Consider the following 72,089-nt stretch of genomic DNA (forward strand, 5'->3'; position numbering starts at 1 on the left):
TCCGAAGAAAGTACTTCATCTCTCTCAAATCCTTTATATCAAATACTGATTTCAGAAACTCCTTGGTGACTCGGATTCCTTCCTTATCACTACCTGTTATGATGATGTCATCCACATACACAAGCAAAACAATGATGCCTGAGGGAGTATTGAGGGTAAAGAGAGTGTGATCAAGCTCGGACTTCCTGAAGCCTCTACCATTCAGTGTTGTGCTTAGCTTATTGTACCATGCTCTAGGTGGTTGTTTCAATCCATAGATGACTTTTTTCAGTCTAAGAACATTTCCTGGCTTCACCATTCCTTCAAGACCCGGAGGTGGTAGCATATATAATTCATCTTCTAGCTCCCCTTGGAGGAAAACATTCTTCACATCCATTTGCCAAATATCCCACCCAAGGTTGGTTGCAACTGATAGTACAATCCTAATGGTATGGAGCTTTGAAACAGGTGCAAAAGTATCAATGTAATCCTCTCCATAGGTTTGTGTGAAACCTCTTGCTACCAGCCTTGTCTTGCGCCTATCAATCTTTCCGTTAGGTAAATACTTGATGGTGAAGATCCACTTGCATGACACAGCTCTCTTCCCCTTAGGCAACTCACTCTCATACCATGTATCATTTCTATCAGCCTCATCATTGACTGAATCCCTCCACTCTTAAATCAACATTGCCTCTTCATAGCTTCTTGGCACATAGCTTTCATCTAAGCTTACCATAAAAGAGTAGTGCTCTTCCGGAAACTCAGCAAATGAGCATACAGCTTGGGAAGGATGCTCCACAGTCTGTGCATTGTAGTACACTCTCGTGTTTACCCAGTTTCTCGTGTTTGCCCACTCGGAAGCATCCCTCCTTACCCGTGTGCTTCTTCTCAAAGGAACTTCTACTTGTTCCTCAACAGCTTCTTCTTGTTCTGCATTTCTTCTCCAGCTTCTTGACCTTCATTCTGAACTTTTCTTACTGATTCATCTCCACTTTGGACAGGAGAATCTGAGCCTTGATCATCTAGACCTCCAGCTTCTTCTGAGCCTTGATCTTTTAACCCTTCAGCTTCAGATTCACTTCCCCCCTCATGTTCAAAATGGGATGGTTCTTCAGCGGCCACTTGAGTAGGCTCTTCACGCCTGCTCTGACCCTGGGACACGCCAATACCGAGTTCTTCTAGTATGTTTCTCAAACTAGCAGCTCTATCTGATGGTTGAGAAAGCTCTTCAAGCTCCTCCAAATTCTTCTCTTCATAATACCCTTTAGCTTCCATGAACTTCACATCCCTAGACACCAAGACTCTTCTAGCAGTGGGATCAAAGCACTTGTATCCCTTTTGAGATGTGGAATATCCAATAAGCATAGCCTTGGTGCTCTTTGCTTCAAGTTTGTTTCTCATCTCTCCTGGCACCAGTACATAGCATACACACACCCAAATGTCCTCAAGTGATCCAGAACTGGTCGACTCTTGTTGAGTACCTCAAATGGAGACTAATCCTCTAGGATTCTAGTTGGTATCCTGTTGATCAGATAGAAAGCAGTCATCACAGCATCACTCCAAAATCTCTCAGGGACACTCTTGTGGAACATCATTGAACGGACCACTTCCATGAGGTGTATGTTCTTCCTTTCAGCAACTCCATTCTGTTGTGGAGTGTAAGGACAGCTAGTCTGATGTAGAATCCCATGTTGAGCTAGGTGATCTTTCAATGTGTGGCCTATGTATTCTCCACCATTATCTGACCTGAAAATCTTAATCTTGGCATGATAATGGTTAGTAACATAGCTTTGAAAATTTTAAATGCATCAAGAACTCTATCTTTTGTTTTAATGAGTGTTAACCAGGTGTATTTGGATTTTTCATCAATGAATGTGACATAATACTTATAATCATCCCTAGATAAATAAGGTGCAGTCCAAACATCAGAATGAATCAAATCAAAGCAATTCTCATAAATAGTGGATGATCTTTGAAACACAGTCCTACAATGTTTGCCCAAAATACATGCCTCACAATCATTTTTTTTAAACATGACACCTGGTAACACAATGCTTAAAGCCCTAACATGTGGATATCCAAGTTTAGCATGCCACAATGCATCTTTACTTAAGGAAGAAACAGAACTAAATGAAAAGCAAGAACTAAAGATGGGATTAAGATCATCAAGCATATAAAGGTCTCCTTTGGTTGCTCCTTGTCCAATCAACTTACTGCTCTTAATATCCTGAAACTTAACATCATCAGGACTAAAGATAACATTGCATTGAAGATCAGTGGTGCATCTTTTGACAGATAAAAGATTAGAAGTAAACTCAGGCATGAAAAATGCTTTAGAGTCCTTATTAAACAGTTTCAGTTTACCAATTCCTCTAATAGGAATTCTATCTCCATTAGCAATCATAACATGTACGTGAGCCGGTTATATGTCTTTAATCAGGTTATTATCACTAATCATATGATGATATGCACCAGAATCAATGATCAAAGGTTTATGCATGTTTCTAGTAATCTCAGGCCTTGATGGTTCTTTTTGTTTTATCAGGTTTCCTAGTAATCCTAACATCTTACTAGTTATACTCGGCTCACTAGTAGCAGTGTAAGCGCTTTTAAACATGTCTAGTAACTTATCAGTATTGTTAGGATTACTAGCAGCAGTGTAAGAGCTTTTAAAAATGTCTAGTAACTTATCAGTAGTACTAGGCAATGTATGAGCAGCATATGAGTATCCAAGGGTGTTTCCGAGAGTGTTACCAGACTCCTTAAGAGCTTTGAAGAAGGCTTCAAGGTCAGCTCTCTTGAATACCTCCTGATCCATACCCTTTCTAATTAGTTGATGAGATGCCAGGGCTCTACATTCACTTTCACCCACCTTAGCGCCTGAGCTAGCTCCGGCTGAACCATCACCATTTGATTCAGCAGAAAGATGAGCCTTTGCTTCTTTATCCCTGTTGAACCCGTGTGGCCTGAGGTGAGGATGTAGGATCAAACACTCACTCTTCTTGTGACCGGTCCTCTTGCAATGCTCACAGCTTACCTCATACTTTTCATACTTCCTTCCTGAGCCTCTGTATGCAGCCTTGTTTGCTTGCATTCCTTCAGCTTGATGAGCCATAGTGAGCTCACCCTTGCCTCCAAACAGGCCAAGAGATCCCTCCTCCTTCTGAAGTTGCGCGCATACTTCCTCCATGGATGGTAGGTTAGGCGATCTCAAGATGTGTTTGATGACATCCTTGTAGCAAGGATCCAATGTCATCAACAACCCAAACACTTGATCTTGTTCTCTTCTTTCCATAAGAGCTGCTTGATCAGTGGTGTTAGATCTTAGACTTTCAAGTTCAGACCATAATGATCCAAACTTTCCCATGTGTTTGGTGGCTCTCCTCCATCTTGCTACATGGAGTTAATGGCTCTCTTCAGCTCAAACACACGGCTGATGTTGGAGACGTTTCCAAACGTCTTTAAGAGGGTCTCCCACAAGTGTTTGGGAGTCTCACAGTAGTTGTAAGCTTCAAGAATAGGGACATCAAGAGATCCTTGCAGCACGGAGAGCACCATCAAGTCTTCTTGCACCCACTTCTTTGCTTCAGCTTTGGTGAGAGTCTTTTCCTCTTCACCTTTTTCAGTTTCTTTGGCCACTAGCTTCGGACCATCATCAGTGATGTGGCTCCACAGCCCTAGCCTTCCAATAGCAGTCTTCACCAATCGAGACCACAAGAGGTAGTTTGAACCACCTTTCAACCCAACCGGGACAGTAACTAGCTTGCTGAAGTTGTTTCTCTCCATCTTCTCTTGCTTGAACCAGAAATGACCAGAAAGCTTCAAACTTGCAACTCAGCTGAAGAACACACAGTACCAGACTTCAAGAACACACAAACTCAAAGCACAACACCACATGAATCAACTTTATCACACAGCTTCACGGAACACTCAAGAACACAAGAGCAAGAACACAAGAACACAAGAGTTAGAGAAAGAAAGAAATGGAACGAGGTTTCTCAATACCAAAGCCAACCTGGCTCTGATACCATATGATTTTAGAGAATAGAGTAGGTATTGAAAGATTAAAGGTAGATTAGAGAAGATTAATGGGAGATTTGTAGAGAGATTAGGTAGTAATCATGTTTAAGAGTATTTAAGAATCATCATGAACAAGAGAGAGTCTAGAGAGATAATCTCAAACTTCTTAATTTTTAATCTGATCAGAGTTTACAATATATATGAGGAGGCAACACTAGGATAAGGGTTTCATAAAGAGGCACTATTACAAGAGATAAGGTTTGCTTTAATTCAAACCATCCAATGAGCTTCTTCCTTGTGCATAAAGCTCCTTTTGCTTTATCCAGCTCTTCTCCAGCCTGTCACACGCGCCTCCTCTTCCCTTGCAATGGTCTGATGCCCTAGCTAAGGGAATATGGCTTCTCTTCTTCATCCAAAGTTACTCGGGTAACTAGTATACTAGTATAACTAGGGTAACTCTGGTTTAACCTTTGCAAGTTACTCGGATAACTAGTATTACTACGCCATGTACGGCCTCTTCATCATACTCAACTCCTCATGTCTTTCTCTTCTCATATATTGATCTCATCTCAACACATATGTCGTAGGGGTGGGCGTTCGGATACTCACTCAAATTCGTATCGGGTATTTTAGTATAAAGATATAGTACCCGTTCAGGTATTTTTACACTTCGGGTCGGGTTTGGGTATTTTATGTTCGGGTTCAGATATTTTGGGTCGGATTCGGATATTTAAATTTTGAAGAAAAATAAATAAAGTGTTCATTGTTTAAGTTTTTTTTTGTATTTAAAATATACTTTTAACTTAAATGGTTTTCAGATTTTTAAAAGATTAAACTATTAATATGTTTGAAGATAAAACTTTAAAAATAGAAAGACACTAATTTAGTTGTTATTTTGAAATTTTAGATAAAATTTTGTTAATGTAAGAAACAAGAGCTTGATATGTATTTTAAGTAAGTAGCAATATGCTGTCCGTAATTATATATATATTATCTAATTTTGAGTAATGTGCATCATTAATATAATTATTTTGAATAAAATGAGAGAAATAAACTAGAAATATAGGGTTAAGTATATTTATGTATGGTTATCTTCGGATATCCATTCGGGTTCGGATATTACCCATTCGGGTTCGGAAATACAATCTCTCCGAATTCAATAACCGTTCGGGTATTTTGCTACTTCGGTTCAGATTTTTGAATCGGACTCAGATACGGGTTGGGTATCAGATAAATGCTCAGCCCTAATAAATCATATGAATATAAAGTCTCATTAATAAATATTCATATTATAAATATATATTAATATCATTTGAAATAAATTATAAACGATATAAAAGTATATAAATATGTTAATTTCAAAATTTTCAGTAAAACATTTATTGAGATTTAATATTTTAATTTTGAAATTTGTATTGAAAAACCTCACATTAAAAGTTTTGTGATTAACGGTTATATTAGTAATAAGTAAGAAGTATCAATAATAAATATTTATATTAAAATATACTATATATCTATGTCAATATCACTAAAGTTTCATTTATACCATATTTATCAAAAACATGATTGTAAATTAACAAAACGTATTGGTTTTGATTTATGTATTTACTCTTATGTATATATTTTTATGTATACAAATTATTTTTTAAGTAGATAATTTCTAATATCTTATTCGATTCTGACAATCCCATAAACACACTTCTTCAAATCGAAGTGATTTTTAATATTGGAAGCACTATATATATTATTTCATTTAGATTAAATAATTTAGTCTTGATTGTTATTCCTAAAATGCTTTTAATGAAATATCATGACAAAATTATAACCATATAACAATAAAAAACTTGAAAAAACAATGATCAACCCAAAACGCAAAATTCGCACCTACAATAATCTTAGCAAATATTGAGATGAAACAAGAACTTTGTCGCAAACTCCGCGCTTGCGTGGGGCAATGCCCCTAGTTTGTATAATTTTTGCGTGTTTTTTTTTCTTCATTTTTCGATTGTTAAATGATTTTTGATTTTATAAGATCTTCGAAATCGGTCAAGGAGACGATGCAAAACGGTTTCGAAATCAATTACGTGAGAAAAGCAGACAAGGCGGGTACCACTATATATAGCTGTTGCTGGCTCACATACTTTTTCCAATCAAAATCATGTTCACGCTACTTATGGTTAGGTTCTTCAAATTATAAACGATAGCATGTGACATGTCATGTCTCTTTATATAACACATTTAGTTCCTTTTTAATAAGGGTACAATACTTTTATCTTAGAACGACCATACGCGCCCACCTGATTTTCTATATATTGATGTAATTATTGAGTAATATTTCTTCAATAATACTTTTGAGAAAGAATATTTCTTTAGTAAAAATACTCATTGTACGGAGTTGTTTATGTAAAGTGATTTTGAGACTTCTTAGCTCTTCTGCCTTAAATGGTTGATTGGTGCCCCATGTAACTCAAGTTCGAAACGTGAACTTGTTTTATGGATAAAACCATTAGAAACAGAGTGTCCTCCTTACATTTCAAGAATGTGGCTTTCTACGGAAGCATGATGATTAGGTGGCTGGAGCGAAGCATTTAGAAAAGGCTCGCAAGTCTCGTATCCAATTCAAGTTTGAGTTATTGCGAGAGTGACTCAAAACTCAAAGTCAAACCTAAAATTAATTCATGCTTTTCATGGATTTTTTTTTTTGTCATATTTACCCCATAAGTTCATGATATTCACGAAAATGCCATCAAAGTTTTTTTTATTTTTTTTTATCCGAAAATGACATTTTTACTCTCTCACCCTCATCATCTTCAAGTAATTACAAGATTGCCATTGTCATCAATACCCCAACCACCTTGAACAACCAATTTGAAGCTCTTAATGTACCTAAAATCGATTTACATTCTCTCTTTCTCACTTGTTATGAACTAAAAACAACATCTCTTTCACTTTACCTCTATATTCATCCAAAAAATTCAAGCTTTTGATTCAAATTTTTTTTATGGTTTATAGAGCCATTCAAGCATACTATTCTTGGTGGGTTACTTTCGTTTGAGATTCTGGGTGGTTGGAGAAGACTCTGTGTGCTAAGGAAGTCATCTCACTAGTTTAAGGTATGAAATTGAAATTTTTTCCAGATCTGTTTGTGTAGAAGACTTACCCGTAAGTAGTCTGGCTGTAGAAGACTTACGGGTAAGTCTTCTGGTCAAACGGACAACTTACTTTTAAGTTGTCATCTTTGTTTGTTAAAAAAAATCTAGAGAATACAGTAAGTCGTCTAGGATAAATGAGTTAGTTTTGCATTTGACCGAACTGTGTTAGATATTTGACTTTTCCTGGACGACTTACGAGTAAGTCCTCTCCGGGAAAAACAAAAATTTCAATATTTTATTAAATCTCGATGACTTATCTGTAAGTCGTCTCAGATTACTTTTACAATTGGAAAATAAAACTTAAATATTTAACTTTTCCCAGACGACTTACGCGGAAGTCGTCAAGTAAGACGACTTACTTGAAAGTCGTCCAGGATAAGCAAAGTCGTCCAGATTTATTTCTTAGATTATGGTCAAACCTTGCTTATCTGGGACGACTTACTTGAAAGTCGTTTAGGTAAAGTTAAATATATAAGTTTCTTTTTCGAATTGCAAACTAACCTGAGAAGACTTACAAATAAGTAGTCTAGCTTTAATAAAATATTGAAATTTTGGTTTTCCCTGAGATGACTTACTGGTAAGTCGTCCAGGAAAAGTCAAATATCTGATACAATTTGGTCAAATGCAAAACTAACTCATTTATCGTCTAGTTTTTTTTTTTAACAAACAAAGCTGGACGACTTACTTGTACGTCGTTCTATTTAAAATTCAATTGCAAAAATGACCTGTTTGGACGACTTACTGGTAAGTCTTCCAGACGACTTACTGGTAAGTCTTCCAGACGACTTACTGGTATGTCGTCTGCGTCAATGTTTAGTAAACTTTAATTTTCTCTATGTTTACTAATGTGTTTTATTTTGAATTTTTGTAGATGATGCGTCAGTTACACGCAGTGTATGGAGAATGATTGTTGAATGATTGCCGTTGGGATTTTGTGGTTGATAATGTCAAAGGAGCGAAAATCATTTTTTGGGGGGAAGGTTCGACACATGCTGAACTTCTTGCAATGGCTCAAAAAGATTATAACCTGGACATGAGCACATAATCTGTGGAGATAACCTACTCATTACCAGCAGAAATGATGCAGGCTCCAGACACCCCTCCTATTCATGTTACAAGTGATAGACAAGTTCGAAACTTGCTCGAGATGACCAAAACGCATGGAGTACGGCTTTGTGTATCAAGCCGTAGCAAGGTGGAAACGGTTTCAGAGTTCAGGGAAGATGATGAAGCTGATGAAGCTGATGAATGTTTTAAAGATGATGATGATGATTTGGTTGAAGATGAAAATCATGATGGGGAGGAGGACGAAGGGGAGGAGGATGCTGGTATCTCTATTGTTGCTGAAGCGGACGAGAATGGTGAGGATTACAATGTTTATGGAAAGGTTGAAGATGAGGATGAGGAAGATGGTGATATGTGTTTTGAAGATATCGAAAAGATTGAAGGAGGAAGATCGAATGGTAACAGTATCTATGTCAACCAGAGTTTTGTTAGCAAGGATGCACTGCTTTCAGAGCTGCAGTTGACAACAGTGAGGTTTAAGTTCTCCTTCAGAATATACAAGTCAACGAAAACTCTCCTTGTGACAACATGTCTGGTTAGTGGTTGTCAATGGAAGGTCGGAGCGAGTGTGAAACATGGGACAAACATGTTTTGGGTAACAAAGTATGTGGAAAAGCATACATGCTCAGCGGGAGACCGACTCGCTCAGCGGAGACGCTGTACTCCGAAGTATGTTGGTAGGCTTTTCATTGATCGTGTTGGAATCATTGATGGGTTGAATCCGCAGCATATCACTGATGCAATGAAGAACATGTTTGGCATGACTCTTGATTACACCACTTCATACAGGGCACTTTTATATGCGCAAACATTGGTGAGAGGATCAGTAGAAGATGGGTATTCGCGTCTGCCATCATATCTCGAGCAAATCCCGATCCTATCACGGCTAAGAACTTGATTCTATCAATAGATTTAAGTATCTATTTTTCTCTTTTGGAGCTTCTATCAAAGGTTTTAAGTATCAGAGAAGGGTCATTGGTGGATCGGACTCACTTAAGTGGGAAATATGGAGGTGTTATGTTAGTTGCAGCCGCACAAGATGGGAATTTTCAGATATTTTCATTGGCTTTTGGGATCATAGATGCTGAAGATGAACCTTCTTGAGAATGGTTTTTCACAAAATTGGCTAGTTGTGTATCTGATGAGCAGCCTCTGGTGATAGTCTCTGACCGGCACGCAGCCATTAAAAGTGCGTGTGATAAGGTGTTTTCTTGGGCAACCCGAGGAATATGTTATTATCACCTTCAAGATAACATTGTCAAAAAGTTTAAAGGGAAACATCTCTTGTACTTGGTGAAAGGTGCTGCTTATGCTCATACGGTTTCAGATTTTGACCGGTACATGGCTGAGATACGGAGTGCAAACCCGGGCCTTGCAACGTATTTGGAGAATGCCGACGTCAGCCTATGGTCAAGGGTTTATTGTCAGGGGGACATGTACAACATAAAGACAAGCAACATTGCTGAATCTATTAATTCCGCTCTGAAGCGAGCTAGAGGATTTCCGGTTCAGTTCCTGTTGAAGTTCATAAGGGAGAAGTTAGGAAAGTGGTTTTGGAAAAGGAGAGAAGATGCTTTGAGTCTCCCAACTCAACATAGTCAAGGTGTTGAATACTTGCTTGATGTTCGATTAGAGATAGCGGATACGATGACGGTACTACCAATTGATGGATGGCGATTCTTTGTGAAAGGTGGGAAAATGGACTGTGTGGTTGATTTGGAACATGGAAAGTGTGATTGTGGTGTCTATGCAGTGGAGAAAATACCTTGCTCTCATGCTATAGCTGCTGGAACATCTGTTGGTTTGCATATCTCCACACTTGTATGTCCCGTGCACTCAAAGGATTTTCTGTTTGCAGGATACTCAGAGAATATATATCCTTGTGTTGGACAACAAGTTGAGGAACGCACATGCTTTCCTCCGGAAGTAAAACGTGGTCCGGGAAGACAGAAGAAATCAAGATGGCAATCTTGGTTGGAGCTATCCAGGATGAGAGGACGCAAACCCCGGAAGCAACACAGGGTTTATAGATGCTCAAAATGCAAGGAAATTGGCCATACGAAACCACAATGTAAGCCGTCCAGTGATTAGTCTTCCAGAAGACCTTCAATTAAGTCGTCCAGAAGGTCGTCCAGTTAGTCGTCCAGGGTTTTTTCTTCCAGAAGACCTTCAAGTTAGTCGTCCAGTGATTAGTCTTCCAGAAGATATTCAATTAAGTCGTCCAGAAGGTCGTCCATTTAGTCGTCCAGGGTTTTTTCTTCCAGAAGACCTTCAAGTTAGTCGTCCAGTGATTAGTCTTCCAGAAGACCTTCAATTAAGTCGTCAAGAAGGTCGTCCAGTTAGTCGTCCAGGGTTTTTTCTTCCAGAAGACCTTCAAGTTAGTCGTCCAGTGATTAGTCTTCCAGAAGACCTTCAATTAAGTCGTCCAGAAGGTCGTCCAGTTAGTCATCCAAGGTTTTTTCTTCCAGAAGACCTTCAAGTTAGTCGTCCAGTATTCAGTCTATGTACTAAAAATTTGTGTTATGAACTTATCTGTGTCAACTTCTTTGTCAAATTGCATTACCAAACAAATTTGAGATGGTTTTGCCCTTTATATTATCCGAAATATAGTTACAAAAGGTCACTGCTCAGAAGACTTTCAAGACTACTTATAGTTAAGTCGTCCAACATTCCAGACGACTTAACTGTAAGTCTTCTGCGCAGAATATAGTTACAAAATAGGGATCAAGTTCAAATACAAAATAGGGATCAAGTTCAAATACACACATCAGCCTAATCTATCATACAAAATAATCTAAAGTGGCCTGTTTATCACCCGTCATACGTACCCAGGATGTCATCCATGTCCTTGTTTTCGAACTCATGCACGTCAGGAAGCTCTTGAAATATATCCACCGCCATCTTATCCCTCATACTCTTCCCGTTGGGCTTAGCAAAGTCTTTTTTACTAAACTCTATCCCAAGAGCATGACATTCAATGTACTTTAGAGTGTACACGCCACAATCACCAGCTCGGGCCGGAGGTATATTGGTCGGTCTCTCATATGTGAATGGCTCCAGGCTGTATTGGGCACGTACTTTGTCTGAGGAAGCGCACTCTACAAGCAGATAAGGGACCATCTAGAGAAAAGGCTCCATTACCACATCGAGTTCTTCTGGGGAGATACTAGAACAAATGCTGTCAAAGACGGCTATGTGCCTCTTAGGGATCGATATCCACATAGAAATCCAATGACTGCCGGCGAAGTTTACTGGCGCATAAATATCATCAATATCCGTCCTCCAAACCTTGTTCGATTGGCAAAATAATGGTATAGTGCGTGCATAATAATTCCACACCTCACCAGGGAGTCTTCTTCCTAAACCGTTGTGATCGGGCTTCGAGTCCTTAAAATCCTTGAAGTTGAATCTCCATTGCTGAGCAAAGAGATGATCAAGGAAGCACATTCTCTCGCTCCTGAAATGTTGTGGGTTAGCGTCGTACCTCTTCCTCAGCACATTAATCCAAGCATCAATATGCTGCATATAAAATAAAGTACAAGTCAGAAGATATCAGACGACTTAGTGGTAAGTCTTCTACGTAGACGACTTACCAGACGACTTACAAGTAAGTCGTAGACGAATTAAGTCGTCTGATAAATCGTCTACGTAGAAGACTTACCAGACGACTTACAAGTAAGTCGTCTACGTCATAGCAGAAGACTTACACAGTCCTCCAGCCACTCTAGGGAGGTTCGGAGGATTTGATACCACCAAGTTCTTCTTTTACGTGGTTTTTTATCGAGAGCTATTCTATAATGACTGCAAACACAAAATGTTGAAAAGCAATCAGGTTTTATTGGAAAAGCAAGCTACTATGTGAAAAGCAAGTTATTATGGGAAAAGCAAACACTTACGGACAAGATTTCAACCAATCAGCGAGCTCCTTCAACTTCGTCTTGTCAATTGGTGCAAAAGAATTATAGCCTGGATAAAGCTTTCTGTTTGAAATGATCACTCTGGCCGTGCTGTTTGCCGTATAAGGAGATTTCTGTGAGGCAGAAAGTTTCCTTGTTCGATCACTCTTTGCACGGCAAAGTGCCAAAACAGCATCCCTCTTTTCTAGATATCTAGCATCCTCCTTCTGTAAATCTGAAACAGCGGATTGATTTTTGTCCAATAGAACAAGGCTCGGTTCTGGAGCTTTATCTTCCGAGGAACTAGCATCTGCGGGCACAGCTGCGGGCACATCTGCGGGCTCATCTGGACCTTTATCCTCCGCCAAGCTCTTCCTTCCCGCGTTCGTCCCATTGACACTTTCACTCTGCAATATACAAGATGGGTTTATACAATAATAACCAAAGATCCATTTCAAACAATAATAACCAATGAGTGTCTTCAAACATGAAACAAAATACATATATAAAATTCATATACTATAAACAAAGCACACATGTTCAGACATACAAGAAACAAAGCAAATGCAACTTTTCAATTCTTATTCTTAAGACTTTGTCTAGTCAATCTCTTATTGTGAGAGGATTCGTTACTAACCCCGGGTTCGAGCGTCGGTTTAGGTGGAGAGGTAGTGTTTTGAGATGATGTCCCTTTCCGTTTTGTGGTGATACCAACCTTCTTCTCCACAGCTTCCACCCTTTCCGACAGATACTTGATCTCCTTAAGGCACGTCCCAAACTCTTCCCTCATGGCATCAGCTATGTCCTTGAACATGGTTTTAATATCCTCTTTGGTCAACCCACCAACAGTCGTAGTCACCTCTTCACTAGCCTCTGCAGCTGCCTCTTCACTAGCCTCTGCAGCTGCCTCTTCACTAGCTTCAGCAGGTGTCTCTTTATGAGATTTCTTCCGAGGTCTTGGACTGTCTTCCTTCACTACCTTTTTTCTTCGCTGGACTCACAACCGCCGGCTTTGTATTGACCCAAGTACCGGTGACTTCCCAGCAATCCATGGTCCACTTCCACGGTTTCTTCACAAACATGAGTTTAATTATGTTCTCCGCGAGCGTGTCCTCAACATCAAACTCCCATATTGCAAACATTTCACCAGTGTCCTTTTGAACAAAGTTGATCACCCTAGTCTGCAGTAAATAGAAGATATGAACTTAGATATTTGACGGATTAAGAAATATGGAAATAAAAGACTTCACAGACGACTTATAATTAAGTCGTCTGGAAAGTCTTCCAGCTGGACGACTTATAATTAAGTCGTATGGAAAGTCTTCCAGCTGGAAGACTTAGTAGAAGACTTATAATTAAGTAGTCTGGATAGTCTTCCCAGATGACTTAATTATAAGGTTTCTACTAAGTCATCTAGCTGGAAGACTTTCCAGACGACTTAATTATAAGTCTTCTACTAAGTCGTCTAATTGGAAGACTTATCAGACGACTTAATTATAAGTTTTCTGCGAAGTCGTCCAGATTGAAGTAAATACCTGACTGAGGATAGCCTCTTTAAACTGTCTGCGTCCTTTGCAACCCTTGTAAGCCAGTATCGGTGGAGACAGATTCCCATTAATAGTGTAACAACCCAAAATATCTCTGCCCTTCACAGAGTCCATCAGCACCTTAAACGCGACTCTCCCCCATGGATAATTCTCAAACTGTTCTAGCTCCATCACTAGCCTTGCCAGACTAACCCGTGTAGGGGTTGAATACTTTCTCCCTTCAATGTATCCAGTGAAGATGGCAACGTACGTGAGCCGCTTGCGATCATCCCGAGACCACCCTTCGCATCTCTTAAGTGCTGCTATTATCTCCTGAGTAGATGGCCCAGCTTCGACATAAACTCCCAACATCTCCCAAAAAGAAGTCAACTCCTTTGTAACAGCAGAGTGAGGTCTCTCAAGGTCCTCGATGTACTCGCAGTTTAGACCAGTGAGGTTTTCAAACTCTAATAGTGAAAACCTCACAGGTTCTGGACCAACGAGACTCCACAGCTCATACTTCTTCTTTATGTCCAGTTGGAAACCGAGCATATAGTGAACCAGCCTTGAAGCCCAATCAAATCCCAGCTCTTGAAACTTGATGAAAACTCCCAACTTCGACTCATTCAACTCTTCATATTCGTCATCATGAAGAGCTTTCTTTAAAGCAGCATGCAACGTCCAACATGTATGATACGAAATACTATGCACTGCAAAGGGCTCTTCCCCTAATGTATATATCCTACGGGGGAGTTCTGGCATCTCCATTTTTTTTGCCTGCAAAACAATCAAAGACAACCATCTCAAACAATCAAAGACTTATAATTAAGTCGTCTGGCAAGTTTTCCAGCTGAAAGGCTTATAATTAACTCGTCTGGAAAGTCTTCCAGCTGGAAGACTTTCCAGACGACTTAATTATAAGTCTTCCAAGACTTCCAGTTTTATGTTCACCTTTTCCTCAATCAATCATTCGACAGTAAGAGATATAACTTACCGGCGGTGGAGTTCAACGAGACTCCTCTGAGAGAATGTGCGCTAGGGTTTCCTCTCGGATCTTAAATAGAGGAAGCGGCTGTGAGAATGGTGGTGAGAACGATGGTGATAACGGCGAAGGGATAACCGGCGGTGAGAACGATGGATTAGAGAGAATCGACGGAAATCGCCTTCGAAATCGCCTTTGAGAGAAACAGCTTTAGGGTTTTCTGATTTTCGATAAACAGTGAAAAAAAAACACCTTATATATGGCCGGTAAATAATCCGGTTAGGTTTAAAAGTACATTGTAAAATTAAAGGTTTGGTCCGGTTTGGACGACTTACTAGTAAGTCGTCTGTTGAATACTGTACATCAGACGACTTACTAGTAAATCGTCTCAGACCCTAAATTTAACCCATAAACTAAATTGGCTAAATTAACTAACTAACCACGTTATAAACCCGTAGTTATACTTAAATAGAATTTACTATACACAGAAATAAAAACACTTAGGTAAATTTTAAAGTTTTCAAAAAAACATTTATGCATTCCAAAATCTAACCCTAAGAACACATACAATACTACAAAATATGTTGGCAAAACCTAAACCAAAGAATATCATGACTCACTACTTTCACTCATCTATGTTGAAAACAATTAACTTTTCTTATATCTTAATTTATATCTCTTAAAACATATGTTAATTACATGATTTCAATTTTTCACTTATCAAAATATTTTTTACAAAATTTTTAAATTATTTCTAAGTAAAACTAGTTCAGACGACTTACGGGGGTTAGAAACGTAAAAAAATTTCGTTTTTTTTGTTTGTTCACAAGGGGTTTGTTGTAATTTCAATAGCCTTTTAGGTTACCTTTGGATTTGATTCAAGTTTGAGTTAACCTTTGTGTTTGAAATCAAGTTGTGAGTCATATTTGACAATTTTCCCTTCAAGTTTTTTGCAAGTTTTGTAATATTACCAAATATTCAGTATTGTAAACATTTTTTCTTTTGATAAATAAATTTAACATTTCAGCAAAAAAAAAAAAAAAAAGACCAGAAAATGTTAACCAAATGCATTCGAATAAAGTGAGCAATAATAATCGCAGTTTTTCTAATGGATCTGTGTTGTCATTCATTTCTCAAAGCAATTTCTCAAAGCACTTACCATCGGAAATTGCAAGATTCCAAGCGGCTATCAACATTATGTTAATAGTGTTTAGCAACATAACATATATTAATTTATGAACATTGCCATGTAATTTATATATTTAGTATAATTTGCAATATATTGCTTTTGTTCTGTAGTAACATCTCTTGTGTGTAGATACCAATTTTTTTTTTAAGTTTGATATTTATCTCAAAGGCAACCAGAGTTCTAACAAAATAACGGTTAATTACTAGTGTAACACCAGATAACCACCACAATTGTTTATTATTCAAAAACGATAACGATTTCTGCAAAATGCCAAAATTGTTATGAACCAATTATGTGGATGTCCATTAGACCCATTAAACCTATATTCTAGGATTCTAAAACCCTACCTTTGTATCTGTATATATATGTATCCTTACCTATGGAATAATATGAACAACCAATTCCCTATTTCTCTTGTTTCACAACATGATATCAGCACGAAATTCTGAAAACCCTAAGATAAAGATCCGACCACAAAACCCTAATCTCTCTCTATCGGCGATAAACCCTTACGGCGAGAAACCCTAATTCCGATTGTGAAACCTTCATCCTTGTTCGACGAACCGACCATACCTTGTTCGACGAACCGTGAATCTTCATCTTTGTTCGAGAACCGACGATCCGATCTCACCGTTCGACCGACGATCTCGATCCTAGTTCACGATCTTCTCTTTGGTGGTCCATTCAACCCAAATCGGAGGTTAAAGGTAAATATCGAAACCCTAAAGTTAAAATTGAATCCATAAAACATGAAACCCTAACCGCATATATGCAATTGCATATTATGCAAGTAAATCGTAAAACCCTAATACTAAATCATGTCCGATTTGTTTCAAACCCTAATTAAATTTTTTCAAATTGAAATTGATTGAATTGTTTGAGCCGATTGAAATTGAAATTGCATGATCGATTGATTGTTTGATTAAAACCCTAATTTAAATTTAATTGATTGATCCGATTATATGTTTTGAGAATTAAGATCATATGCTTGATTGATTGTTGATTAAAATCGATTGCTTGATTGATTGAATATGTTATATATGATCACATAGAATTCGTATGCTAGGATTGTTAAATTCATACTTGAAATTGATTGATTGTTTGATTAAAACCCTAATGCTTGAAATTGAAACTGATTTAATTGATAAATCCGATTGCATGTTTTAAAATTGAAATCGTATGTATTGATCAAATTCGACCAATTTGTTTATGTTTCAAATTGCAATTGGAACATAATCGCATGTTTTATATACAGCTTTATATTTTTATTGTTATTTCATATAGCTGTGTGTAGTAATTATCAATAGCTATTGTAAATATTTTAATACCATTGCATATTATTACGATTGTATAAAGTATATAACTTTTGTAAATTAATTAAGTTGACTTCATATAAGTACTCTATGGCTGCATCCCACTTTACGGCTACATCTCAACTATTTGCATATAATTTGCTTTGTTTATTGATAACCACACATATACATATCATTATTAATAGCACATGACTATAGTTTCACGTTTGAATACTATTAAAAATGCATATAATTTATTGTAAGAGCATATTGATTGATGTTTCTAAAGCATATAATTTATGGCTGCATATAGATCTATATATTTTAGACAGCCGTGTATTGTTCAAAGTTTAAGATTACACTAGGTTAAGATCCGCGCTTTGTGCGGGATCAACATTATATATATAAATTATTTTATGTATTAAATATTTTTACATATTATAAAATAATAAATATATATTAAATAATTAAAAGTCAGTAACTATTAAAAATATAATTAAATTGGTGCGAACATACAAATCATTTGTATTAATCCAAATTTTTTTTTTATATCATAGGATATGTTATTAAATTTAAATGATATTAACATAGATAATATATTTTAGTATATTTTTAATATTAATATCTATTAAAGGATGATTTCTACTCATATAGTTTTTTGATCATTTGTATCTTTTATAGAAAAAAATTTAAATTACTGATAACAAAATTTTTATTGTGGAATTAATAGTTTTAGTAATTTATAATTTAAAAAAAATAAGTTCTCAATGATCGTTCAAAACTTTTATCAAAAAAATTGTTCAAAGTAAATTTTGAAACTAAAATATTGTATTTTATATGGTTTATACTTTAATTTAAAACGATATATATATATTAATCTTATTAATTAATTAAATTAGACTTTTTACTTATATAAATTTTTTAATCATTTGTATTTTGTCATAACAAAAATTTTAAACCATGGATCATAAAATTTGAATGTGAGACTTTTAACAGTTTTAGTAATTTATAGCCGTTTGTAAAAATTCAAAATATAACATATATATAAAAATCTTAATTTTTATTATATGGTTATTGTGGTTGTTTAATTTATTTAATAGCTTAAAATTAAACAAATATGATAGAAGATACACTATTTTGTATCAAATCTTTATTATTCAAAATCATTAATTGCTATATATACTTTAGCCACATTAGGCAATTCCGTAAATTTTATTTAAGGAAATAATAAAGTACATTAATGATAAATTTATTGTTAGTTTAATAAAAAGCTTATTATATAATTAGATGGACCAACATATTTCTCTAATGATTCTAAAAATCATTCTAGTGATGACATGTGGCTACAAAAAGAAGTTGTAATGCTTCTCAAATAATATATGGGGGATTAATCTTCTAATTCTTTTAGGGTTGTTAAATTAGTAATTTATTATTATTATTACTATTATTTTTTGGAAGTTTATATAATGACTTGTGAGAAATGTAAATATTGATACTTCCTTATAAGTTTTATACACAAATCTATGCATATATAGTTACGTTCTAAATTTATTTATTTTTTATTAAAGATGATTGTATTTTCCTAATTTCATTTAAGAAATTTGATTATTATTTTATAATTTCAGTAAACTATGTCAAATTTTATTAGTTTTGAATTAAAGTTTTGATATTATTGGAGATAACTATTTGGCATTGTACATTGATGTTTTACTAACACATTAGCCATATTTTATGAGCAAATTTTAAGTTTTCCAGGATTATATATTTTCGACAAAGGAGAAAATATTATATGAGATTATAATCAGCTGGAAACTTGGTTAGTTGGATCTTCGATCTGCATTACGATTAAGATAAGTATTTTTATTTGTCATAATTTATATCCAAATTTAATTTATAAATGATTATTTCTTGATATAATAAAATGCTTCTGTTAATACATATCTCTATATAATTTGAAATAATTTGATTATCATATTTTATTACCATTTTATATATACAAGGGTTTTAAGCTTAAGGCTTGGTCTTAAAAGATCCATGAGTTTTGGAGAAAATCCAAAGAAAGATATAATTACCAGAAGTGATTATTTAAAGCTCATTATTTTTTGATGAAATGTGAAATTTATTGATCATGTAGAAAGAATATGAATTTACAAATGCTATGGATACCTAAGAACATTTACAAGGCTGTATAATGAATGAACTCATATGATTTAAAGCTCATTATTTCTTTTGCATCTAAAGATTACAAGGCCTGAAGTCTGTAATATATCCCAACTATGTTGGATGTTAACTTTAAAAGTAAAGTTTTTCAAGGAAATTTTAATGATGCATATATATGGGGAAATATATATTTTCACATAAGTAATGTTGTCCAGCAGATACATGATTGTGAAAAGAGATTAAAGAATTTTATACTTGTATCTTGTCTCTTTGAGACTAAGAAAAACAATTAGATTTTGATGTAAGGTCAAAATCAAAGAGTTTCTTTATAGAACTCATATTCTCACTTGAAGTTGAGAAGATAAATATGGTAATAAAGAAGAGATATGAATCAATCATCTGAAGATGAAAGAAAATTATTGTAAGTATAATACAAGGTAGTAAAACCTTATTGAATGTTCAAGAAGAGGATATATATATGATGCTCTAGAAGAGTACATAATATTACTGCACATAAGAATGCAATTTAGAATCCTTATTGCATCATATTCATATAAGTCTCGCCCGAGACCAGCAAACAAAAACCTTCCAAACAGTTACCCGGATCTCACAGTGGATTCCCTCATTAATCAGGAATCCCGAACATGGAATTTACAGGCAATCATGGTTTTGGTGGATCCTCATGATGTAAAAATTATTGGAAGTATTCCATTAAGTCGTAATCAGATGGAAGATAGAAATGGATGGCATTTTACCAATAATGGAAAATATTCGGTTCAATCAGGTTATCAAGTGGAAAGGATCTATACTGATAAGGAAAAACCACCAGTTTTTTATGGTTCCACGGTGGATACATTAAAAGCTTTATCCTGGAAAGTGCGGTGCTCTCCGAAAATAAAACATTTCTTATGGCAACTCCTTTCAGGATGTATAGCGGTAATGAAAAATCTAAAATCAAGAGGGATACAAGGGGATATATGTTGTGCCCGATGCGGAGATCCGGAGGAATCAATAAATCATGTGTTTTTTGAATGTCTTCCAGCACGTCAAGTATGGGCTTTATCTAAGATACCATCGCATCCCAATATTTTTCCTATCAGTTCTTTTTTTTTCTAATATGGATCATCTTTTTTGGAGAGTTAATCCAAAGATGGATGACCACCAATTTGCATGGATATTATGGTATATATGGAAAGGCCGGAATAACAAAGTTTTTAGCAATCTGGATGTTGATCCGAGGGAAACACTCAAATTAGCGGAATTGGAGTCATCACTCTGGGCTGAGGCACATGTAGTAAATGATTCAAGGAGGGGGCATCAGGTACATACCACTTCCGCATTAGCAACGTCAGGACGATGGTGCTTCATAGATGGATCATGGAAAGATAAAGATTTATTTTCAGGGCAAGGATGGTATAGCACTTTACCGGGTTTCGATGGTTTATTAGGGGCAAGGAATGTAAGGGCATGTCTCTCACCCCTTCATTCGGAGGTGGAGGCTTTAATTTGGGCAATGGAATGTATGAAGAATTTAAGACAGTTTCAGGTGACGTTTGCAACAGATTGTTCTCAATTGGTAAAGATGGTTTCAGAACCAGAAGAATGGCCAGCATTTGAAAGTTATCTGGAAGATATTAAGCTTTTAAAAAGAAGTTTCCTCAACTCAGACATCGTTCATGTACCACGGACGGAGAACCTACGGGCGGATATCTTAGCACGTAGTGCTACGAAACAACCGTCTTTCGTCGTTCACATGGATGCGGAGTTACCAAATTGGTTTACAGAGTCAATATGAGTCTGTAAATGTTTTGTTTGCTGTCAAAAAAAAAAATTCATATAAGTCTCAAAAGTTAAAAGGATCTAAGAAATAATACATGACCCATGTGGGTATATTGTTGATTCAAAATGTGATTCATTCGAGATTGATAAATTTGTAGTATTATCATCTCGAGGGGAAGAGTTAAAGAATCTCACATTTTATGATAAATCAAACATCCAGAAGATTATGTTTGCACTAAAACTAAGATTGATGAATCCTTCTCAAAGTAAATCCATGGGATTTTGAGACACTTATGTTGAGACAATAAGCAAAAGAAATGCTATATACATTTCAAATCAGAAATATTTATCAAGGCAATATAAGTATTTTAGAGAAAGTCTCTATAGCCTCTTATATATTGTACTACACAATGATTAGAAAATGGAGATAAATGTAATAGTAAACCAGAAGTTTACCGAAAGTGAATGTTTGGAAAATCGGTTATGCCATCCCGGTTTAGTAATAATACGAAAGATAATCATATACACATTCGTTGAAGAACCAGAGGATTCTTACGAATAATCTGCGATATGCTGCTTGCTTATAAGGCAATATAAGAATACGGTTTTTACTAGTCAAATAGATAAGAATCTATTTATACAAGGAGATGTTTGTGGGCTTGATCACCCACTGGTGGACTGATCATCCACCATATACATCGACAAGAAGGACGTATGTATCCTTGTCATAGATCTGCAACCTGATGTTCGCGATACTAACTGGTAATACTAGTGAATTTACAAGCCTTTGATGATTATTTTATGCATGTGAGGATACTTGATGAACATCTTGTAGCTAATGCTCATATTTAAGATGAAGCAGCATTGATTCGCATGATGCCAAAGAGTAATTAAGAACTCTCCCCATTAAACTGGTTTGGGTCAGGAACCAAAGATCCTCATCTAGAAAAATTGAATAAGTTGTAGTTGCTCACCACACCGCTAAAAGATGGAAACTCAAAGGAGGTTATGAATATGTTGGATATGATCTCCATTGATGATAAAATCTAGAAGATTTTATAAGATTTATTTAATGACTCAAAGTTAGTCTATCCAACATTAGGGAGATAAAATAAACAGGTGGAAATGAATGAGTTGAATGAATTATCATTGATCCTCGGACTAAAGAGCTCGAATAAAAGTCCAAAACTAAATGCATGGCGATAATTCTATTACAAATATTAGCATATGAGTTGCCAGACTCAATTACTGACCCTAAAAAGTGATTAAGTCACAAAAACCAGCTGTAAATGCTCCAGTTAAAATGGATGTCCAGAAGGACAATATCAAACTGCTAATAAGTCTAAAGATCGCCTGAAGCGTGATAGACCTATCGGTTCCAAATCCTCGAAAAAGGAGCATGAATGATAATGGCATTAATGGAGGAATGAGATATTAAAGATCTCGAGAAGAGATAGAAAACATGACAAGAAAGAAATTCAGGTACCTGAGAATGACAAAATCTCAAATAGCTATGTCATGTCTGAAGCAATATGGAACTGATATTAAAGCGACGTTGTGAATACTTATGCATGCAATATAGCAGTTGATGAGAATGAGGATCATGAACCATCTATTGAAAAGTGTACACAAAGAAAATGATAGGTCAAAATCGAAATAAGCAATAGATGAAAGATTAAATCTCTTGAAAAGAGAAGAGTATTAGGACTGGTAGTCCGTACACCTAATGGTGTAAAACCAGTGGCACATAAATGAGTCTTTATGTGAAAGAGATGATGTGAGATGTAAAAGAGTAATTGCACAAAGATTCTCACAAAGACCTGAAATTGTTATAAGAAACACATCATGTGGTGGAAGCATAAACTTTCAAGTTTTTTTTTGTCTGGCAACAAAGAAAAGGAATTGAGAGCCACTGGAATAATGAAATTTATGTGAAAGATTCAAAAGAATATAAACTGCAAGAAGCAGTAAACTCCATAAGGATTTGGACTGCTAGAACAGTAAGTGCTAGTTCTCGAGAACATTATCGCGCGAGTATATTGAGCATATAAAGAAAACAATTCTTGGTCATGAAGTACCAGAATATTGGAAATTTACTGATCTCTTTCATGATTGAAATATTAGCTTTCATATGACAAGAAGGATATTTATACTTGTAACTTTTACAAGAAACAAAGGAATAACTCATATGTATAAGTATGCATAATCTGAAGGTGTAAGAGATTTTCTTTAAAGGAAATTTGGACAAGGATTTCAAATAGACCAAGATATGACCTTTTGTGTGAAAGTAATGTTATGGACAAAAAGTCCAATGGTCTAAGAGATTATCTGACAATCAAACGAGTTTATTCAGTAAGAATATGCTTATAGAAATTCTTAAAAGGATGATATGTATGATGAAAATGCTTCTCCTAAAGATGATACTTCCAGGGGGAGAATATGATGATGTTTGTAGTTGTACTATTTTTCCTTATCATGATTTTTGTCCCATTGGGTTTTTCCATGTCAAGGTTTTAACAAGACAAATGATATATACCTAAAGAAGAGTGTTATCACTTAGGTGATGAAGATCTATCAATATTCTAATGTATTTTGAGACTGAAAGAAGCAGAATAGAATGATCAAAGATCAATCATACTTGAACAAGAATCAAACATGAACACATTCTATTCGAGAGACAAAATCGAAGGTCGAAATTTTTCTAATCAAAGGGGACCTTCTAGATGGAACTAAAATATGTACTTGGCATCCAGAGAAAGATCTTTGAGTCTACTTTCATCTCCAATTTGAATCAAGTCATTCCAGATGATATAACTTGAGATATGGTTGTTTTCGTGAGACATGTACAAGCTGTCCGAGAATACCTAATATCGTCTGATATCTCAAATATCACCCGATATTCACATCTTATCAGATCTAGATCGAAGCCTAAAGTTAAAAATGGATGTTAGCTTCGATCTCCAAGTGGTTTGAAGTCATTTTCTCCTGCAATCATCAAGATATTCAAGTTTCAGTGAAGAGTGTCAAATCTGTCAAGAGAAAGGAACCAGTCCAAGCCCAAGAAGAAGGAGTTATGTTTTCATATTAGATTGTGTCCTATCAGATATCTCAAGTTATATTTTCATCAGGGGGAGTAGATGCGCGCTGCACTCTTTTTCCCTTAACCATGGTTTTTCCCACTGGGTTTTCCTGGTAAAAGTTTTTTTAACGAGGCAGCATCTTATGCGCTTTAAGAAATATTTTTGTATAATGTACATCCAAGGGGGAGTGTTATGAACCAATTATGTGGATGTCCATTAGGCTCATTAAACCTATATTGTAGGATTCTAAAATCCTAGCTTTGTATCTGTATATATATGTATCATTACCTATGGAATAATATGAACAATCAATTCCCTCTTTCTCTAGTTTCACAACAAGAATCACAATATTACTAAACACGTTAACGGTTTTAATTTTGAGTTATTCTTGGGTCCACCAACCAATAGGAAGTCGTTATTTTATATCCGGTATCTTTTATAAAAAGAAAAAAAATATTGTTAATTTATATCATGATTTAAAAAAAAGTAAAAATAAATAAATAGTAGTACTAGATGCAAAAGAAAAAATTATTTTTAACGCTGTCACCATAACACTAAACCATAAATCTTAAACCCTTAAGTAAACCATAAAACCATTGGATAAATTTAAACCGTCAACTTGCAATATATATATAGACAACTTTTATAATTTAAGGGTTAGGATTAAGGGTTTAGTGTTTTAAGATTTGGTGTTTAGTGTTTTTGATTTAAGTTTAAGATTTATCCAAGGGTTTAGGATTTAGACTTTAGGGTTTAGTGCTTAGTGTTTTGCTGACGGCTTTAAAAATAATCTTTTTTTGGCATCTAGTATTATTTTTTATTTATTTTTACTTTTTTCTAATTTAAAATCATGATATAAACAATATTTTGTTTCTTTTTTTAAAAGATACTGAATACTATAAAATAACGACTTCCTATTGGTTGGTGAACCTACGAGTTCACCCTGGGGTGAATCCAAGAACAACTCTTTAATTTTTCTTAATTTTTGATGAGAATTTTTGTTTAGTCACTGTTGGACCCAATTTTGGCCAATACCATGATGGACCGCGATCAAAGGCATGGGCCTTAAAGGGCCGAAGCCCGTAGCAAGGATACGAGCTCGAGAAGGAGTCGTCGAGGTCGCGTGGATCGCGCAACAAGAAGCTGAGATCGCGGAGCTACCACAGAGGTCTCGAAGTCAGCTTACTATAAAGGAAGAGGAATGTAAACAGAAGAGGAGACGTTGAGAACCCTAGAGAGAGCGACACATTTACATCGATCTTGTTGTCTTCCCACTTTTAGATTCTTTCTTTACCGATCTCACTTGTATCACTCGATCTAGTTCAATTCACTGTATTCGATCTTAGTCATCAATAAAATTCATTTTCGCCTACTGGAAACTACTTAACATCGTTGTGTTCTAAAGATATTGTTGCCTACATCATTTGACTTCCCTAGATAAAACCCCGATCACTATCAAATACTTTGTGCAGATTTTAGGTTCTACATTTTGGCGCCGACTGTGGGGAAGATAAACCAAAAACATCTTTGCTAAGAAACATATCTAAGTTTCCTAAGCGCGACTATGGATCCCAACCAAACCACCGGAACCACGTCGTTTGGAGTCAACGACATCGATCCTATCGGATCCGACTCGGGAGCTGGAATAACCCCAACTGGGTTAACGGGAGCCAATGATGACAACTCTAATCGACGAGATTCGTAGTCAAAGGATCGCCAACCAAGCCATTGCTAATAGACTGGACCAAGCCGAAAGGGAGCTCGCAGAGCATCGGGCTGCAAATATTCGGGAAAGAAATCAAACGCCCCTCGACCCGTTAAGGACGACGTCCAACCCCCAAAGCACTGGACTGTTCGGCACTCCAGAGATCCCAAGCGCCCGATCCGGACACTACACGGGAGAAAATTTGCAATGACCCCCGCTGCAGGGCATGACCCACCGAAGCTTAACCTACAGTGGACTGGACGAAATCGACACTGGACTCCAAAGCCCACTAAGCACTCCGATCCAATTCCTGAACGGATCAATGGAGAGGCAGGGGGAGCCAAGAACAAAAATCTCACCACCAAACCATTATATCCCCGAGAATCGAACTCCGTCTGTGACCAGGACCTTCAATCAAGCAGTGTTCGATAACCCAACATAACAAGCTCGGAGACACAATCTTCGCGGTCCCGTCAATATCGACCCCCAAAGGGAAGACTTGGGAATCCCGAACGAAACTGGAACCTTCCAGAATTATATCGAAAGGAACGACGCCGAGCTCAAAAGAATAAATGCGATCGTACATATGGCGACGAGCTCTGCTCTCGATATCGACATGGTCATCGACAAAACGAGAAGGACCCCATTCACAAATAGAATCGCCAGCGAAGACTGCATCACGTTGGGAAACTGAAATTCCCCGAATACGCCAGGAACACAGATCCGAAGGCGATGTGCGAGCTTTCCGTCTAGCGATATCAAAAGCACACCTCACCGACGACGAAAAAGAAGCCGGATACTGTCGTTTCTTCGCCGAGAACCTCACTGGAGCCGCCCTAGAGTGGTTCGCCGGACTAGAAGAAAATTCTATCGACAACTTTACCCAGTTGGTATCTACGTTCCTCAAACAATACTCAGTCTTCATAGAAACAAGAGTTACCGAAACAGATCTCTGGAATCTCAAACAAGCGCCTTTCGAGCCATTAAGAGCATACATAAACAAATTCCAAGAAGTCAAAACCAAGATCTCACATCCGAACGAAGTCGTTGCCCTCGCAGCGTTAAAGAATGGCGTCTGGTTCTCATCCAAATCCAGGGAAGAATTGGTGGTACGAGCACCTACCTCGTTGGACGACGCCCTACACCGAGCCTCTTATTTCGCCACTCACGAAGAGGAAGTCACAGCCTTGAAAGAACAGTATAGCGCGAACAAGAACAACGCAACCAAAAAACCTGCTACTCCTAAAGAACCAACGACCAAAGGGCAACATTCCTACGCAATAAATAATTCGTCGAAAAGTCTTCAACATACGACCTTTGCAAATACTGCAGTTTCCATGATCGCAAAGGCCACTCGACTGAAGAATGTCGAGCCGCACTTCGCAATCAAAACGAAAATAAGAAAACTAACGAGGAAGCCGGAGAAGAAGAAGAGCCAGTGACTCCGAAATCCAACCGAAAGGCCGAAGCCCCAACAAACAAAAAAGGCAGGGAGATCGAGCAGGAATCACCGAGCTCTCCCCCCCCCCCCCCAACCCCGAAGAAAAGAGTTGACATGATTTCATGGGGGCAGAACAACAACACAACCGATGAAATCAAGAGCCAAACCGAAGGAAAAATCCGCTTCGAGATCTCGGTAGCAATCCGCACATTGGAAAATCCTGACGAAGTCACTCCCCCTCCCCGTGTCACTCCATACAACCCAAACAAAACTTCCTAGCGTAAAAATCTCCAACTTCAAGCGAAAGAATAAAATGACCAAAATTCGCGAGCTGCTGGAGAAACCGATTCAAAAACAAGACAGAATGCAGACTCTCAATCGCAATATGTCTGGTGGGAAAAGACACTACCGACCAGCACTGACTAAGAGGTGGAATTTTCCGGCCCACAACAAGGGAAAAAAAAGGATCAACTTCATCTACGGAGGCTCCAAATTCTGCAATTCGGTCAACTCAATCAAAGCATACCAACAGAGAGCAGAAAACAACGTAGGAATTAGAGAGCTCTTGTTAGGTCCCGATCACAAAATCACCTTCAACGAAAACGAAACCGCAGACCTCGATAAACCACACGATGAGGCTCTCATGATACGAATCGACGTCGGTCGCTGCGAACTATCCCGAGTAATGATCGACACCGGCAGCTCGGTCGATGTCCTCTTCTACGAGGCGTTTAAAAAAATGGGATTCACTAAAGCACTCCAAAAGCAAGAGCGAACTCCCCTCATCGGCTTCGCAGGAGACACCACCTATTCTCTCGGATCGATCGAGCTCGCAGTAACCGCTGGAGAAATAAGAAAAATCGTAGAATTCATCGTGATAGACCGTCCAGCCCCATTCAATGCAATCCTCGAGAGACCTTGGCTATACAGCATGAAGGCAGTCCCCTCGACATATCACCAATGCCTGAAATTTCCAACCTCGAAAGGAGTCGAAACTATCAGAGGAAGCCAGAAGAACTCCAGGACATGCTACCTTGCGAGCTTTAAGGACATCGAGCAACACCCTTAATCAGGCAGCCAAAATTAACGACAGATGTACCTACGTACACGAACAATCAAACAACATATCATATCCCTGGGAAAATAATCGAACTACGTTATGACTTGATCCCTCGACGAGGGTACATAGGCAACTCACGACACGAGTCCAGTCACCTTCCACCTACAGAACTCAAAGTGGGCATATCGCAACACCCGAAGAACAACGGCACGACAATATCAAAAACTGCCTTCTTTTCACAAATATGTAACGAAACATAATCCGACATCTTAATAAATACAGTTCTTAGACATTCGAACACACCAGACTTCTCGTGTCAGAAATCGTATAACTACGACAGTTGACCAAAAACCAGGACCATGATCAAGTCCTCGGTCGCGGCCAACTCCGCCAGCAAGCGCGACAAAACAAGCTAACAAAGTTTTTTGTTACATCGAAACTGTCGATAGAAATATCTACAACAAATCGACACATGGCCACAAAGATCGGCCTCGCACAAAACATAAAAATGGCAACAAATAAATCGAGACCCACGATCCCTTCTTTATTATATAAAAGAAATAATAAAGCAACAAAAGGCAGAGGGGAAAACAAAGAAAGTCCTTAAAGCTACTCTCCGATGCTGAATTCACCATCCTCAAAGCGATCACTCGAGCACATCGCCACGTCATCAGCCGGAGAAGGGACCTTTTCGAAGAAATCCTCTGGCAGATCCTCTGAAATCTGAGGCATGTCGAGCTTCCCAACGGAGAAATCCAAAGTTGCAATCACATCGACCTCGGACCCAAGCTCGATCTCCTTCGCTCGAAGCCGCAACAACTCATCCGAAGCTAGGAGATTGTTGCTCATGATCTCCTTCAAGAGATCTATATTTGCCACGACTTCCCAAAGATGAGCCTCACAATCAGTTACAGCCTTCTTCTTTTCCCATTTTTCCTTCAGAAAGACCAGCACATCCAGATAGCTATCCACCATAGTCTTTTTGGCCTCACGAGTCGCGCGGCGAAAGTCGACAGAGAACTTATTGGCAGAAGATTCAACCTTCGCTTCCAAAAAGGAAACTTGCTCGAGGGCAGACTTCTTTTCGTTACTCACAACTCGCAGACAAGCTTCGAGCGAAGCAGCCTGATTTCCCAGCTTTTCAGCGGCGGCCAGTTGAGCAGCATTGGCACGCTCCCGGTTTTGAGCCATCTTCAGACCGAGATTTAGCTCACGAACAACCTTCTTTATTTCATAAAGTTCGTCAGAACGCGGAACATCTTGCAGGCATTTTTCTAAAGTCGCCGCAAACTTGTTGTTAGCCTCCATAGCCTGAAACATGATAAATCAGTTCAGACAAAACGAACCAAAGATTCGACAAGGACCAAATTTCAAAAGGAACGACCTTGGCATGGGCCAGAGACATCTTTACGTAAGCCTCGCGCTCCGTCATATTATGCAAAGAGGGAAGTGGAAATCCAGCAGGTTTGACGTGCCTCACCAAATGAGCAACACTATCTGGATCTTCCGTAATATGACAATCCTTGGAATGCGAGAACTGCCAGTGGAACGGCTTAGCAACAGCCGCTTCACCCGAGACACCAAGACGACGATTGGAGCCATTCGTTTTAGCCTTCTTCAGAGGACGATAACGCCCCTCCGAACCCGTTGGGCTACTCAACTTAACGCGAGCAACAGATTTTTCAGCCTCAGGGTCTTTGGCCCCTTGGGTTGAAGGCCGCGGAAGTTGGGTCTCCTCACGAAGAATTCTGTGAGTGCATCACTCACATCTCCGGATACTCACATCTCCGGATCGAATACGTTCCGCATTGGCACTACCAGTTCGAGTTCGCACCCTATCGGAATCGCGAGAGTTGGATCTTCTCGAAGTCATATTCCTTTAGCGAGCAAAAATGAAACTAAATGAGATACTATGACAAATCCTAGAACAAAGCCAAAGCTTTATAGGGATCGGAACCTCGCCATATCTCAACAACCAGAACAAAAAGAATCTCGAAAGCTAAGGAGACAAGGATATTCCAATATATTATGCTTATCTATTAAAAGATATCCAAGATATCAAGATCAAAGATCGTCAAAAAAACAAAAGATATTAAAACAAAAAAAAAACTAACTGGAAACAGAATCATCAGGGACATACGACCCCTCGACTTGATCAACCGAATCATCTGAGACTTAAGGAAGATCGAGCTCGGAGATCAACCAATCCGGCACGGCGGCTAGGGCGACAAGATCCTCGTAATCTCCTTTCATTCCCTTTAATCTTGCAAGCTCCGCATCCATAGTCAAGCCCCCATCCTTAAGCTCGTTCAGGAGGTCGATGTTGGCGGTCACTTCTTGTAGCCGGATCTCAGCATACACTTCCTTCTTCTTGCTCGCCCAACTACCCTTCAAAGATTCGAGAACTTCCCGATACTTTGCCGCAATATCGCGACGAGCAATACGAGAAGCGCGGCGAATGTCCCAATCTCTCTCGACCTCAGGCGCCGCAATTCTTGCCCTTTGAGCAACCATCTGGGACGTGAGAGTCTCGTTCTCCAGATGAACTCTCCTCCGGTCTTCAGTCAAGACTTCGATCTTCTCGTCATCCTTCTTCCCTTCTCGCTTGGTGGCTTCGAGCTCCTCCGAAAGCCTCTTGATCTCAGAACCAATACTCTCGATTTCCTTGTCGTTCCGAGAAGCCACGACATGATCCTTTATCGTCACGACGTACTCGTTAAAAGCTTCCATCACCTGAGAAGAAATGGAAATGAGCAAATACCACAAAACAACTTTTCAAATAGAATGAAGGCGAGAGACGAACCTTAGAGCTCGCCACAGCAACCTTAGCATAGGCTTCCCTCTCGACTGAGGAAGCGAGAGATGGGAGACGACAACCCGCGGACCTCATGCGACCAGCGAGGGAAATTAAGTCGCTTTGGGCCGCAAACGAAGAGCCATCTCCCTCATAAACAAACCTAGGACGAGACAGACCGGGCAAGTCACCTTCCGATGACCGACATCGCTTACGACTCGCCGCCACGTTCTCGTCTTCTGAGCCAGGGCTCAACGAGACAGGAGGTCGAGTCTCTCCTGAAACATCTTTGTCGTCGGAATCATGAATCGAGATCAAGGGAGATTTTTCGGAAGCTCGTCCCCTCGATGCAAACCTAGAAGTTTGAAACGACGATCTTCTCACAAGCTGCCTAGTTAGCTGATCTGAAGACTGAGTCTGAACAGAAGGAGTCGCTACGACCTTTTGGGAATGATCGGTCTCGCCTTCAGACCCCTCGGCCTAAGGAGCTCTATTGGTCCCCGCCGACAAGGCGAGGACAGTTTGAATCCGAGTTCGATCAAAAGTAGACCAGTTCATCAGATCGCGGATCTCATCCGACATTGAAGAACTTCCAGAAGGAACTAAATCAAACAAAAATAAACGAAAGCTTTAATCTTCGATTCCCCAAACAAAGAAATCATCATCACATAGGCAAAAAGAAACTAACCGATATTCTCAGCCCAACGCCGGGGAAGCTGGGAGAAATCAAAGTCACACATAGATGCTCGATCCATCTTCAAAACGAAAAATTGCTCGCGCCACTTCTCGTCGCGATAAGGGATGTCCTCGATGATGTGGCGACCTGGGTGCGGAGACACGAGAAAAGTACCAGGGTTCTGCTTATTCTGCTTCACCAGAACGAGCTGACGAAACTCACTAACACCAAAAGCAAGACCCTCCTCCCTAGCCTTAACCAAGAAGGCGACAAGATGCCTAAGAAAATTTGGGAGAAGCTGGGTAAGCGATAACCCAAGCTCCGCCAGGACCTCCAGTATTGGCTCCGGGATCAGGAAGGTAAGACCGCAGGAATGAAAGAAGGAAAGATAGGCTCCGTAGTAGCCTTCTCTCACGGTTTCGGGAGTCTCATTCGTACCGGCCAAATCAAGAACGACGGTACGATCGACCCCGTACGCCTTGTAAAGGTTCTCGAGATCATCAGCCTCGGTAGTCGGACGAGGAAAATTGAACGACAAGGACATCTTAAGCTCGAAAAAAGTTTCAGAGTAGAGGAAAAAAACTAGAAAGAAGAAACGAGATTTGAGGCAAAAATAAGATCCTCTACGTATATATAAGCCACCTTAACGGCTCTATCATCGCTATCGAGAAAATCAATTATGACCTAGCCTACGCCCTAGCGGCGGCTAAAGTAACCGTTACCGATTAAAATAATAATAAAAAAAATGCGCCAAAGAACGGTTTTTTTTTAAAACGATCATTACAACCGGATCCGAGCGATATCAGTTATCAAACGAGAAGACCTGGATCAAAAGACAACCGCTCCTTTTCCTTTTCGATCAAATCAAAAGAGGCTGGGGGACAAATGTTGGACCCAATTTTGGCCAATACCATGATGGGCCGCGATCAAAGGCATGGGTCTTAAAGGGCCGGAGCCCGTAGTATGGATACGAGCTCGAGAAGGAGTCGTCAAGGTCACGGGGATCGCGCAACAAGAAGCTGAGATCGCGGAGCTACCACAGAGGTCTCGAAGTCAGCTTACTATAAAGGAAGAGTAATGGAAACAGAAGAGGAGACGTTGAGAACCCTAGAGAGAGCGACACATTCACATCGATCTTGTTGTCTTCCCACTTTTAGATTCTTTCTTTACCGATCTCATTTGTATCACTCGATCTAGTTCAATTCATTGTATTCGATCTTAGTCATCAATAAAATCCATTTTCGCCTACTGGAAACTACTTAACATCGTTGTGTTCTAAAGATATCGTTGCCTACATCATTTGTCTTCCCTAGATCAAACCCCGATCACTATCAAATACTTTGTGTAGATTTTAGGTTCTACAGTCACCTTTTGTCCTTTTGTATAGTGTATTCTCCTTTTTCCTCTTTTCATATTAAAATTATATAACATAAAAATAAATTCTATACTGATATATAGAAAAATCCAATTGCTTTCTAAAAAGTAAAATATTCACCACAAATTGAAAAAAAAATAATAAAAGATTATTTTATTTCAGTAGAATAATACTAATAATAAAATAAATATTGAAATCATCCAAAGTTAAATCTATACATGTTGAGTCCATTTTCAAGATCAATTATAAGGATAGAAATTTAAGAAAATTATTAATAGTTTTAAAAATTAACTGAAATACGTCAAAGTATCCTTTTTCTTCCTTTTTAACACCAAAATTATTACTTAGACAATTTCCAGATATGTGCATACCAATGGTACGTTTGAAGATAGAGTCCACCTGAGAATTAAGGCAATTTGGAATAGACATAAAACTGCAGAAAGAAAAAAGTAGTTTTTTGAATCCCGGATGATTCCGTAGAAATCCTTAGGAGGAAGTCTCGCATCGATTGCTACAATGACACTTAGCAATAGAGTTCTCTACGTCTCTTTTTTTTTTTTTTTGCATAATGGGCAGTTGGTTTGACATTCCGTTTTACCAAATTGAGCTATGGTTTCTCGAGGGTATTCGTTTTTTGAATTTTGTGAACGAATGTTTTTTTTCTGCCAACAGCTGGTCATTTCTGGGGTGTCTACTGGATGTTATTGGCACTAGAGGATATATCGATATGGGGATAAGGATGAATGCCACAGTAGAAGATACAGTGAAAATGCAACTTAGACGCAGACATAGACTACCGTTACAAAATTTAATGGAAGAGGAAATAGCCAAATGCAGAGAAACATAATCTATGGAGGATGATATAGGTCTATGGAAAGCAGGTCGGGACAAATTCAAAAGAAAATTCTCATCAAAATCAACATGGAATTTGTTGAGGTCTCAAGGAACTAATTGTTAAAGGGGTTTGGTTTTTGTATGCAACCCAAAAATTTACTTTTGTTACGTGGATAGCTATGCATAATAGACTATCTACATGAGATAGGATGATCAAGTGGGGCTCAGCGTGTTGTTTATCCAATGAACCATTGGAAACAAGAAGCCATATGTTCTTTGAGTGTAGTTTCTCAGCTGAAGTTTGGGAGAATCTTGTGAGAGGTGTTATGGGAAATGATTACACAAGAGTATGGTCGGAAGATTAATGGATTAGAAGAAGATACCATGCAGAAGTTTACTTTGCGGTATGTGTTTCAGTCTACTATTCATGTCATATGGACGGAAAGAAATGGGAGAAGGCATGGAGAGAAACCTTTACCTCCAGCAATGCTCATCAGATTCATTGACATGAACATAAGGAATAGGTTCCTTTCTGTACAAAGGGCAGGAGATGCTCGATTGGCGGGTGGTCTTAGATACTGGTTTTCAATAAGACCAGTTTTTGATCGTAGAAAGTATAGATCAAAAATAATTTCTAATTTTTATTTTTTTCATATGATGCATTTGTAAATGTAAACAAAGGTTTTTTTTGTTAAATAAAATTTAACATTCAATTAAAAAATATTTTTTTCTGTTTTCTAATGGGAATTGCTATAAAAAAATACAAATAAAACTTATTGTTGTATGTTTGTATATTTTTTCCTTTGACGCCTATAATTTTTTCTGTCAAAGCATAAAAAAAATTTCATGCTGAAAAAAAAAATTCATGTTGTACTTTTGAAGTATACTAATTTGGCTAATTTTGAGGGATTATTTCAGACATCATTGTTCGAACTAGTACCCAATCATGCATTGCATAAGGTGAGAAGTAAAATTGAAAATGATTTGCTTAAAACTAATTCGGTAATTTTCTTGTCTTTATGTTATTCGCTTGTTGGGTCCCCCGCCGGAATATAAATAAAACATATCACAATGAATATTAAATAAATTGTGAGAGCACATACTTGTCTCTGTCCACAACACATGAGAGAAAGAATCTCTATTTAATTGACCCTCAAGTTTTTAATTTTCTCGTACCTCACTCTTTCCTCTTTCCTCTCACCTTCCCTCTCTACTCTCTCTCTCTCTCTTCAACAAACACAATGTTACTAATCATATCCTTCACCATCGCCTTCTTCATATTCTTATTCTTCCACACACTATTCCATCAAAAGCTACGTTACTGCAACTGCGAGATCTGCCATGCTTATCTCACTTCAAGCTGGCGAAACGACTTCGTCAATCTCGGCGATTGGTACGCCCATCTTCTCCGGCGTTCTCCGACGTCGACGATCAAAGTCCACGTCCTCAACAGCGTCATCACCGCGAACCCTTCGAACGTCGAGCACATACTCAAGACGCGTTTCCACAACTACCCGAAAGGCAAACAGTTCTCCGTCATCCTAGGGGATCTCTTAGGCCGCGGGATATTCAATTCCGATGGTGACACGTGGCGTTTCCAGAGAAAGCTCGCGAGTTTGGAGCTCAGGAGCGTCTCCGTTAGAGTTTTCGCTCACGAGATCGTCAAGATGGAGATCGAAACGCGGTTAATCCCGGTTTTGAACTCGTTCTCGACCGAACCCGGTTCGGTTCTGGATCTGCAGGATGTTTTCAGGAGATTCTCGTTCGACACGATCAGCAAACTGAGTTTCGGGTTCGACCCGAATTGTCTCCGGTTTCCTTTTCCGACGTCGGAATTCGCCGTCGCGTTCGACACGGCTTCGATGCTGTCGGCGAAACGCGCGTTGGCTCCGTTTCCTCTCTTGTGGAAAGTCAAAAGAATGTTTAAAATTGGGTCAGAGAAAGAGCTTAAAGAATCTATCAATGTTATAAACCGGTTAGCCGGAGATTTGATCAAGCAACGGAGGTTAACCGGTTTAACTAATAAAAACAACGATTTGATCTCGAGATTCATGGCGGTTGTCGCGGAGGATGACGACAAGTATCTCCGAGACATCGTCGTAAGCTTTCTATTGGCTGGTCGGGACACGGTTGCAGCCGGTTTAACCGGATTCTTTTGGTTATTGACACGTCACCCGAAAATGGAGAACCGGATACGTGAAGAATTGGACCGGGTCATGGGCCCCGGTTTTGACTCATTCACTGCCTCCTGCGGTGAAATGAGAGAGATGCATTATTTGCATGCGGCGCTGTATGAAAGCATGAGATTGTATCCGCCGGTTCAATTTGATTCCAAATTCGCTCTAAAGGACGACGTTCTGGCTGATGGTACGCGTGTTACTGGAGGGACTAGAGTCACGTATCATCCTTATGCGATGGGTCGGATGATCCGCATCTGGGGCCCTGACTACGAAGAGTTTAAACCAGAGAGGTGGTTGGATAAGGAAGGTAAATTCCGGTCTGAAAGTCCGGTTAAGTATCCAATTTTCCAAGCCGGAGCTAGGGTTTGTGTGGGGAAAGAAATGGCCATTATGGAGATGAAATCTATAGCCGTGGCGATGATTAGGAAGTTCGAAACACGGGTCAAGGGTCCCGGATCGACCGAGACGCTCCGGTTTGCTCCGGGTCTCACGGCAACGGTTAACGGTGGATTGCCGGTTATAATCAAAGTGAGGAAAGCTTAACGAGTTTTTAATTGAGCTAGGTTCATAAATTATATGTAAAGTAATATAATAGTACTTTATTAAACGTTGAAACATAGATAGAGTCTGGTTTTAGCTGACCAATTATTGTTAACATGCAAGCACACTTGTTGACAACATCTATGTGTACCATATATCTATTATTTAATTTAGCAAGGCTACTGGGTCTTAATTCTGAAAACTCGAATCTTAATTAAACAATGCTTCAATATAATATGATTACGTAAGTACCAAAAAAAGGCGTTCAAGATTATGTAAATAACAATAGCTCTAATTTGGATGATGTTTTTGATAAGATTGCTAGACTTACATGAGTGCATGCGAATTAAAGTGTGTAGTTTTACTCGGGTACTATATATAGCCATTTGATGAAAAACTAAATTAAAAAAAAATTATATATATATATATATATATGTATATATTTGTTACTGTACTTTTTTTTTGTAACACAACTTTATATTATAAATATTTGTTACTGTACTTAAAACAAAAATATATTGTGTAATGTTCATGACGAAAGTATCTCTACCGTCAATTTTTTTTTTTTTGCAAAAGATCTCTACCGGCAATTCTAGAGAAAAAAATAGTGTTAACTCTTTCCTTGATACGCAAAGCTGTAAAAGTACAGGCGATAGTCGTTATTAACTCAAATTAAGTCAAAACAACAGTAGAATGACTGAAACATACTGGTCTCATAAACTCATGATGAATCCTCCGATCACTAAACCACCAATAGTTAGTTAAATAGGTTAACCACGATCGAAAAGCCCTGAAAAATGATTGAAACATTCGTCTCATAAACTCGTGATGATCCTAGTTTACAAAAAAAAAAAAAACTCATGATGAATCCTCCGATTACTAAACCAACCGCGATCGAAAGCACAGTAGAATGATTGAAATATTGATATCAAAAACTGATGATGAATCCTCTGATCACTAACCCGCCCATGATTAGGTAAATAGAGTAATATACATTCACATTTATTTATAATTTTAGCTAGCTGCTTATTTGATTCGGTTGAGCAAAGTTTTCAAGACTTTTTAATAGGATACTAGGATAAGACATGCGCCTTGCGCAGAGTGAGTTTATTTCTATATATTATCGATAATTTTTTTTATAAATTTGACAATTTTATTTATATGTATACAATATTTTTTGTTGTTATTATATAATTTCTTTCCAATGGATCAGATCAGTTTTTATTAAAAATGATGGAACAAAACAATAATTAATACATCATGGGTTGATCGTATTGGATTAAACAAATTATAACATAAAAACCTTATTTTTTCCCTCGAACACATTTTTGAAAAAAATGAACAGTATTGTTTTCACAGTTGAATTATTTTAACTTTTATCTTCCATATGGTTTTGAAAGCTTTCAAATCAACCATCGAATTGATACAAGTCATTTTAATGTTTTTGGTCGTATACTTAAGGAAAACTTACATTTTTGTAATTTAAGTCGTTTTAAAAAATTTAAAATATAACATATAATAAAAATATAACATATAATAAAAATATAACATATAAGAAAAATATAACATATAAGGTGTCCTCATTTTTGTATTTTAAAGTCGTTTTAAAAAAAAATATAACATATAATGTTTCCTCATTTTTGTAATTTAATGTCATTTTAAAAAATTCAAAATATAACATATAAGAAAAAATTTAATTTTTTTATTATATGGTTAATGTGATTGTTTATTTTTTTAATAATATAAAATTAAACAAAATGAAGAGGGATACAAAAATTGTTATCAAATCTTTACTATTCACAATCATTAATTGCCATATATATGTAAATCATATTAGGTAATTTTGTAGCTTTTATTTAGGGAAAGAATACACACTTCTTATATTTTAGGTTAATATAATGTTCTCTAGTGGACATTAAACAAATTATGACATAAAAATCTTATTTTTTTCCCTCGAACACATTCTTGAAAAAGTGAACAGTATTGTTTTTACAGTTGAATTATTTTCACTTTTATCTTACATATGGTTTTGAAAGCTTTCAAATCAACCATTGAACTAATACATGCCTTTTTAATGTTTTTAGTCGTATACTTAAGGAAAACTTACATTTTTGTAATTTAAAATCGTTTTAAAAAATTCAAAATATAACATATACAAAAAAAAATCTAACATATAAGAAAAATATAACATATAAGGTGTCCTCATTTTTGTTTTTTAAAGTTATTTTTTAAAAAAATATAACATATAAGGTTTCCTCATTTTTGTAATTTAAAGTCATTTTAAAAAATTGAAAATATAACATATAAGAAAAAATCTAATTTTTTTTTGGTTATATGGTTAATGTGATTGTTTATTTTTTTTAATCATATAAAATTAAACAAAAATGAAGAAGGATGCAAAAATTGTTATCAAATCTTTATTATTCATAATCATTAATTGTCATATATATGTAAATCATATTAGGTAATTCCGTAGCTTTTATTTAAGGAAATAATACACATTTCTTATATTTTAGGTTAATATAATGTTCTCTAGTGGACATTAAACAAATTATGACATAAAAACTTTATTTTTTCTCTCGAACACATTCTTGAAAAAAGTGAACAGTATTGTTTCCACAGTTAAATTATTTTGACTTTTATCTTCCATATGGTTTGAAAACTTTCAAATCAACCATCGAATTGATACATGTCATTTTAATGTTTTTAGTCGTTTACGTAAGAAAAACTTACATTTTTGTAATTTAAAGTCGTTTTAAAATTTTTCAAAATATAACATATCAGAAAATTCTAATATATAAGAAAAATATAACATATAAGGTGTCCTCATTTTTGTATTTTAAAGTCATTTAAAAAAAAATATAACATATAAGGTTTCCTCATTTTTGTAATTTAAAATCATTTTAAAAAATTCAAAATATAACATATAAGAAAAAATCTAATTTTTTTATTATATGGTTAATGTAATTTTTTTAATTTTTTTTAATTATATAAATTTAAACAAAAATAAAGAATGATGTAAAAATTGTTATCAAATCTTTATTATTCATAATCATTAATTGCCATATATAGGTAAATCATATTAGGTAATTCCGTAGCTTTTATTTAAGGAAAGAATACACACTTCTTATATTTTAGGTTAATATAATGTTCTCTAGTGTTATATAATTATGGAACAATGTGACACCATTAGATTAAAGTATACTTTATATTAGATACTCTAGAATTCTTTGAAATGGAATTTAGAAGGCATTTAGAATGCCACATAGGATTTGAAGTTCTTTTTAATTAATACAAAATTAAGATTCTAATTTTTCAAATACTTCCCGATTAATATATAGGGGATTTCGAGTTGGAAATACAAATTAGGCGGATTTTTTAGCCAAGACTGGTACACTGTTTTATAAGAACTTATATAATGTTTTTTGGATTCAAATGTTAAGAGACTGGTAGAAATTATATTTTGTTGGTTATTTTTTTGGTATAATTATCCAGATCATCTCTGGTTTAGCTAATAAAATAATCTGTCAAAAAAGAAGCTATCTGCTTATTTTATAATATATGTAAAGATTGTAAAACAATTATCAGTATATATACTTGTTGCATTTACGCGTATAATAAACAATAAAACTGAATACTTTTGTTCACCCGGTGTCATCAAAATATAAAAAGAAAAAAAATTTAAAAGTTTATATAATTTATTATTATTATTACATGTTAATGTAAGTTTCGAAAAATAGTTATAACAACAGTATTGTATTATCAATACAGTATACATTGATTAAACAAAATATGAAATTTTACGTAATCATAATTCATTTGAGTATTGACTTTGATTTTCGAGTCATTTCTTAGAAAATTATCCACAAAATTAATAGACATCATAATTAAGTCGTTCAGACAAAATAAAGTTGATCCGTTTAAATATGTATGACATATATAGCGTTAAAAGATTTTGTACAGTATATCACTATTTTCCTCCTTAGTAAACATCTTATCCATTTAAAAGATGGTCTATTTGTTTAATACAGTCGTGAGCTTTTTAATAATTTCACTCAACTATAAGACTGTTTTCTAAAAGCAAAAAAAAGGGTTTAGTACGTGTTTGGTTTTCCAAAAAGGTTTAATGTCGTTTTTAGGTTTATTGTCATTTACTTAACGAAAATGTATAATTTTCAAAATACCTCTAGAATTATACTGATTATATGTAAATGAGATACTTAAATAGGATTTTCAAATACTCCTAGAATGATAGATGTATTTAAGATTATTAAGGGAATATACTCTTTAAATAATAGGATTTTTAAATACTCGTAGAATTATGATTGATCATATATAAATGATATGTAGTTTTGGTTTTGGTGCCCATAGAATGAAGTAGATAGTTTTAGGATTAGGAGGTATCTAAATAACATATTTTATAAAGTGGAATATATAATAATTACATCACCTATATATGCGGAAGCGTACACATTATAATTATAAACTCCAAATGATTAGATTCAATATGACAATGGATTTATTTGTGCAAGCACGACGTACGCTTACAACTTTTTATTTTGTATTTTTCTTAAAATTTTAGGTTTTTTCTACTCTCCTTTTATAATTCATTTGTCCTTTTTTACTGACTAACTCATTTATCTACACCTTGAAGTTAAAAAACGTGGTTTATGTCGGTATATGGCCGCCAATTAAAAAAATAAACACATTTCTCAAATTAACTCGAGAGATGCATCAATTTGGCAAGTGATGAAGGTATATAAAATTTTGCGGCGGGTGGTGGGTTTATTTATTAGAAAATAAATATGACGGAGAGGATGAAAAAGGGACACGTTGAGAATGTGAAGAGCGTGGTAGATGTTGAGGTGGAATCAATGTTGGGTAAGTGGTCCTTCTTGTTAACTGTTACACATACATCTAACTAATGAATAAACTCACCATTTCCGCAGTTTTCTCATTTTTTTCAATATACTTTTTTTTTGACTAATTTTTTCAGTATACTTTATCTTAAATCTAGTTATACCGATCAAGATCACGATCATATCTCCAATTCCTGTGATACGACCGAGTTATAAATAAATCACAACATATACTTTTGTGTGATGACACCGGTGTTATGTATTGTTGCTGTTCACATGATTCCACCAATCGCACCAAAGTATTTAATTATGTCGACCACTTTTTTCCATCTGATGTGTAGAATGCGAAAAGGGGGACTTTACATGCCGACTCTTTTAAGCAAAGCGACGAAATTACACGAATGAATATAGTGTCGTGTGTGTATAGTGTATTAGTAGTTTATCTAGCATGGAATAATTCGAATACTTTTTATGTCAACTAATCAGTCTAGTAAATATTTATTCCGGTTGTGAGGAAATCGAAAGCGGTTCAAAAGAAAGTTACGGTGGATGCCAAACATCCGCCCCACCATCGTCAATGAAAACGCTCAGTTGGAACTGTCGAGGGATAGGAAACGACCTCACAGTTCGACGCCTTAAGCAGATGTGTCAGAAGCATCGCCCAGGTCTTTTATTTCTTTCTGAGACTAAAAATAGGAAGCTGCTGTTGCAAGACATTCAGGCTGATCTAGGATTTAATAAATTGTTCACCGTTGAGCCTCTTGGCCAAAGTGGTGGTTTAGCTTTATTTTTTATGGATGAATTTCAAGTTGATGTTTTATTTTCTAATAATCGAATGATTGATGTAAAAGCGGTCATTAATGGAATAAATGTTTATATGACATTTGTTTATAGAGACCCTGTACTAGAGAGAAGAGACGAAGTTTGGGAACGTCTTGCGCGTTTCTCAACAATTAAAGATGGGCATTGGTTTATGATAGGGGACTTTAATGAAATCACAGGACATCATGAGAAGGAAGGGGGGGGAGGATACGATCTGATTCTTCATTTCTTTCTTTTAATCAAATGATATCAGATTGTGGAATGCTAGAATTCCCATGCACTGGGAACAAACTATCATGGGCTGGAAAGCGCACTAATGGCACTGTTCGGTGTCGCCTTGATCGTGCTCTTGGCAATGAAGACTGGCATGAAAAGTTTCCACACTCCAAAGTCCAGTACTTAAGAATGTGGGGATCAGATCATCGTCCGGTCCTTGCGGATATACTATCTAAGCCAACCAGAAAGAGGAAAACTTTCAAGTTTGATAAGCGTTGGTTAGAAAGTGAAGAAATAAGACAAGTAATCTTAGATGGCTGGAACTCCTCTGATCTTTCCCCGGATGCAAGCAAGTGGATCATATATCCAGCTGCAGAAAAGCATTATCTCAGTGGAAAAGAGAAAGGGATATAAACTCTGCAAAAATGATCGAAGATCTTAAAGCTAAGGTCGATAATCTTTACTCTGATAACGAGGCCACGAATGAAGAAATAGTAGAGGCCCTGAAGGAATTAATTGATGCTCTTAAGGCAGAAGAGCGGTTTTGGAGGCAGAAGAGTAGGATGCTCTGGCTTCTGGAAGGTGACTTGAATACGAAATTTTTTCATGCCATTACAAAGCAACGTCGAGCCAGGAATAAGATTACAAGTCTTTTAGATTCGGCAGGAAACCTTGTAGAGGAGGAGGAAAAATTAGTAGCCATTGCTACTAGTTACTTTAGAGAATTGTTTCAAACATCCAACCCTCAACTCATTGATGAGGCATTGGCGAATGTTTCCACAACCATCACTGACCAGATAAACGTGGATTTTACAGCTCCTGTATCTGAATGGGAAGTTAAGTTGGCTCTCTTTGCGATGCATCCTGAAAAAGCGCCGGGTCCGGATGGTTTCACTGCCCTTTTTTACCAAAAGTTCTGGGACATTGTGAAGGAAGATTTAACTCGTATGGTTAATGAGTTCCTTTCCGATGGAACAATGGCCAATGGGCTTAATGATGCATATATATGTCTTATACCTAAGAAGGAGAAGCCAGATGAGATGTCACAGTTCAGGCCAATAAGTCTATGTAATGTTAGTTACAAGATTATATCCAAAGTCCTATGCCAAAGGTTGAAAAAAGTATTACCAGATCGAATATCTGAAACCCAGTCAGCTTTTGTTGCTGGAAGACAGATAACAGATAATGTCTTGATAGCTCAGGAAATGTTCCATGCTCTGCGCACGAACTTTGGGGGAAGGGTGAAGCGAATGGCAATAAAGACTGACATGAGTAAGGCTTGTGATAGGTTGGAATGGGATTTTATTAGCGCGGTCTTGAAGAAGATGAGATTTTCAGACACATGGATTGAATGGATAATGCGATGTGTATCATCAGTGAAATACCATGTCTTATTCAATGGTCAACCTAGAGGAAATATAACCCCTCAACGAGGTTTACGACAAGGAGATCCTTTGTCTCCTTTCATATTCATCTTATGCACGGAAGCGCTCGTTAGCCTTCTTAATCATGCAGAGAACCAAGAAAAGATTACGGGGATGCGCGTTTCACTTGCTAGCCCCCCGGTATCCCATCTTCTCTTTGCTGATGATAGCCTTTTCTTTTTCAAGGCGGAGCCACGTGAATGCGATGAAGTTATGAAAGCATTTGGGACCTATGGAAAATCCTCGGGAGAATGCATTAATTTTGAAAAATCCTCCTTACTCTTTGGTAAAAGAATACCTGGACATGTCAAGGATACTCTGAAACTATCATCTAGAATTACAAATGAGGGAGGAATGGGCTCCTATCTTGGTATCCCTGAAGATATTAGTGGTTCAAAGGTAAGGCTCTTTTCCTTTCTGAAGGAACGTCTACAAAACCGTGTTAATGGCTGGACAGGAAGATGGCTAACAAGGGGAAGAAAGGAGGTGCTTATAAAGTCTATACTGCTGGCTCTACCTACGTATGTAATGTCGACCCTTCTTCTCCCCTTGGAGACCTGTGAGAACTTAGCTAGTGCCATTGCACAGTTCTGATGGAGCTCGAACCCTCCGAAGAAAGGAATACACAGGGTTAAGTGGGAGCAACTCTGCAAATCAAGGGAAGAAGGAGGAATAGGGTTCAGGATGATCCATGAGTTCAATCTCGCATTACTTGGGAAGAAACTGTGGCGCTTAGTGAAATTTTCGGACTCTTTACTGGCAAGATTATTGAGAGGACGATATTTTCGTTTTAGCTCACCATTACGACTAAATGATGTTAACAATCCCTCATATGGGTGGAGGAGTATAATGGCTGCAAAGCCATTAATAACGCTGGGGATTAGACAAAAGGTACACTCTGGGAATGAAGTCAGGATGTGGGAAGATCCTTGGATCCCAACGATACCGGCGAGACCAGCTAGGCCAATTGCACCAGTACTTCACCCAATGATGCCAGTGAGCAGTCTGATGATTGGGAACCCGAAGAGATGGAATACAGAGATGATAGGATAGAGAATTATGTCCATCAGGAGGATATCCCATTGATTCAGTCACTGGCCATAAGCCAGGGCTATCAACGAGATGGATATTGCTGGAGCTATACGAAGAATGGGATGTACACTGTCAAATCAGGTTACTGGGTGGCAACTAATTTGCTAAAGGAACAGTTATTGGAGACGAAGGAGCCTAGTATCACAAAGCTCCAGGTCTATGCTTAGAAGATAAAAGCTCCTCCAAAAATGAGACATCTCATTTGGCAGGTGGTATCGGGCCAACTACCAGTAACGAGTAATCTGACTCATCGCCATATGCGATGCGATAATTACTGCCCTCGATGTGGTGCAGATGATGAATCTGTAAATCACGCCATCTTTGAGTGTCCTCCTGCAATTCAGACATGGGCACATGCATCAACCCCAACGCCGCCGACTATATTTCCAAGCGGAAGTCAGTTCACGAATATAGATTACCTGTTCTGGAGGAAGAATGATATTGTAGAACCAGAATTGGACAGGGACCCATATCCATGGATCATATGGTTTATTTGGAAAGCTAGGAACAAACTCTTTAAAGGAATTGACAGGGACCCTTTGGAAACTGTCAGACACGCTGAATCTGAATGCCAAGCTTGGTTTGACGTAAATCAAAGAACAGATGAGGTGGTGGAAGAACAAAACACAGTAAGGAATCCAATCTCCGAGCGATGCATGATAGATGGATCATGGACACATGATGCACTCTTTAGTGGTTATGGATGGACATGGGCAAGTTCAAGTGGTGCGCTACAATTATTGGGAGCAAGAAATCAACGACGTCGAATCTCACCACTGCATTCTGAACTAGAAGCATTATCATGGGCAATGGAATGTATGCTATAGGTATCAACATGTCATTCTTTTAGGACTGACTGCAAGGAACTAATCGCGATGACCAAAGACCCTGGAGCATGGCCGAGCTTTTCTACTGAGCTGGAGGAGTTTATGAAGTTGAAAGCAAGATTCTCGGAATTCTCGATTGTTTTTGTACCTCGTCAGGAAAATGTATCGTCTGATTCACTAGCTAAGATAGCGAGATCCTTCCATAGGGACTTGTATTACATCGGTTGTTCTGTTTCGGTCTGGTTTCCCAGACCACTTCAAGCTTGACTAATAAAATAGCCGTTCGAAGAAAAAAAATATTTATTCCGGTTAAAGTCCAAAATTTTTATATTCCGGTTGGTACATACATGTTTAGATTAATCCGAACCATTTTGGGTCAACTAATCAGTCTATTAAATATACAATCCCGTAGAGATATATATGCATATTACAGGCTCAATACAGCTTGTTAAGATATATACATGCAATTTTATAAGTTTCTGTTTTAGACGTTTACCACTTATGACCAAAAGAAAAATATAACTCTAAAGAGACATTTAACCATACGTCCTTTATATTGTCTAGTAAAAAACAGAAGAGAGATTAATTACTGTACATCAAATAAACATTAATTAATTCGATATTAAACTTGTTATAGAAAGTTCATATGTACCTTATCTATATAGGAGAACTAGTTGAATGTTCTGTTCAAACGCTGGAATTTTTTTTTGAAATCCGAAATAGCAGATGCTTGAACCATTTTGACAACAAATCAACCATTTTTCACTACAATTATTATTAGACCACAAAACACTGATTATTTTTTCCTTATTTTTCTCTATCTATTTCTGGCATGTGCGTCCCATATTTATCTAACCGGTAGTTTGCTACAACGAAAGTTACCAGAAACGAAAAAAGAAAAGTTTTTTTTTTTTTTTGCTAAATGAAACAAAAGAAAAAGAGCTGAATATCCTTTATATATTAAAGCACAAATCACTTAAAAAATAAAATTTTAACATATGGCATGGTATGTAGTTTACAATTTACAGAAAAATCTCAAATGCAAGAATCTGTAAAAACAAAACAGTTTGTTTGCTAACTGATTTCTATGCTTTTTTATTTTTTTTTTTAATATAAAAACCTTAGTATTTCTTCCACTATGCCCAATTGTCTATCACCATCTCAAGTTTGAAACTGTTAATTTTCTCTTTAAAACATTGGCAGCACTGTGGGTTAAATCAAAAATAAATCAAAAGAGAAAGAAGGAAAATACGGACATGGAAAAAAAGCATTTCCTTTCTAAATTAACCAACGCGATTGGCCTAGAGGTAGTTGAGGCCCAAAACCAATACGCTCCCCGCAGATTCGACTCGCGTTGGCCACCCGGGCTAGGGTTAAATCCCAAAAATACGTGGAGTGCCGTGGGCCTCGCGCAGGGCCGGGCCTGAAAAATATTGGCCCACAAGCAAAAAATTATTTTTGGCCCTTTGATTTCATAAAAACAGTGAAAATATTGAAAAAACGGTTTGGAGATTTGATCCCAGGTCCATTTCCCTACTTAGAGTAAAGTTACCAGTAGAGCTACATGATCTCTTTGTTTATTATTGGCCCTTAAAAGATATATGTTTTTTTCGGGCCCCAAGCACATGCTTGATGGGCTTATATTGAGGCCCGGCCCTGGCCTCGCGGGAATAGTCGGTTGACCACGGTCGCCAGAAACCCGCGGTTACCGAAAAAAAAGAAAATACAGACATGGAAGAAAAGCATTTCCTTTCTAAAAAAGAGTTTTTGATAAAAGAAGGTAAACGTTTTTCTATTTTTCACTACGAAATGATTATATTGTTTAACTGTTTTTCAATTGCACAATAGGTTTTACATAAAAAAAGGTTAAAAACATTATTCAATATACTATAATGAACAATTTAATACTTTTTCTTTATAGCTTTAACGTTTTGAATATTCATGTAAGATTGTAGCGTTGACGGCGAACATGAAGCGTTGAAGATGGCAAAATTAGCCATGGAATGATGGGAGACAAAATCAACAGAGGTATATAATAGCAGTTACATGTTTATATATTGCTGCAATCTTTTCAATACATAGGCTGTAACTGGATGTTAATAAAAGGAATAAGTGGAATTACATGAATGATAATTAGTGAAATTCAATGGAATGGAATTAATATTCCATTTGTTCCAAAACTATTTTGATGTGGAATGGTTTTTCAAAAGAATGTTGATATTTTTTTTGGAATGGAAAAGAATAATATGGAATGAGATGGAATAGCCATTCCTTCTTTTCATTGCAACTGGTGAATATTTTATGGAATGAGAAGGAATTAAGTATTCAAGAAGTTTTTATTCCAAAAAAATGCATTCCAGTTGCACCCATAATGTTTTCGCTCAAATGCTTGATATATCAATACATAATAATAAGGAAATTATTTCAGTCTTTTGCATCCTCTTGATTGCCAAAAATAATAGGCAGCAAGACAATCAAATACGTCAATGATTTTATATATTTTGGTAACTGTGAAAAAAATAATTTAAGTTAGATGTACTTTCAACTTCAACGTAAAACCAATTAGTGATAAGAGGAGTGTCTCATCTATCTTATATATTGTTTAGGAGCCCTTCCAATCACCGATGTATGACACTTTGTGTCTGATACGACAACTTCTAGCCATATCAATGTGGATCGTCAATCTCAGAATGTTCGGACAAGAATCAATGGGCCAACTTCTAGCCATATCAATGTAGATCGGGTTGGACTGTTTGGATCGGGTTCTGATACCATGTTAACCTAAATGGGCTTCCAACCTAAAACCAATTGGTGATAAGTGGATTGACCCATCTATCTTATATATTACTAGATGTGAGACATTTGTCCTTAATACACCCCTTCGAGATGATGACTCTTTAAACATCAATCTGGGAATGTTTGGAGAAGGACTGATGGATCGATTTTGGGCTGGATCGATAATGGATCGGGTAGGACTGTTTGGATCAGACTCTGATACCATGTTAAGTTAGATGTGCTTCCAACCTAAAACCAATTAGTGATAAAAGGAGTGGCTCATCTATCTTATATATTGCTTAAGATCCTTTCCAACTACCGATGTATGCACTTTGTGTCTAATATATAAAATTTTTTATAGAATAGTTGAAAAAATCTGAAAATTTGGAAAATCATTATATTTCTTTTTTTTGTGTGTTCTTCAAAATAATATACAACTATCCATCGATATTATATTTGTACGAAAAAAATATTCTCATGCGAAACATAGTATCAATACTAGTTTCAAATAAACCAGTTACCAGAAAATTTGGTATGAGGTTCATTTGTACGGAGCAACATAAATCATTTCCAAATAAATGAGTGCTTATATATTTTCTTCTTGTCAGTTATGCTGAGAACTTATCTGGCCAAGCATGTTGAGATGGAGCTTTTAGATAAATTTCGATTGCATCTGATGGAAAAATGTTGAGAACAAAATTTTAGAAGCCATCGATGCAGCTTTTTTTTTCTGTGTTAGACGATACCCAAACTTTCGGTGGAGACATCTTCAAAAAGCTCCTTCATTTTTTATGGGATCTATCCTTGAAATAAAGGATGAAGGGATGGTTATTTAATGGTGGCCCTCAAATGTTTTCACATAAAAGTTTATATTTTACACTTTAGTCCTCACTTTTATTAATAATAAATTATGATCATTAAACTTTAATAAATAAACAATAAGCAAATATTAATATATGGTATTGACATAATTAGTAAACAAATTTAATAATAACAGAAAATTACTTATAATAAAAAACAAAAAAAAACATAAAATTACGTATAATAATAAAACACAAACAATTCAAATTACAATATATCTACTAATAATAACAATCCCAATTAATTCTAAAGGCTGTGAATTTCACTTAAGTTGAAATATTATGTTTTCATTTTAAAGGTTGTCAATTTATATATGTGTGTTTTTAAAATGCAACTCTAAAAAGTATCAATTTTAAGAGTTGTGTCTTTTCTTTTAACATGGACTATCACTGGAGGTGATTTTGTTCAAGCTGTTCAATCCTTCTTTGACAAAGGTTTTCTCCCTGAGGGAATTAACTCAGCAATCTTGGCTCTCATTCCCAAGAAAGATGAAGCAATTTACATGAGAGATTATCGTCCTATTTCATGCTGCAACGTGATTTACAAAGTGATATCAAAGATATTGGCGAGCCGTTTGAAGAGATTTCTCCCTTCTTTCATCTCTCCAAACCAATCAGCGTTTGTAAAGGATCGGCTACTCATGGAAAATGTTCTATTAGCTTCAGAGCTTGTGAAGAGTTACCATAAACCTTCAGTCTCAGCGAGATGTGCTGTAAAGATAGACATCTCGAAAGCTTTCGACTCAGTCCAATGGCCGTTCTTGTTATCTGTTTTGGAAGCTATGAATCTGCCAGAGAAGTTCATTCTGTGGATTAAGAAATGCATTGAGCTCGCCTCCTTCTCTGTTCAGATTAATGGAGAGTTAGCTGGTTACTTCAATAGCAAGAGAGGATTACGACAGGGTTGCTCTCTCTCGCCTTTCCTGTATGTAATCTGTATGCAAGTTCTGTCGAAGCTTCTGGGCAAAGCGGCATTAGAAAGGCGTTTTGGCTTTCATCCTTACTGTAAGGACCTAACGCTGACCCACTTGTGCTTTGATGACGACGTTCTTGTGTTCTCGGATGGGAAGAAGAGCTCTATAGAAGGTATCTTGGATGTGTTCAAAGAGTTTGCTAAGCTTCCGGGTCTGTGTATAAGCTTGGAGAAGTCGACGCTATTTCTGGCAGGGGTTAAGGAGGATGCTAGTGCCGACATTCTTCACCAGTTTCCATTTGAAGCTGGCTCTCTCCCGGTGAGGTATCTCGGACTACCTCTGCTATCGAAGAAGATGTCAGTAGCTGACTATGCCCCTTTGCTCTCGAGAATTAGGAACAAGATTAATTCATGGACGGCTAGACACCTCTACTTTGTGGGGCGTCTACATTTAATAGGCTCGGTACTATATAGTGTCACCAACTTTTGGATGTCAGCATTTCGGCTCCCCAAACAGTGTATCCGAGAGATTGATAGCCTCTGCTCAGCCTTTCTCTGGTCTGGTCCGGTTTTGTCTTCGCAAAAGGCAAAAATTGCTTGGTCAGATTTCTGTAAACCGAAAGAAGAAGGAGGGTTAGAGCTGAGATCCTTAGAAGAAGTAAATAAAGTCTCTTGCCTGAAGTTGATTTGGCGTATTCTCTCCTCCAGATCCTCTCTGTGGGTTCAGTGAATTCATAAATATTTGATAAGGAAAGGATCCTTTTGGAGTATTAAGGAAACAAGTTCCTTAGGGTCGTGGATGTGGAAGAAGCTTCTAAAGCTAAGACCCTTGACGAGGGAGCTGACCAAAATGGAAGTAAACAATGGTTCGATGTCGTCCTTCTGGTTTGACAGGTGGTCTCAGTTGGGAGTCTTGATTGACCTAACGGGGGAAAGAGGCTATCTGCCTCTCGGTATCTCGATAGATTCAACAGTTGAGAACGCTGTAAACACTTACCGAAGGCGTCGACACAGAAACCCTGTTTTGATGCAAATTGAGAGTGAGATTCTGCATCTTCAAGAGCAAGGTCTTCCCCAATGTGAGGATGTTTGTCTATGGATGCACGAAAATGGTGAGTTTAGACCAGGGTTTGTGACTTCTCAAACTTGGAACCTTACCAGACTGCATGCTCCTCGTGTTCCTTGGTTCAAAGGGATTTGGTTTAAAGAGGCCACTCCTAAGTACTCCTTCCTCAGTTGGATTGCAGTCCATAACAGGTTATCGACTGGGGATAGGTTGCTCAGGTGGAATCCTCAAGCAATTTCTACTTGTTGTCTGTGTAGTGCTGGCCTAGAAACTCGAGATCATTTATTTTTTGAGTGCTCCTTCTCGGCGGAGGTTTGGAGAGGTACGATAAGGGGTTTGGATGGTGGGGGCTGCTCTGTTCACTGGCCTACTGTGATACAAAGACTGGTGGTAGGATCGCAAGACTATCTAGCTACCTTTCTCTTGCGCTATTGCTTCCAAGCAACAGTATATGCAATATGGTTTGATAGGAACAAGCGCAGAGTTGGAGAGACTCCACAACCTGTCGCTCGACTTCTCATCTTTTTGTACAAGTTGATTCGCAATAGAATCTCTTCGCTGAGGAAGAAAGCAGGAAACAAGTATGAGAAGGCCATGGAGTTATGGTTTGGGAGTAGATAAACTTTCAATTCCTTCTTAAAAATTCTATTGGTTTCTTTTTTTGTACAAAATAGCATTAGGTTGTACAAAGGTTTTTGAAGTGAATAAAATTTAAAATTCTTTCAAAAAAAAATATATATTAGTTTCAAATGTTGTTAAATATCCCAAAAATGTCTTTGTACAATTATTTGTTTCAAGAGTTATCTATTAGTTATTGTAAATAGTCATGTTTTTCTATTGTAAAAGAAAAATTAAAATTTTAAAATATGTAAGGTGTCTTTCTATAATAAAGTTGTTTTTTTGAATGATGTGTTCATATAAAAAATTATTTTTAAAAAATTGTTAAGGTGTTTTTTATAATTAAACTGTTTTGAAATGATGTATTTATTCAAAATATAAACTAGTATAATACATTTTCTCTCATAATTATATTTTGTGCCTTTTCTTATAATTGCTTCTGTTTTTAAAAGTTATATTTTTTATTTTCATAAATAATGTTTTACTAGAAATTTAAGTGAATCATTGCAACCATTTAAATGAATCAATGCAATTGTTTGGATGAACATTTGCAATTGTTTAAATGAATCATTACAACTTGTTTGGATGAACATTTGCAATTGTTTAAATGAATCATTAAAACTTTTGGTGATCAGCCATTGTAATTTTTGGTAGTTAACCATGGCAATATTTGATCTATATATATAGTAGTTGTGAGCAATGAAAAATCCAATAAGAAGAAACTTAAAATCCATTGCAGATAACTCCTAAATTTCTTAAATTTACTAATTTTTATTTTAAATTTTAGGGAGATTTTTTTGGTGAAACTCTTTTATTTCACTATAGTTTCTTAAGAATTATTATATACAAGATTTATTAGTTTAATTACAGAAACCAAACATTTATGGTGTGTGAATTATGGAATTAAAAGGTTTTTATGTGAAAGGGTGCTATTTAAGAGTTCCAGTTTTAAAAGAGCAGTTTCAAAAATGACACCCTTTTAAAACAATAGTCTAATAATTACCATGATCTAGGTTATTAGTTTAAAAAACATTACAACATCAGGAGGGAAAAATCCTCCTTATTATTCACAATTTCACGGTTTGTTACTACCATTTTATAGGCAAGGTTTTAGAGTGACATTTAAATACGAGGAAAAAATCATTCTTAGAAACAATTACAGATATTTGTCAATTCTTTAATTACAGATATTTTTAATTATTTAAAAGGTTCATATTTTGTGATTCAAGCAATTAAAGACAAACAAAAAACGTCTTTACCACTTCGACCAAACATAATTAATAGAAAATGTGCTAGAGTGACAGTTTTGGTTAACTATGTTTAAAAAAAAAAGAATTTACTAACTCAACAAAGCAATGATGCCACAAAGTTATGATACTATTTTTTTTCAAAAATAGATAGTTAAAATACTAAGTAATATAAACAGTAAATGTAATATTATTTATCAGACACAATATAAGATTTTGTTTCATATAAAAAGTTTCTACAATAATTTAATGTGTCGCTATAGTTAATGGTAACTGTTTGTATATTGATTCAAAAGGTGTATATGTTAAACGGTGCTAATAAAGGTTCCAATTTTAAAAAGCAATGATAAAAAAATACCCTTTTAAAAACTGGTGTTTTTTCAATCATATAATTATTAAAAACAATTAATAATAAAAGATTGTGTATTTTCAACCATGTAACTATTGAAAATGGTTGAGGAAAAATGTTTAGATATGTTCATTTTAAAATATATATGTAATCTCAATTAATGTATTACATTTTCTAAAATGTAATTATTAAAAAAAATGGATGTTAAAGTTGTTAAGAGTGTGTATTTCACCATATGATTGTATTTTTATATTATAATCTATTAGCTAAACTATAATTAGAGTGTTTTTTGTAGTTATGTGTCTCTTTAAAATACATTGTATAGATATCATTTAAAAATAACTACATATAATCAAAAAGTTGTGTCTTTCAATCATGTAACCATTGAAAAACAATTAATAATGAAAGGTTGTATGTAAAAATGTTTATATATGTCTTTTAATCCTTTAAAATGTATTAGTTGAAAAATTGTGTCTTTTCATTACAAAACTAAAATTAATTTTAAAAGGTTGTCAAATTATGAAATGATGTATGTATTTATAGTTTTGTGTTGTAATGCTAAAGGTTATCATTCTTTTCATTTTTTAAAATGTATTATTTTAAAATTTGTATTTTTCATAATAAATAGATGCAAATTTTCATTTTAAAAACTAATAAATGAAACTTTTAATATATTATTTTTTATATTAATAAACAGACTTTTAGATATAAAAGATTGATAAATATTTATGTAAAAATTATTAAATTAATATTATAAAATTAAAAGTTTGATCTCAAAAATAGTAAATGCAATTTCTCTGATAAAAATAATTGATACAATTTTTCATGTAACAAACTTAAGATATTCAAGTTTTCATATTAATACACTGATTTTTAGATATAAAACAATTGTAAATTTTTGTGAAGTATTAATAAATACACATGCACAAAGTAAAAATAAAAAGACACAAGTTTTCATTTCAAAAACTAATAAATGAAACTTTTCATGTAAACTATAACTTAAAAGATGCAACTTTCATATTAACACTTAACTAATCAGTTGTAAATATTTATCTAAAGTATTAATAAATGGATATGAACAAAATAATTTGACCCAAAAAAATGGATATGAGTAAACACAAATTTCAAATGCTAATAGTTAAAGAGCCAAAAAAAATGATTTGTATTTAAAATGTTATAAAATAAAGTATAATATATATTTAGAAAAAACATAAACAATAGACGCAACTTTTAATTTCAAAAGCTGATAAATATACCTTCTAATGTAAACAAGCTAAGAGATGTAACTATCAACATTAAAACACTAACTTTAATATAAAAAATTACAAATATTTATGTGAAGTATTAATAAATGGATATGAATAAAGTAGTCAGAGAGCCAATTAAAATTGATTTGTATTAAAAAATACACACTTTATAATTTTAAATCATAAAACTGTATAGATTTTTAAGATGTTATAAAAATATCTAAAATGTGTATATTCATTCGAAAAAGTAAAAACTGCATAGGTTTTTATTGAGTTTTTAATTTTATTTTCATATCTATTGATATACATTTTAAATAATCTTTAAATGTCTTTTAAATATTTAGATAATTCAAAAATTATGAATATTATAATTATAATTATAAATTACTTTATTAAATTATTAAATGATTAAAATAAATGTGTTTACTTATTTTAATAATTTCAAAAATATAAACTAGTATTTAAAATTCATAATAACTTACCTAAACAAATAGAAGAGGTATATTTTAATCGGTGCTGGCGTATTTGTATTTTAACTTTAATCTAAAAATATAAAATATACATTTTTAATATTGTATATTAATGAATATAAACACATACATTTTTAATATTGTATATTAATGAATATTAACACATACATTCTACGTTTTGACATGACACTCTTTCAAAATAAAATTAAATTTTTTATATAAAAATATAAGTGATAAATGGTATATTTATTTATATAAAATGAGTTTTCGCGCGATATCGTGCGGGGTCCTTACCTAGTATATATAATAAAAAACTAATCAATATGATTATTTCCGTAATGCTCCCAAATATGCTCAATCAATGCAATTTTAAGTAATCGATGAAGATTACGTGCTAAAAATTGTTAAAAATTGTCGAATGAACAAATCCTAAATTTCTTGAAAGAAAATGCATCATCTAGGAAAAAAATGTTATGAGATAGTTAAGTTACGCATGCAACAAGCAAAAAAATTGTCTCTAAAAGAAATGGAGTAAGAAAATAAAATTTTGTTGACAAATTAAAACTCCATCGATGATATTAACACTCGCCAGTTTATCTGATCTGAACAAGTAAGAATCATACAAAAAAGAACTCAGCAACAACAATCTGAAGAAACTGCTCCAAATTCATATCGACAATATTTCGGTGATCTTGGAGGTTCGAGACCAAATTTACATGAATATTAGTATTGTAATATATATTTTAATGTGTGATATTTCCGGTTATGTAAATTTATTTTTATGTAAGATATTATGATTGTATTAATAAATCTGTGTAAAATTTTCGAAATGTATTATTATTGTTCTGTGAAATAATATGTTTATATTATATTTTTACTATTATTATATTTTTCGTATATAATATTTATGAATATATTATTACTATTTGAAATTAATTTTATAAGACTATAATTATAATATTTAAGTGCAAATATAAATATAGTACTAAAACTCGGCATGAAAAATAATAAGTACAGAATCATTAAACATATATAAATAGAATGACTAAAATGAAAAGTAAATAGTGTTTTAAGGGGGTGAATAGTGCACTTTCAAATTTGAGGGTGTCATATTCATTCCCTTATGAGAGGCTGTTGGAGTGTAAAACTCTTCAAAATTTGAAGGGATAAAGGGTTGTTGGAATGCTAACACATATTCCTGTGGAAGCCCCGACGACGTGACTATTGTGAGTTTGCTACCTGCTGTTTCCGACACTGGCACTCTCGGTCTCGGCGAATGATGTCACCGTTTTGTGCAGAGGAGGAAGCTACATAAGAAGGTGAAAGTTCGCACTGGGGTTCTCGACATGTACTCGAAATGCAGGGAGATAGAGAAAGGGAAAAGAGTGTTTATGGAGAGATAGATTGTCAAACAGAAATAATTTAAAGGTTTTGTGTGTGTTAGACTTTGAGATTATAGACGTATCTTTCTCTTCTTTGTTACCATTTTATAGGTCCGTGCTACGTATGAATTATGCATTTTAAATTCTTCTAATTATTTCATTTGCATATTTTTAATATTTTAAATAATGTGGTTATTTTATATATAAGAAATGTTTAGGGTTATGATCAAATTTTTCATCAATTTTAATTTACTTTTAACTATTATATAATTTATATTTACGTTGTAGAGCATATATTGGTGCTAGCTACCACCACCGTGATTTATATATACTGCAAAGTTGTTCACAGAAAGCTTTCTTGGGAGATAGTAGAGGAACTTGCAAAGAATATGTGAGTTTTCCTTTTGATGTGATAAAGTTTTCTTGAGAGATAGTAGGGGGATTTGTAAGAGAATATGTGAGTTACCTTTTGATGATGGTAAATGGTAAAGTTTCTCCGTTGTCTGTAGCCCACAGCTGATTATGATAGTGACGGTGAAAAGTTAAAAAGCTAGTTATTTTTTGTCAAACCAATGCTTTCTTATAACCGATAAATTAATGTCTGGTACAAACAGAACCAAGCATCTGTTTAGCTAGACCGTCTTCAAAGGATAGAGAAAGACGGTTACAATATCGAAAGGAGAAAAACTCAAACGCAATAGATAGAAAGGTGATCGGAGACGATTCCGTGAATCTCAGAGAAGCAGGCTCCATCGACAATAGCTGTCACCAGGTCTTTAGAAAAGAAAGTTTGTATTCATTCCTCTTCAGGTGTGACAGAATCTGACAAGGCTTTGTGTTTTTTTTTTTTGATATTTTAAGTTTCTCGAAATTGTACGAATGATCTTTACTTTTTGGTTTGCTCTCTTGTGTGACTTAACCTGCTCTGATGCAGAAAGACAGATCTTGCAATCTCCTATTTCTCCTGCTGAAATTAAAATGGCTATGTTTAAGTTGAATCCCAACAAGTGTCTGGGTTAAACTCTAGGTTTTTCCTGCTACATGGGATGTATTGGGTGATGAGGTCACTGAAGGTATTTTGAATTTTTTTTTCACCATAGGATTCATGCCTTCCTCCATGTATGCCACAATCATATTTCTAGTGCAAAAATTCCCTGGAGCAAATGTAATCTCAGACTTCATGCCTATAGGCTTGAATAATCTCTACAAAGTTATTTCCCATCTGTTGGTTAAACGCCTGAAGACAATCTTTATTCACTGAGAAGACCAAACCAAGCAGCTTTTGTATGGGGAAGGCTCCTTCTAGAAAACACTCTTTTAGCATCTGAGATTGTCAATGGCTACCATCTCAACAAAGACCCTAAACGAAATTTTAAAATTGATATCGCAAAAGCATTTGTTTGCATTAACTAGGAGTTTCTCTACTCTTGCCTACGGGACCTGAAATTTTTTCGAGATGGATCATAGCATGTCTGTCTACGCCTAGCTTTACTATAGGGTACAATGGCTTGTGAAAAATGAAGTTTATGCACTTGATTTTTGCAGATGATCTTTCTAAACGGCTCCCTCTCCTCGGTTCAGGCAGTCCTCTTAGTTCTTCGTGAATTTGATACTCTTCCAGGCCTCTCTATAAGTCCCTCTAAATCATCCTTCTATTCTTCTGGCCTGTCACAGGAAGAAAAAGATCGCATCAGCTTCTCGGTGGGGTTATATCATGGACTTTTCCATGTTCGTTACTTGGGAGTACCTCTTTGTACGAAAAAGCTTACCTTGGCAAACTGGGAGTCTCTTCTCCACATAATCAAAGTTAAGATTAATTGCTGGTCAGTTAAATCATTATCATTCGCTGGAAGGTTCCTGCTTTTGGATACTGTAATTGTGTGTCTCCTGAATTTTTTGACTTCAACGTTTGTCTTGGCAAAGAAATGTATTGGAAAAATAAGATTGATGTGCTAAAATTTCTTATGGAAAGGCACTCCTGAAGGTAATATCTATGCAAGAGTAAGTTGGGAAACAGTCAGTAAACCTAAAACTGAGGGTGGGTTAGGGCTAAAAGACATCGGCTCCTGGAACACAACTTGTCTCATTAAGCTGATTTGGCTACTCTTTTCGCAGTCAGGATCCATATGGGTCGTCTGATTTCGTGAGAAAGTTACTAAGGAGAACTTATAACTTATGGAGCCTTAAAAGAGGCATCAATTCTCATGGCTTGCCAACAAGCTTCTGAAACAGAAAGATACGGTTTTTGAATGGATCAAGCTAAGAATAGATGATGGAAAATCATGTTGATTTTGGTGGGATAACTGGTCTCCCTATGACCGTCTACTAGCCTTCCTGGAAACTCCTTCAGCATCTCGATTCGGAATTCCACTGAACATTACTCCCGACAAACTGAACATAAATGGAAGTTGGTTACTTCTTCCTGCCAAAACAGATAATCTTCTTCAAGTTCAGGCTTTCCTCACCACCATTATTTGTTGACTGAAACAGATACTTACTATTGGGAGATTGATGGATTACCTATTCATCGATATCGTACGGGCCAAATTTATGATCACCTTTGCCCAAGATCAAATTTTGTCCCATGGACTGACATTATTTAATTTGGATCAAGAAAGGAATCCCTACACATAATACTTTCATCTGTTGGCTGTTCCACCTGAACCGTTTTCCTACAAAGGACCACATCATTACCTGGGGAATTCCCACAGAACTGTGCTGCATACTCTGACAAACATGCCATGAAACAAGAGATCACCTTTTATACGATTGCTCCTTCTCTGCACAGTTGTGGAATCGCATCTGCTATAGGTGTGGAGTCCTTAATGTCCCCTCTTAATGGAAATTGATCATTGACTACCTGCAGAGTCTTCTGCTTAGGCCTGTCGGGACACGCTTGATCACAATCATTCCATCAACCGCGCGCAACACTGCCGTTCTCATCATTTTCTTTATTTTATTGATTTTTACCTATATTCTTTATTAGAAAAATATCAAAAGAAAATATTTATCTCGCCTTCCATCCGTTCTTTCAGATTTATATTTACATCATCCTATTTGTGTAAGAATGTAATAAAAACAAAAATATTATCCTAACTATTTTAACAATTTTAAAATTTCGTAGGTTAAGTAGTGTATATTTAATTTTTGAAAAGCAATAAATTTAAATTAATTTTATTTTAAGAAAATAGCTAAATAATTTGAAAGTACGAGTTATAAATATGTGTTAATAAATTTTGATTAACTCGTTCATTAACATTTTTTCATAACAGAAAATAAAACTAAAGTTAGATAATAATATGTATGTAGTCACATTTGCACCAAAACCGCCGTTTTAAGAGAGTAGTTAGGCCATCTTCAACCACTACACTATTTTAGTATAAAAACTACACTATTTTAATATGATTTTAGCACCAATTTTTTGCATCTCCAACCACAACACTAAACATCACACTAAAAAAATATTCTCTATTATTATTTTGTTAAGTAAAAGATTCTCTCAAGTATTTTATATTTTTGATAATACTTATTATTCATACAAGATACACAAGTAATAATTTTTAATAAACACTAGACTAACAAATTTAAAACAATAATTATGATTATTGAATAATACTTTTGAAATACATATGAAATTAAAATAACTAAACACGTACAAACGAAAATATTTTATGAAATTAAAATAACATAAAACATACAAACTAAAATACATTACATAAAAACATTACATCTTTCTAATTATTAGAATTACCATATTCACCCCACAAATGTTCGATTAGTGCATCTCGGTCTTTGATTTTATTGTGCTGAGCTAAGAATTCTTGAAATCGAGCATCATCAACACTTGTCATCTCAACTTTCGCATTTGAAACTTCAGCTTGTTCTTCAGTTGTTGCATTGATATCACGTCCATCCTCTATGATCATATTATGCATTAAGAAAACGAGCTCAAACAAGTCAATCTAACGAATAAGGAGAAGGTGTCGAATACCAATATCATGGATCACAATATCGAACATCACAATATTAAGGAGATCAAGCCTAAGTAGAACCATCTCAAAGAGAACAAGTTCAAAGGTGAAAATCAAATGTCACCAAATGACCAAGAAGATTATACCCCATATTATAATTATCTTGTTGGAGCTGATAATAATTTTCCTGGATATTAGATTATTATGTTATTCTATCTGATGTTTTCCAGTTTTTTTTTTGCAAATTGTTTTTTTATTAATTCTACAAACTTATTTTCTTGTATGAACTTTTTATGTTTGTTTGTTGTTTATTTGGGTAATTTTACTTTAAAGAACTTTTATGTATTTTAGTTCTATTTTAAATATTAAATTAATTAATAATTTATATTAACTAAAATTTAGAAATCACATAAAATATATGATTAAATAAATTTAATATCATAATTACATAACAGTGAATTAAATTTGTTATTTTAAAAAATAAATATAACTAATTAAGTTGCTTAAACAATAAAAGAAAATAAAAATAAAAAATTATCTCGTCGCTACAGTGCCACACTATATTTAGTGAAACACTGTTGCAAAAATCAGCAAAACACTATAATGGCGTTGCATTTACCGCCTCGTTGGAGATGATAAGTCAAAATTTGACACTAAAATGGCGTTTTGACGTCTTCCTTGGAGATGCCCTTAGTGGCGATTGAGTGGACGATTGCTTTCTTCTCTCGATTCCCTACTCTGCTTCTAATCAAGTCTTGTATAAATTGTTTAATAGGTAGCGGATTGACATGTCTTTTGTGTCTGTGTTTTTTGCTTCTATGTATTTTTTTATTTTCTGAAAAGTTCAGTTTTATTTACAGCAGGTTGATATTTTTTTCCAAGTTCGTTGTTACAATCTTTGGCATGGAGGTTTTGGCCATGACTGACAACAATGCAACCAATCCATTTGGATTGAATCCATATGCAACTGTGTTGGGTGGTTATCATGTTTTTGTGATAACTTTCCAATGTGGAAACAACATCTACCAAAAAAGCCACAATGGATTCAATTTGCAAAAAGAAGATTTCGAGATGGAAGAAAAAAGTTTGTTGTTGACCAAAGAAAAAAAATTAGCATTTATATTTTGATACAATATATTTGGTATCAAAATATATTACTGAAATTATGGAATGCATTACGAAGATGGTAACAATACAAAGTGGAAGATTTTTCTTTGTTATATGGCAATATTCGTATAATCGTTAAAAATAGGTGTATCCAATTTTTATTTTTTTTATGGTTGAATCAATACAGTGGATTCATACCAAAAAATATCTATAGATCTAAGTTGGAACAAGGCAATGTAATGCAAGAAAGAGAATTGGGTTCTACGATGCGATTAAGAAGGATCAGAGCCGGTCCTTGGGCCAAGCTAATGAAGTCCATGCTTGCGGCCGATTTATTTATGAAGATATTTTGCCTACAAAACTATCAAAAGATGTCTTAGTCTAGTGGTATATAGTTAGACATGTGATTTTTTTTTAAACAGCCCGAGTTCGAAACTCATCTGATACAAAGATCATATGTCTAGTTATATGCCACTAGACTAGTGGCCACAATTTCTTTTTTGCTTCCAGCCCTCTAAAACCTAGGACCGACCTTCTCAACTAATTTCATTTGGTTTATTGTTTTTTTCATCATTTTTTGTTTATCATGTGTTGTTGTTGTTTTTATTATTGTGTATGTCTAGGATAACTTGTTTACTATCTAATTAATAAAAGTTGTTAAAAATAATAATAATAATATGTGTAGTATTATCGTGTCTAAGTATGCTATTATATTCACTAGGGTCGGGCCGCCCTACAGACGGGATATACTTTACTTATAATCAAGATTATTATTTTTATATGATTTTTGGTTTGTGTTTTAGTTTTACATTCACAAAAAATGTATATGAAATATCCAATTTTTTAATTAAAAATTAACCAAAAAACTAATTTTACTATTAGCATAATTTTACTCTCTCAACGGGCGTGTTAGTAACCAAAAATACATAAATATATCAGTTAAAGAGTATTTCAAAATGTTTAGCTTACTTAAAATTTAAGGTGATACTAGGTGTTTTCCTGCACCATGTGCAGTAAAATGTTTTTTAAATCTAATTTATATTTAAAAATAAATTTTATTAAATATTATAGATTTTACTATTTTCTTACTAATTTTAATATAGATTTGATATATATTAAATCAATTTGTATAAAACTAATATACAATTTTATAATTATCAAATATTTAACCTAAACAATATTATAAAATTTGTAGATATATAAGACTAATGATCTTACGATTAGATATTTAAATTTTAAAAAAATTGTAGAAATTTTTGAAAAATTTAGTAATAGAAATTGTATAGTATACAAAATAATAATATTTCGAAATTTGAAATGCTATATATGAAAATATTTATTTTATAGATGATGTATGAGCTATTACCATATTTAAAAAAAAAAAGTTTACCAAAAAGAAATATCAATATTAAATGTAATATATGAATTATTACCATATTCTAATAAGTTTGCCAAAAATATAAATCAACATTAAATGAAATTATCTGTGTCATATTTTTCCGGAAGCCATATCATCAATTTCAGTAGCCATGTCATATTTGTTTTGTGAAATTGATTGTAGAAAAGACATCTGGCAAAATCACTTTGCAAATATAATCTAGGGGATTAACTTTTATTGTGTATGTTTTGTTATTCTTTTTATAGATCATGATCATCTTAATATTAAAATTTTCATGAATACATAATAGTTTTACATATTTTTTTCTTTATTCTACTGTAATTATGATAATTTTGATAATAAGTAAAATAATTTTTAATACATAAATCTTAGATTATATTTTTTTCTTATGAATATTTATAAAATTTATGTCTTTGATATTATATTATTAATTATGTGCTAAAATATTATTTTAGCTTGATGTCCAATGACACATTATTTTCATATATATATATTTGAAACTATTGTTTTTCATATCGTATTAGTTCTAGTTGTTTTTATCCGAAATAAGAGGTGCGGTTGGAAGAATTTTCTTTCAAATGTGTCAACGCTGTGATTGTTTTTTTATTAACTTTAATTTTGTATGTTTTGTTATTCTTTTTATAGATCATGATCATCTTAATATTAAAATGTTCATGAATACATAATAGTTTTACATATTTTCTTTGTTTATTCTACTATAATTATGATACTTTTGATAATAAGTAAAATCATTTTTAATACAAAAATCTTAGATTATATTTTTTCTTATGAATATTTTTAAAATTTATGTCTTTGATATTATATTATTAATTATGTGCTAAAATATTATTTTAGGTTGATGTCCAATGAAACATTATTTTCACACATATATATATATATATATATATATATATTTGAAACTATTGTTTTCGTATCATATTAGTTCTAGTTGTTTTTATCCGAAATAGGAGGTGCGGTTAGACGAATTTTCTTTCAAATGTGTCAACGCTGTGATTGTTTTTTTTTATTAGGTTAGCAGGTGTCATTTGTTGAGAAGAGAGTATATATGTTATGGGAAGTGAGTGTTCTAAATAAGGCATAAGTTAGTGTTTGGACAAAACTACAACGCTTCAATTTCATGTAAGAACATGTTTAGTATTCCACACTCAGCTCATTCGTCCACCGTCCTCATTTTATTGTGATATATGTAGATTCAAACTTAGAAGTATAATAAGAAAAATGCATTCTATGTATATATCAAAACTCAGCCAATTTTGGAGACACAAAAGCAGCCAAGTTAAATAGAATTCACAGTCCAGTAGTCGGTATGGAAAAGATGTAATTGAAATATACTCACAAATCACAATCATGCATACTCACACGGGATTCTATATCCATAAGTGTCTGCACTAACTGTTGTATCCTTGAGATCAGGGCCAACAACCTTTCAGGGAGCCACAGTAATGAAAAATCAACACCAAGATGTTGAAAATTATTATGAGCTAAAGATAAATAGATCATTTAAACAAAAGTTCACTAAAAAAGTTATCTCTCCTCTTCTATCGTCTTCCTCTTTTCTCTTCTTCTCTGTTTATTATGTTTCTCATCTCATTTATTTTGTTTCTTATCACTTTTATGTCACAATCCGTTAAGTACAACCATGAGCTTAACAAAAAATATTTTATCACATTTTTTGTGTTGTTTATTAAGAGAAATGAACTGATAATTTTTTTGGAAGAGAACCTTCATATTTATAATGGAGGATTAACACAAAGGAATGAATTAAGGGATTCATTGAATGTGAGATCGTGTGAGAAGTAGAGAGTAGATATTAATGTGAATGTTAATGAAGATGCATGAACCAAGTTAATTTCCGTAACGGCGCCAGTTTAAAGAAGTCTATTCGGCTTCCGACTGACATTGATCGGAATGTTCGTCACCGGTGAAACCGTTGGATTTCTATTGACAGTTGTCTGAACGGAAATTGTTGTTCAACGGCCACTTTCCCTAAGTTTCGTATACAGTTTTTTTAGAGAAGATATATTTGGACCGTAGTAAACACATAAAACCCATTAAATTCAAGAATTAATGAAACATTGACTTTTGATTGACCGTGACACTTGTCGTCACCACAGACTCCGAATTAGTAACATGGAATCTGATGTGGATGGCCTATGAGTGAAGGAAACCCTTCTTTATATATATATACTAGGGGTATTCCGGTGCTACGCGCCGAGTTCCGACGTTGTTTTCTCTTTTGAATTCAATTAGTTTCATTTTTCATTTGTTAGTTGTTAGTCCAATCGATATTAAATTATTAGTTGTTGACAATTAAGAATTGAGAGTCGTGGCCTAATAATAAATTTTATAAGCACATGTTAGGAGATCTCAGGCTTGGAGTCCTTTGCTTTCGACACCATGTCAATGCATTTTTGAGTCCTGCTGTGTGAAAATGTAAATAGTTTTTACTAATGGGGGTGACGCATTTTATTGGTTTACGGTTCATATGTATAGAAGATTTGATTTTATTTTTTGAACTTTTTGGATTTATCCTAAACGGAAAGTTAATGGTAGGAGTTAGTACATGAGAGAGTAATAATTAATTTCAAATGTAGAGCAAACAATAGATTATATTTTTTTAAATATTCATGATAGCAGAAGGGTAAATTCAGCTGTCTTTAAAAACTAAAGTAAACAATGACAATTTTTTTTTATCTATGAGCAATGTAATTAACATTTCCTGTGCAACACTTACTATTATCGGAGCCTTGCCCGTGTGTGTTGGTCACTTCTCCAGCTTACTACAGTAGAAATATATAGCCAGTAAAGAACACAATAATCATAATCGTCATATAACTAAGAAAATGACTGAATAGTGACAAATGACATATTGTGACGAAAACCATACCTAAATCATGGATTTCTTATTCGATAGCATCTTTGCTTTCTCTAGTAGCATTAATTCCAATCTCTGGATTCTCTACATCACCTAAACCCCTAGGTGTTTCCCTAGTCATATATCCTTACCTCACAATAATCTCAGTTGCTCCCACTACACAGTTGTGGAAGAGATATCTTATGTAGTTTCTTTTGTTCTTACATCGTAAGCAACATGCATTCCCATGTTTAGAATGAGCCACATGTGAGACAATGCGGGTCAGGATCATGAGGCCAACCATATCTCTACCATTCTGCACAAAAATACATTAAAATATTACGTTCAACAGATGCTTAAATAATAACTCAATTGATAGCATTTCTTGCGGGGAGTGCATAAGAAACAAAATTGGAATAACTAATGCTTGTTTATGGTGAATTTTACCATTAGACTGGTGGTACTAACAGTAGCTATAGACTCGCTAACAAAAGTATTCATAGCCCCCAAAGGGATTCAACATGTGTATAGCAAAATCAATGAAGATCACGGCACTCCCAAATTAAGAAGCATTATAAAAATGTTTGGATTAAGGGAACATAAAGACTCACAGATTTGGACAACCAAGGATTGCAATCCATCCCTAATGGAAGTGGCGACAATCCGTCATGCCTCTATTTCAGAGGACTCCATCTGTGCATCACCCTTACTATACTCTAACTACCTATCTCTCAAAATTTCTAAACATCAGTCTCATATTCCGATCAAATCCAATCGGAGACGTGGTCAAGCCCTAAATTTCCTGATCGAGAAACTACAAATTACTCAACACAATATCGTATCTAAAGGTAAATGGAAATAATTGTACCTAGCCCTGGACAACACTTGGCTATAGCTTCAGAGAGTATCCTCCACTTTTTTTTATATCATGCTATGTTGCTTATGAGGAGAGATTGTGAACTTGTACTAACCTCATCTGTATCACCAAGAATTAAAGGGTTTTTTCATTAATGGAACAATAAGGTATGGCTTTAATGGAAATTTTATGCGGATCAAATTCGGCATCCTCACCAATCCAATTAACGTAGGCGCTTCATTTTCTGAATTGGAGGTTAAGAGAAAATCAATATGAAAGGCTAAAAGATTTTGAAATTAAGAGTCGGAAAATTTCACATGCATAATCGGAGCTTTAAGAGTCGCCGTGACATTCTCAATCCCCGGCATCTGGAGCGAAGGATGGATGAAGCCGTGGAGGAAACACCACCTACACCTTCCGTCATCTCGGTATAAGCCGCCGCTACCGTCCATGAACGTAGGTGAAGAAAATAAAGTTTAGGTTTGTGTGGATCGAAAGTCTCTCTAGAGAACAGTTGATATTCTGTGGTTTTTGTAATGATTTATAAACTGAGAAATACAAGAATTGGAAGAGAATTCAAAACGTTTTCGATTTTGTTTTAAAGAAGCAGTGATGGCAACAGTTAATGGAGAATTTTTGTGGAGTGAATGAACCAAAGAAAATTTAGTTTTGTTGAAAGTTTGTTAGGTGCCACGTGGCTAAAAATGCTCCATGCTAGATGGTGATGTGGCTCAAGGAGAAGAGAGAAAAGTCTTCTTTATTATTATAGATAGATAGATATATATATATATATATAGATGGATGTCAAAACGAACTCCCAAAAAGTGAAAACTTACATATATGTAATCGGATTTTAGAAAGTTCAAGAGCATTAATAATTCGATTCTTAATAATGAGTAAAAAACCTACAACTTGGTATCCAGTGTGATTAAGATACGTATTAGGAACGACAATGTCCAAGTTTGAAAAATATGCACTACGATCCAACTGATCTTTGGTCATTGGATTAGAATATCAAATATAGCCAGGGCCGGGCCTGAATAGAGGCAGGTAAAGCATGTGCTTCAGGGCCGGACTATGATTATTAATTTTAGGGGCCAAAAAATACATAAGGTGGTCTTTGGTCTAGCGGAAATGATGCATTATATTATCTAACGGGGGCCGGGTTCGAATCTCCTCCCTACACTTTACACTGTTTTTCATGTTTTTTTAAAATTAAAGGGCCAAAAATTTTTTTTTGCTTGTGGGCCGGTAATTCTCAGGCCCGGCCCTGAATATAGCCTCTCGTTTTATACAAATACACCTACATGTGGATAACACAAAAACAAGAACAAGAGAGGAACCACACAACACACATAATTAGAAATTGCAACTAGCACTACGAGAAAACAGGGGGATTCTGATGGCCGAAATCGTCGGAATAGACCGATTCCGACGAACTTCCGACGAACCTGTCCGTCGGTATCGTTTTGTCGGAAAAAAAAAATTCGTCGGAATTTCGTCAGAACTTCTGACGACTTTCTGACGAATACCGAGAAACGTCATTCTGACGAACTTCCGACGATATTACGATGCGGACACACGAGACCAGAGTTCATCGGAAAAACTACGTACCGACGGAGAACGTTCCTCGGACAATTCCGACGTAGTGGATTCCTCGGTGTATTCCGACGGACAATGGTCGTCGGAATATTCCGACGGACCGTGGTCGTCGGAATATACCGACGGCTATTTGTCCGTCGGAATATTCCGACGAATATTGGTTCGTCGGTAAATTCCGACGGATATTTGTCCGTCGGTATATTCCGACGGACAATCGTCGGAATATACCGAATTATATAAATTTTAAAAACGAATTGATTTTGCAATTTTATATATATTTTTTATATTAATAAATTAAAAAAATCAGAAATTTAAAACTAATAATATTATATAATTTAAATTCATACAAACCGAAATAGAAAAAAAATATTCAGAAAGTTTAAAATTCATACAAACCGAAATAGAAAAAAAAAACATTCCGAAAGTTTTAAAAAGCCGAAAAAAACTAAGATGAACTCGAAGACATCAAGCGATCTAGCTTCTGCATTATCTCGGTGTTGAACTTCTTCTGGGATGCCAACTCAGCAAGGATAGTGGCATTCTCCGAACGGATAGTGGCATTCTCCGAAAGGATAGTGGTGTTCTGCTCCTCCAATGCCCCAATCCGTTCATCTTTGTCATGTAGCTCCTCGAGAATCATGGGATCGGCATACGGAGCTTGCGAAGAAGATGCCGGATACGAAGAAGCACGGCGGGCCAACCCAACTAAACGGCCTCCTTTCCTTTTAGGAACCGCCTACAAAAATATTTAAAGAAAGTAAATAGGGACAAGTTAGTAATCGACATTATAAAAAAAAATATATTAATAAAAAAATTACCTTTTCAACCATCTCATTTATTTGCAATAGAGACAAGTTGGTTGAAGCTCCCGTAGAGTCTCCGTCATCAGAGAGAGGCGGAGATTGAAAAACTATTTCAGCTTCCACCAAATCAACGACACCTTTGATCACGGGGTCCTGAATTTGACCCGTCGTCTTGTTAGTGTGAGCCACCTTAATGAGTTGGAGACGATCAACGAGATTACTGTCATTTGTTTCGATCTAAAAAAACCTCCATTATTAGCCAAGGAATATATAAAATATTTATGTAAAAAATATAAAGATAAATAATAATAAAAAACTTACAAGTTCATCCTCCTTAGTAGACATAGAGCAAGCGCCGAGGTTGTGCACATACATACATTTCCCGCCACGATCGCTCTTCCGGTTCTTGGAGTTCCTAGAAGACGTCTCTGCAGTTTCTTCCTTCTCCCAATGAGCTATCAACTGCTCCCACACCGTCCCTTTGATGAACTGTGGCCTCTTGTTCTTCTGCCAAACTGTCTTCCACGCGTTTATCTGCTTTGTATAAGAGTCCATGGCCTTTTCGTTGAATTTCTTACGGACTGTTTCGGTAAGATCGGAGTGCCAGTTGAACTCTTGCTACAAAACAAACACAATTTAATAAGTAAATATATTAAAAAAATGTAAAAACTTTAAAAAAATAAAGAGTTACTATACCGCAAACTGACGAAACCACAACTCTCGTTCGTCGGAAGGGATCACACTCCACTTTGGATACCCAAAACGGAGCATGGAGTACATCATCTGGTTGATGCTCCGGCTAATGCCATTTTTCGACTTGGTGAACCTTTAAAAAAAATACAAGTTAGCAAGTTAATTAAAGGAAAAAAACATAACGGTACAAATAAAAAAAAATACTAACCAAGTGCTATAGCCTCGTCGTGGGTTGGGTTGGAGAACCGGGAGATGCTCTCGACCTGGTTGTTGAACCAATAGATGAACCAGCATGACCCCCGGATCCTGTTGAGTAGCATCGTGAGGGGCAGCGGGAGCTGGAGCGGGAATATATGCGGGAACCGAGTCATGAGACGATCCCGATGCACGGGAACTGCTCACCGAACTACGTCGAAGACGGGCTGCGGGGCGGAGTTCATCCTCGGCCCTAAAAAAAAAAATTAATACATCAAACATATTTTCAAATCATTTCTATTTTTAATGTTTTCATTTATATATTTACAAAAGGTTTTATAAACGTTTTAAAAAAAACTATTAAACCTTTTATTATACATAGTTTATTACTATAAACTTATAAAAAATAATAAAAAATTTTAAATTTTTTTATTATACATGATATATATATATATATATATGTATATACAATTATAAAAAATTTATAAATGAAGAAAAATTTTGTTAAATATTTATAAATTTTTTTAAAAAACTTTTTATTATACATAGTTTATTAGTGGAAACGTATAAAAAATTATAAAAATTTTTAAAATTTTTATTATACATGATTTATATATATATATATGTATACAAAATTATAAAAAAATTATAAATATAGAAAAATGTTGTTAAATATTTTTAAAAAAATTTAAAAACGTTTTATTATATATATTTCATTACTGGAAACTTGAAAAACGTTTTTAAAAATAAAAAAAAACGTTTTAAAAAATCAAAAAACGTTTTTAAAAATAAAAAAACTATTTTAAAAATCAAAAAATGTTCCAAAAAAAACTAAAACAACAATCCAAACAACAATCCTAACTTATATATCCTAAACTATCCATTCAATCCTAAAATTTTCAATCAAACAACCTAAAATCCGAGATCTAACTTCCAAAACCCTAAACAATTGATATAAAAGAAGGTTTGGGATGATTCTTACATGATTTAGGGCTTGGGGAAGAGATATGAGGGTGAGAAGAGGATTCGCCGGTGAAGAGAGGTGGAGAAGGGCCGGAATCGCCGGAGAGATGGAGAAATCGCCGGAGAGTGTTCGTTTTGAGAGAGAGAGGCCGCGGAGATAACGAAGAAGGAAGAAGGAGGGTTATTATATCCGAGGATTCCGACGGACACGGGTTCGTCGGTATTCCGTCGGTATAATTAAAATATACCAAATGCCGATTCGCAAAAATTTTCAAGCGGTTTGGTTCTCCCGGGCAAATTGAATTTCCGACGGAATGTGTCCGTCAGTATATTCCGACGGAATTCCGACGACTTAGTGTTTAGGGTGTTGATTTCAAGTTTCTAAATGCAAAATCCAAATCTTTGATAATATATATAGTATTTGCATAAAGATTTAACAATAAAAAAGTTTTATAACACGATTTTACACAACAACATTTTTTGTAGTGTAAGCTTATATGAATATGATTGTATAAGTATATAATGTTAAGATGAGATGTTATGAAAACAATGATATGCATACATAAATATTTTAATGAGTTGTTATATTTGAACGGTTGCGATCTAATACTATACTAAACACTTATTATGTGTTATTTTCATAGTTTTGGCATCTAAATTTATAGATTTTTATGATTGAAATTTTATAGAAACACATGTCGTCGGTAATTCGTCAAAATATACCGACGACATT

General features: G+C 35.3%; 5 protein-coding genes across 5 annotated transcripts; 3 read left to right on the forward strand and 2 right to left on the reverse strand.

Annotated features, from left to right (window-relative positions):
- Positions 1 to 28,935: 28,935 nt before the first annotated feature.
- Positions 28,936 to 30,199, reverse strand: LOC106392923. Its single transcript, XM_013833696.1, has 3 exons — positions 30,110 to 30,199; positions 29,738 to 30,058; positions 28,936 to 29,637 (listed from the first exon to the last, which is right to left on the reverse strand). Exons 1-3 carry the CDS (start codon positions 30,197 to 30,199, stop codon positions 28,936 to 28,938), a joined length of 1,113 nt encoding a protein of 370 aa, XP_013689150.1.
- A 302-nt stretch (positions 30,200 to 30,501) lies between these two features.
- On the reverse strand, positions 30,502 to 32,340 carry LOC106392924. The gene is made up of 4 exons (XM_048755572.1): positions 31,809 to 32,340; positions 31,671 to 31,722; positions 31,130 to 31,475; positions 30,502 to 31,059 (listed from the first exon to the last, which is right to left on the reverse strand). The coding sequence occupies exons 1-4, from the start codon at positions 32,338 to 32,340 to the stop codon at positions 30,502 to 30,504; spliced, it is 1,488 nt and encodes a 495-aa protein (XP_048611529.1).
- A 2,828-nt stretch (positions 32,341 to 35,168) lies between these two features.
- Positions 35,169 to 36,927, forward strand: LOC106352567 (cytochrome P450 94C1). The gene has a single exon (XM_048754542.1). The coding sequence runs from the start codon at positions 35,247 to 35,249 to the stop codon at positions 36,726 to 36,728; it is 1,482 nt and encodes a 493-aa protein (XP_048610499.1). The 5' UTR covers positions 35,169 to 35,246; the 3' UTR covers positions 36,729 to 36,927.
- Positions 36,928 to 41,530: 4,603 nt separating this feature from the next.
- Positions 41,531 to 43,036, forward strand: LOC106392926. Its single transcript, XM_013833698.1, has 2 exons — positions 41,531 to 41,606; positions 42,660 to 43,036. Exons 1-2 carry the CDS (start codon positions 41,531 to 41,533, stop codon positions 43,034 to 43,036), a joined length of 453 nt encoding a protein of 150 aa, XP_013689152.1.
- Positions 43,037 to 51,312: 8,276 nt separating this feature from the next.
- LOC125585863 lies at positions 51,313 to 52,200 on the forward strand. The gene has a single exon (XM_048755573.1). It carries the CDS (start codon positions 51,313 to 51,315, stop codon positions 52,198 to 52,200), a length of 888 nt encoding a protein of 295 aa, XP_048611530.1.
- The last annotated feature ends 19,889 nt before the right edge of the window (positions 52,201 to 72,089 follow it).

Source organism: Brassica napus, chromosome C4, assembly GCF_020379485.1.
Source record: "Brassica napus cultivar Da-Ae chromosome C4, Da-Ae, whole genome shotgun sequence".
Taxonomy (NCBI): Eukaryota; Viridiplantae; Streptophyta; class Magnoliopsida; order Brassicales; family Brassicaceae; genus Brassica; species Brassica napus.

Excerpts from the sequence above, each read along its gene's own strand:
- LOC106392926 (XM_013833698.1), top strand. The coding sequence starts at position 41,531 with ATGACGGAGAGGATGAAAAAGGGACACGTTGAGAATGTGAAGAGCGTG. Across the intron at positions 41,607-42,659 it reads TGAGGTGGAATCAATGTTGG|ATTGTGGAATGCTAGAATTC; the intron begins GTAAGTGGTCCT and ends AAATGATATCAG.
- LOC106392924 (XM_048755572.1), bottom strand. The coding sequence starts at position 32,340 with ATGTCCTTGTCGTTCAATTTTCCTCGTCCGACTACCGAGGCTGATGAT. Across the intron at positions 31,476-31,670 it reads ATCCGCGATCTGATGAACTG|GTTTGCATCGAGGGGACGAG; the intron begins GTCTACTTTTGA and ends TCAAACTTCTAG. Across the intron at positions 31,060-31,129 it reads TTGCTGTGGCGAGCTCTAAG|GTGATGGAAGCTTTTAACGA; the intron begins GTTCGTCTCTCG and ends ATTTCTTCTCAG.
- LOC106392923 (XM_013833696.1), bottom strand. The coding sequence starts at position 30,199 with ATGACTTCGAGAAGATCCAACTCTCGCGATTCCGATAGGGTGCGAACT. Across the intron at positions 30,059-30,109 it reads AACGTATTCGATCCGGAGAT|ACCCAACTTCCGCGGCCTTC; the intron begins GTGAGTATCCGG and ends CTTCGTGAGGAG. Across the intron at positions 29,638-29,737 it reads TGACGGAGCGCGAGGCTTAC|GCTATGGAGGCTAACAACAA; the intron begins GTAAAGATGTCT and ends ATCATGTTTCAG.
- LOC106352567 (XM_048754542.1), top strand. The coding sequence starts at position 35,247 with ATGTTACTAATCATATCCTTCACCATCGCCTTCTTCATATTCTTATTC.
- LOC125585863 (XM_048755573.1), top strand. The coding sequence starts at position 51,313 with ATGTGGAAGAAGCTTCTAAAGCTAAGACCCTTGACGAGGGAGCTGACC.